Consider the following 72,089-nt stretch of genomic DNA (forward strand, 5'->3'; position numbering starts at 1 on the left):
CTTGCAGCAAAGAGGGACCAGGTGAGGAGACGTGCAGTGTCTGGTGAGCATGATGTATTGGCTGCCTAGGGCTGCTGCAATAAGGTGCCACAAACTTGGCTTAAAGCAACATGAATTTATTCTTCTACAGATTCTGGAGGCCAGAAGTCTGAAATCAGGGTGTTGGTAGAGCCACACGTTCTCCAAAGGCTCTAGAAGAGACTTTTCTTGCCCTTCCAGCTTCTGATGCCTCCAGATCTCACTCCAATCTCTACCTCTGTCTTCATGTGGGCTTCTCCTCTCTTTTCGTCTTCTGTCTCCTATGAGGACACCTGTCACTGGATTTAGGGTGGATAATCCCAGTTAATCCAGGATGATCTTAAGACCCTTAACTTTTTAAAAATAGTGTCACATTCACAGTACCTGGGGTTAGGTTTTGGACATATCTTTTGGGGGCCACCATTCAACCCACTACACACACCAGTGGACTCATGACTTCAGACAATCAGATTATGTGCTGACTGTTGGTTCCAAAACTGTAATCCTTATAGAAACAGGAGAAGTAAAATATCCCTGAGCACTGCAGGAATACTGTAGAAACTAGTCACTGCCATCAGGAGCATCCTCATCTGGCTCAGGAAAGGGAAGCAAAGGGAGATTCTGCTGGAGGAGGTGGTGGATGAAGGAACTCTTTCAGCAGGCTCGGGGCCCCAGGTCCCCCGCTGGACTCCTGGGCTTCTGCTCCATCGAGCTTTGTCTCCACTTCTTGCCCTTGAAGCTGACCCCTTCCAGACCAGCAGGGGCACCACTATGGGAACTGTGAGAGGTGTTCATCAAATGTCTTGCCTGATGGCTGAGAAGAAAGGATGCTTTCAATTTTGAGATTTAAATGAAAATGTTTCAGGCTTCCCTGGTGGCGCAGTGGTTGAGAGTCCGCCTGCCGATGCAGGGGACATGGGTTCGTGCCTCGGTCCGGGAAGATCCCACATGCCGCGGAGCGGCTGGGCCCGTGAGCCATGGCCACTGAGCCTGTGTGTCCGGAGCCTGTGCTCCGCAATGGGAGAGGCCACAACAGTGAGAGGCCCACGTACTGCAAAAAAAAAAAAAAAAAAAAGAAAATGTTTCATTCCCCACAACTATATTTTTTGAAAACCACACAAAACCTTAACAACACTTTTTTTTTTTTTTTTTGGACTCACTGCTCAGCTTTGACTCTTGTTCTGGAATTGCTTTTGAGGTCAAGATTTTACATTATTGAGTTTTTACCTTGGGGTTTTATTGCCCAGATCTTACATGTTCTGTTATCATCTACATTTCATGTGGTTTAGTATTTGTTCCAGTCGTATTATTCAAATCTGTGTAAGCGTCTGTTTTCTTTATTTTTCATACTTATTTTTTCATGTAAGACAACATGGAGAGGTGTAAACCAAGTTTCCACTTAGCCCCAGGCCTGGACCAGAGGCTGTGTGGTTTCCAAGACACACGCTTTGTGGGTACATAGACTTCTAGTTCTGTTTATTAGAGATCATAATTGAGAAAACTACTCAGACTGTTATTCATATATGTTAATGATTTTGAAGTAAAAGTATAGATTCCAGATTCAAGATTGTGTACACTAAATTTTATGTTGTATGTGTCTCTGGTGACAGGACTGGAATACAGCATGGCTAAAAATGAAAGAAAACAATTAGGGAATTCCCTGGCGGTCCAGTGGTTAGGACTCTGTGCTTCCGCTGTAGGCGCACGGGTTCGATCCCTGGTCCAGGGAACTAAGATCCCACAAGCCATGCAGTGCAGCCAAAAACAAACAAACAAACAAACAAAAAACACGGAACACTTATATATGGGGGGGGGGTGAGAGAGAGGGAGCGTGTGGAGGCATGAAGAAGTTGTCTCCAAGTGGGTCCAAAACCTACATCCAAAATTCTAGCAGCTTCTGGCTGGCCTGCACTTTATACATCATGCTGAGAAGGAGACCCCGAGCCCACCCCAGGGCCAGTGGCTTTCCCTTCTGGAGTCTCTTCTGTGACCTGCGTGTAAAAAAAGGTCCCGACTTCAGAGCAGTGGTTGGTGTCCTTTATGCCTAAGACACGCCCCCAACACACACACACCTGGTCGACCCGCCTGTTCCCTGGCCCCACCCCACAGGTGACTTGGTAGCACAGGGCACAGGAAGTGGACGTTGTCCAGGGTTCCAGAAAACGTGATAGGCATTTTAGAGAATCTGTGGCAGGAAGAAGTGGTCCAGTTTCATGGCACTGGGGAGCTGGTCTGGAGTGGACTGGAGGACAGCCAGAGCTCCCCACGTCACCTTGTTGCCTGGGAAACTTTCACAGTGAAATATGTGCTTAGCTTAGTAACCTTCCTCTCCCCAAAGTGCTAACACCTGAGGGCCCTGGGGGGCAGGAACATCACGTTGAGGATGGATGCCCCCAGTCACCTTTCCTCCCTCCTTTCCTGACTGAGCCATGCCCGAGGGGAGCCCTGGGGACGTCACACGGCCAGGCTGTCAGTGGGAGGGGGTGCTGGGCGGACAGGCCCTGGAGGTGAGGAAGGGGCATTCAGGGGTTGGCAGAAACCTACAAATGACATACTGTATCAGGCGCAAAGGTCAAAAAGCTCTGTAACCAGCCCCCCTCCCAGTTCCAGGAAACGCGGGAGATTCTGTGGGCCTCTGCCCTCCAGTCACCCAGGACTACTTCCTGTCCCGAGAGCAGGATCGGTGCTGGTGATGTACTCACAGACCTGGAGTCTAAGGGGCTTTGAGATGACCCTGATGCCTGCACGAAAATTCGAGGTGAGCAGGGCTGCAGCTCTGCTGAAGGTCAGTCACCACGGCACGCCTGGGACCCACCAACTTGTCCAGTATCTCGGGGTGCCCCGAGCGGGAACCTGCGCACACCAGCTCAAGCCACAGGGAGCTGATTAAGCCACAGAGAAGTCCCTCAGAACCTGACTGTGTTGGGGTGTAGGCATCCCGGGACTGGTGTGGAAAGTAGTCACAACGATCACACTCCATGTTTTCTCTCTGCACTTGCCCCTCCCCCGGGGTCTCTCTTCCCCCTTCTCCCCCCTCCCCTCCGCTCCTGCCCAGTCATTACTCTCTCTCCCCACCCCTCCCCCTTCTTCATCTCTTCCCAGCCTCGTCCCCACTCTCGCCTGGGTCCCAGCTCTGCCTTTTATCAGTGTGTGACTCAGCAGACACTCAGTGTCTCTTTCTCTAATGAGCAGACGCTGATACCTGCATTAGAGGTTGTGGGAATTAAAGGAAACGTCACAGTGCCCTTGATCCCACTGATGCATACCTGGCGATGCTTCCTTTCCTTCCTTTTCTCAAGACCTTCATGGGAGGAAAGCCCAACAGTTGTTATAAGCATTTTATTAATTATGTTTCTTTTAAAATTCACTTGCTGGTGACTGACCATCTAGGTTTGCCTGGGACTTGAGGGTTTCCTGGGGTAGGGGACTTTCAGTGCTTAGACCTGTAACCTGCTGCTCTCCAGGGCCATCCGGGGCAAGTAGGTCACTCTAGTACATACGCCATCTAAACAAATGTAATTTTCCAATTTTCTTTTCTCTCAATGCATAAGTGAATCAATGAAACTTTTTCCTTATGTATCTGTTGCTGCTGGACTCAACCACTGTTTCGTCTGACGGGTGTACCAGTGCTTTCCTGGAGGCCAATTTTAGGTTTTTTTTTTTTAATTGTAAAATATAAATAACATAAAATTTACTGTCTTAACCATTTTTAAGTTTACCGTTCAGTGGCATTAAATACTTTCGCATTCTTGTGCATCCAACTTCAGAACTTTTTTGTCTTTTCCAACTGAAACTCTGTACCCATTAAACAATAGCTGTCTTTTTCCCCCTCCCCGATCCCCTGGCAACACCATTCTACTTTCCATGTCTAAAAATTTGACTCTTCTAGGTACCTCATAAAACGGGAATCATGCAATATTTGTTCTTTCGTAACTGGCTTCTTTCACTTAGCATAATGTCTTCATGGTTCATCCATGCCGTAGCACATGTCAGAATTTCCTTCCTTAAGGCCGAATAATATTCCATTGTATGTCTTGACCACGTTCGTTCATCCATTCTTTGACACTTGGATCGAGTCTACCCTTTGGCTATTGTGAATAATGCTGCTGTGAACATGGGTGTGCAAATGCCGTTTCAAATCCTCACTCTCACTTCTTTTGAGTGTATACCCAGAAGTGGAATTGCTGGATCATATGGTAATTCTATGTTTAAGTTTTTGAGGAACCACCAAACTGTTTCCCACAATGACTGCACTATTTTACATTCCACCAGTGATGCAGAAGGCGTCCAACCTCCCTACATCTTTACCAACACTTGTTATTTTCTGTTGTTGTTTCTTTAAATAATAGCCATCCTAGTGAGTATGAACCAATTTCAGTTTTGTAATGAATTGTATTTTCAGAAAGTTCTTAACATTCATTTTTAAACTGTCCCCTTACTTTGAGCTCTCTGTTTCTCACATATGTATTGACAAACATAAAGTTTTCCTTAACTTCTATGATACCATTTCAAACCTCTATTAATTTGCCCTGTGGCCCCCTCGTTGGAATGAGAGGTTCAAATCTCATTGATTTATTGTCCTTGTTTTTTTTAATCTTTTGGTCATTCTTATTTTTATACGGCCCTGAAGAATATTTCTAAGGTCAGTGTCGACTGAAAAAAAATGCACAACCTAAAAGTTGAGAATTACGTTTTATTCTGTGGACTTTCTGAGAACTTAAGCCTGGAAGACAGCCGCTTAGAGAGCTCCGAGGCACTGCTCTGAAGAGCTAAGGGGGCAACCAGGATATATGAGAGTTTTTGTAACAAACGCCAGGCAATCGGGGCATCAAACACTGAAAGATTACTGTTAATTAAAGAAAAACCAGACAACTCAAGTTAATGAATTTAGCACATTTTTATGTATGGGAAGATGCAAGAGTCTGGGCTCATTGCAATCATTCCTTTGATATGCACCTTAGCTACCTAGGGCCAGGATCCTGTTTTTCTCCATCCTGGATCCCTTCCAGGTGCACAGTCAGGGTGACTGCAGTGGCTGATGGCTTGAGGGCCCCAACACCCCACGTTTACTGATATGGCAGGCGGCCTTCCTGTCCACATCAGTCACAGTGCAGAAGACCCCAGTTTTAAAAAGAAAGAGGAAGGAAGGGAAGGAGGGAAAGAAAAGAGAAAGGAAGAGAAGAGAAGAAAAGAGAAAAGAAAAGAAAAGAAAAAGCAAGTGCTCTTCCCGACCACGTGCCAGTGGAATGGGCCGTGGAAACAGAGGACTAAGTGTGGGTTGATTCTCAGTGGCTTCTAGTCAGTCTTGGAAAAAGAGAGAGAGCAGTTGGTTTCTTAACCAGCCCTTAGTTGCTTTCAAATGAACTTTCCTTCATGGTAGGGCGTTTCTAGGTTTTACTGAGCAGAATTTTTCTTTCTGTGCTTTGCACAGCAGTATGTAAACTGAGATCCCTTTATTTTATTTTATCTTTTAAGATTTTTTTTTGATGTGGACCATTTTTAAAGTCTTTATTGAATTAGTTACAATAGTGCTTCTGTTTTTTTTAATGTTTGGGTTTTTTGGCCACAAGGCACGTGGGATCTTAGCTCCCCGACCAGGGATCGAACCTTCACCCCCTGCATGGGAAGGCAAAGTGAGATCCCTTTAAAAAGTAAATACTTTTAAATGTGGAAACATCACTTACAACCAAATGAGTAAAATTTGGCTAAAAAAGAGCATATCAGTATCACATGGAATGAGGGCTCTGTGGACACAGTACAGAAGCTCCTGACGCTGGTGTGAATTCAGTTGAGTTGGAGTCAGAGCATAGAATGGGTGGCACTGGGCCTTTGGATGGACTGGTCATATGGATACAGTTGGTCAGTGCTTGCCTAGTCTGGACCATTGGTCTGAACAGAGTAGTGAGCTATTGGCATGCACAGGAATTTTCCTGTAATGCTTGTGGAGAGACAGTTGTGTGTATTTATTTTGAAAAATTATTAGCATCATTAACAACACATTTGTAAAGTAGCTGTTCTGTGTTCAGGAGACTCTAGGTTTTGAAGGGTTAACAAACAGCACCGGTGACCTAGGAACTGCGTCTTCTACTGCGTGATGTAAAGGAACTTACTGATCTCATGTCAAAGCAACTTAAGTTAGGACTTAAATCAGAGATCGGCAAGCTTTTTCTGAAAAGGGTTAGAGAGAGAAAATATTTTAGGCATTGTGGGCCCTACTGTCCTCTGTCACTGTATCACTAAAGACACTGTAGACAATCCCCGAAACGTGTGAGCATGGCTGTGTTCCAATGAAAATGTATTCGTGGACACTGAAATTTGAATTTCATATCAGTTTCACCTGACACAGAATGTTATTCTCCTGATTTTTCTTCAATCATTTTCAAATATAAAAGCCATTCTTAGTTCACGGGCTGTGCAAAAACAGGCAGCAAGGCCAGATTTGAGTCTCAGTTTATGAACCTCGCGGAAGTCAGAGCTTCCAGGAATGTTTATTATTTTTTTTCAATGTTTTTAATATCCAGATGTTTTTTAAAAATTTATTCTTATTTATTTATTTATTTTTTGGCCCCGCCCATGCAGCATGTGGGATCTTAGTTCCCCAACCAGGGATTGAACCCGTGCCTCTTGCACTGGAAAGGCAGAGTCTTAACCACTGGACCACCAGGGAAGTCCCCGGGAATGTTTATTTTGATGCTGAGGTTTTCATATGTGTAGAAAAACTCAGATGCAAGCGAATTTAAAAGTATGTTCTATCAAGTTACTCATGAAGATTTGAATGTGAGAGATGAAAGTAAGTATTTCTGGCCACCTGCCTTAGTGTAATTTGGCTGGTTACATTTAATGGCTTCAAGAAGGCAGAGATTTAGGGAGCAAAGTGAGCCTGCCAAATAGGAGAGGATGATGGAGGACTTTAAAACCCTGGCACTGTCTATGAATTCTGAAGTCATGCATTTGTACGGTTTACACATTCATTTCCTCTTACAAAATGTGTTGTTGTTGTTTTCTTAATAGAGGTTACTCATCTTTTTATTTTATTTCTTTATTTTTGGCCGCGTTGGGTCTTTGTTGCTGCTTGCGGGCTTTCTCTAGTTGCAGCGAGCGGGGGCCACTCTTCGTTGCAGTGCATGGGCTTCTTATTGCTGTGGCTTCTCTTGTTGCGGAGCGCAGGCTCTAGGTGTGTGGGCTCAGTAGTTGTGGCTCATGGGCTCTAGAGCGCAGGCTCAGTAGTTGTGGCACACGGGCTTAGTTGCTCTGTGGCACGTGGGACCCTCCTGGACCAGGGCTTGAGCCTGTGTCCCCTGCATTGGCAGGTGGATTCTTAACCACTGCACCACCAGGGAAGTCCTTACAAAATGTTTGCTCCTGGAATTCTTATAGTTTCATTGTTCGTGAAAATCTCTTTTTTTTTTTTGTTTCCTCTCACAACCCTATATTATAAATTCTCAAAACCTGGCACTTCATGCCACATTACTTTTTTTTTTTTTTTTTTTTTTTGCGGTACGCGGGCCTCTCACCGCTATGGCCTCTCCCACCACGGAGCACAGGCTCCGGACGCGCAGGCCCAGCAGCCATGGCTCACGGGCCCAGCCGCTTCGCGCATGCCATATTACTTTTGAATGGCTTTAATTCTGCAATTTTATACACCTTCTTATCTTCTAAATTTAATTTGTTTCCAGAAGTTCTGCGTGGAAAAGGAGCCATAATAGTTCCTGATTATTCCCAATTATCTTGTTATCATTTAATACAAGAGGATTTTACTACATTTTAAGAAGTATTTTTAATCTCAAAAGAGATTGTTTTCCCCAAGTTTAACTTTATAAAACAACAGGAAACATTTAACTACTATGTTCTGGTTCTAGAAGCCTTTTTCTGTCTAAAATAAATGGTTTTTCCCAACTTGCTGTAATACTGCAGTAATAACTGAACTATTTCATGGTTCTAGAAACACCTAGAACATTGAAGTTTTAATGTTATCATTGACTAGCACATGCCAAAAATTTAGTAATGACCTCTAAACTCTCAGCATAAAATCAATTCTTGACCATCTCAGTCTCCACATTGACAAAATATGGCAAAAACATGGTGTCCTGTTCTACCAAACATCCAGTAAGAGCATCTAATAATTTGTAGAATTAATTATATCTGTTCCCCACTCTCCTGACTATGGAAGCCCCTCGCTATGGTGATAAAGGTGCCTTTTACTTTAGGACCTCAGGCCTGGGAGGCTTGCAGGAAACATTTGCCTCCTTAGTTTGTCTGTTGCATGTGTTCCTTTGTAAATCATGGAGCAAAAGAGCCACAAAAGGCACTGCCTCGGCTCATTTAGTATAATTGCTCATTTTAGAGAAGACGCAACTGGCACTCAGAGATGTTAGGATCCCATTGAGAGCGATTTACAGTCAAGATTAGAAGAATCCAGTTTCACTGATTCATCATGGCCAGGGTTCTGTCCAGAACCCACTTGTTCTGGAGGCATTGTCTTGACTAATCTCTCCCGGTTTCTATCTAAGAAGTCAAGGAGGTGTCCCAGAAAGGCTTTCCTGTTCTTAATACTCTATCCTGCATATATAATGTAATACAACTGGGTAATAACAAACAAAGCTGCAAGGACAAGGAGAAAATAAGAGAGCCTGGCTAATCCAGGATCTGTACAAACAACTGTCATACAATCAAGAATTGGTCATTGTGGCATAGGCGGTAACTGGCATAAATGAGAAATGAGTAAAAATCATGCATTGCCCTTTCAGGTTAGCACAACATCTATAATGTTGTAATAGAATGTCCTAGACTTCGGAGTTTCTGTCTAAAACCCTCTAGAGGGACTTCCCTGGTGGCGCAGTGGTTAAGAATCCACGCAGGGGACACGGGTTCGAGCCCTGGTCCAAGAAGATCCCACATGCCGTGGAGCAACTAAGCCCATATGCCACAACTACTGAGCCTGCGCTCTAGAGCCCACAATCCACAACTACTTAAGCCCACATGCCCTATAGCCCGTGCGCCACAACTACTGAAGCCCTCGCACCTAGAGCCCGCCACTGCAATGAGAAGCCTGCGCACAGCAACAAAGAGTAGCCCCTGCTCGCCAGAACTAGAGAAAGCAACAAAGACCCAACGATGAAGACCCAACACAGCCAAAAATAAATAAATAAATAGATAAATTTATAAAAAATAAAACCCTCTAGAACTCAAAGTTAATGGAAAAATGAAGCCACTAACAGCTGATGCTACGAGAAAAAACCCCTCCAGGTTTAAGTTTAACAGTAATCTGGTATGTTTCAAGCCTTCCTCCTTCTACTTTTAAAGTGAGATTACAGGTGTTTTGTGGAGTATTTGTATGTTATTCTCTATTTTTGTATGCATGAAAGATACACACCTGTACTGGTTTGCCAGAGCTGCAGTAACAAAGTATCACGACTGGGGAGTGTAAACAGCAGAAGTGTGTTGCTTCACAGTTCTGGAGGCCAGAAGTCTCAGTTGAAGGTGTCAGCAGGGTCCGTTCTTTCTGGGGTCTGTGAAGGAGAATCTGTTCCTTGTCTCTCTCCTAAGCTTCTGGTGGTTTGCTGGCAATCTTTGGCCTTCCTTATCTTATAGAAGCATCACCCTCACCTTTCCCGTCATCTTCACATGATGTTCTTCCTGTGTGTGTGTCTGTGTCCACATTTCCCCTTCTTATAAGGCCAACCATCGTACTGGGTTAGGGGCCCCTTCTACTCTAACATGACCTCATCTTAACTGACTGCATCTGCAGTCACCCTGTTTCCAAACAAGGTCATACTCTGGGCATTAGTATTTCCGTGTATGAATTTTGTGGGGCAAAGTTGAAGCCATAGTCACACCCTTCACCGAGAGACTGCAAAAAAATAACTATTTTGGTCACTGTAAATGTTTATACAAAGACACTTCTCGAGTTTAAAAAATTTGTTTAACCGTTCATGTGTTTGAACACTGAAGGGCAGTATAACGCTACCAATACTGCACAAAGAAGTTTGTGGCTCAATTACTTTAGAAATTGAATTATCATAATGGTTTCATTTAAATACACTTTATAAGCATGGCTGTTGTTTCTGGTAGTTCTAACCTGATATCTGATGAGACTGAATGATAAAGGCAGAGACTGAATATTGAAACTTGAGGTTGTCTAAATGACAGACAAGGAGAGAACCTCAGTGTTGAGATTTACGGTGAATGGTTATGCCTTTTCTATGGTTTTAAAGCTTTAATTGGCTGCTCGTTGTGGCAGTTCATGCTTCCATTTCATTTCTTTTAACATCAAGGAAGTTATGATTGGCATGGACAAATGTTTCAGCATGGGGAGAATGTTCACTCGTCTACTTGTCAGGTATTTCAAAAGAATGTGATTTTCAGGGGCTGTAAGGAGATAGCTTATATAGTTACTGCACTCTGTTCTTCACATGGGAAAGAAAACTGGATAATATACAGACGGAAAGTAAATGTTATTTTCATGTACTTTGGTTAGTGTTGATTGCAGTTCTAATGCCTTACAGTTGCCTAAAGCCTGACAGCCATTAGATGGAATAATTTTCAGTATGAAAACAGTACAAGGGAAAGAGAAACTGGAAACTGCTGATTTATTTTGACTTCTATGCCATGATTGTTGGCTTTTCTGAGAGTAATCTTAGAAGTTTATGCTTTACCAGGGCTGCATACAATTATTTGCCTTTTGCTAAACACTTGTTCTGTGCCTGACACATGTCCATACATTATCTTATCAAATTCTTTCTACCATCTTGGGAGGTGGATGCAATAGTATTTTCATTCTCTCTATGAAGAAGAGGAGATTTCTAAATGTTCAGTAATCGGCCCAGGTCACCCAGCTAGTAATGAATGCAATTGAGTTTTAAATCAGATGTCCTCAGACTCCAGAGCTGTCTTCGAAGCTTTTCAAAGCTACGACAGCCATCCAAAGCTACTGTTTATGCTGTCCTGTATTGGTGTTTCATGAAATCAAAATTAGACCATAAACATGTGGAAACATAAACGTGTCCTCATCCAAACATTGAGAGTATCTCCCGGTCCTTGCTAGATGTTCCCTAGATAAATGCACTGACCCTTTATGTGCCATTAGGGACGTTCAGAGCTAATCACGACAGAAGGCCATCGATACCGTAAGACTAGTTTCTGAAAGAAAGAAGAACCATGTCAACTTACTTCTCACTAGTGAAATACCTAATAAATAAAAATCAACCATTAGAAATGATTTATGAAAAGCTTTGATTTTTATCCTCTCACTTTGATGTCTTAGGCCCCAAATCTATTTCCCCAGATGGCTGAGTTTTATTTACACTGTTTCCTTCCAACTAGAGCTAACATTTATAATAGTTTTTAATGGCCCTAGTGATTTTCACATTTGGGCAGAGCAGATGTGACCAAAAAAAAATACTGTGTATGATTGATTTTTATTTTTAAGAGAGACCTTTCCCTTGGAAGGTGAAACTGGCAGCCTTTCAAACCATGATTAGCCCTTATAACCAGGGGATGACTTGAGGGGCGGGAAAGAGAGGCAGAATGTGCTTCTGGCCTTTATCGAAGGGGTTTAATTGTGTTCCATTTCTACTGAGCTGGTAATATTTGGTCTGAAATTTCCTGTTATACATTCTCCATATCACCTGTTTCTCCCCTCTTTTCTCCCAGGAAGGGAGAAAAGAGAGTCATGGTCAGGGATGGGCAAGAGAAGAAGGACTCAAAAAGTAATCTCAGTTGAGAAATCCACCCTTTTCCCAGCGCACCAGAGTGAGCGCACGAGGACACTCACGCCCACACACACAGACACATACGGCTTCAACTGTATTGACTGTTCATGGGCTCCCATTTCCAGAACTGGTGGGTCTGGACTGCAGGCTACCTTGACTGCCTTTGGAGATTGCTAGAGTTGGAGTGTATCAGGAGGCCTGAGGGCCTCCCTTGGACCTTAGGTACAGCCACGGGGACCGGCCTTATGCACATGAACCATGGCTAGACCACTTAGTATGGAATTCTCCCCGAGAGATTGGAAACTGCCTGCCCATGGGTTGAATTCAGGATACCGGTGTGTTTTATTTGGAATGCACAATGTTTTTTTATTAAAAAAAAAATGCATTGCCAACTTTTAAGAATCGGGGACTTTCAAATAAAAACCTGATTTCACTTTCTCTTAGGAAATCAATGAATCTAGGAACACTGGGCTAACCTTCCTGCAGGACAGGTGTTGAGGAGGTGACCCTCTTAGGTGAGGGGAGGGTTTCGGTTTATTACAGCCCCACCAATTTCCTGTTGTCTGCCTGTGTTAACTGCCATTTTCCACCCCATTTACTCTGGGTTTTATGATGCTTGGCCCACTTCACTGTTTGTGTTACCCTCCAGGCCTCTGTAAGCATTTGAAGTCGTGATGCTTTACACCTACAGCTCATGCATTGTGGGGAAGTGGCAACCAGCCCCATGTTACTTACCGAACTCTGTATGTAGATAAAAAGGATTATAGAAACTCTAATATACATACTAGAAATATTGGCCTAGAGTGTTTTGGTCACCATATATAATTTTTTAGAGACCATTGAATAAGGAACATCTGCAAGTATATGTTCATCGTTGTATACCCATATCAGCATTTATTTATAAAAACAATGTTTTGGGGCTTCCCTGGTGGGGCAGTGGTTGAGAGTCTGTCTGCTGATGCAGGGGGCACGGCTTCGTGCCCCAGTCTGGGAAGATCCCACATGCCGCGAAGCGGCTAGGCCTGTGAGCCATGGCCGCTGAGCCTGCGCGTCCGGAGCCTGTGCTCCGCAACGGGAGGGACCACAACAGTGAGAGGCCTGCGTACTGCAAAAAAAAAACCAAAAAAAACCACAATGTTTTGAAACCAATCCTTCATTTTAGACTTCATAAAATTTTTTATCATACTATTGCCATGTCTTTCAGCCTTTTGTCAGTTTTGCTTAGATCTCAATACAATTATGCAAAACAGTATTGTCATTCAAACAACTGCAAACAATTGTAGAGAATGTTTTCATTAGCAATTTTAAAAACCTATTCTCAAATACATTTTTGGAAGAATAAGTATTTTTTTCTCCAGTAATATTTTTGATGCTGTATAAATGTTTGTCTTAGCTGCAAACATTTGAGTCGGGGTACAATAAAAGTAATTTTTTCATATAATAATTTTAGAATGTAATTTTCGGTTGCATTTGGACTGAATACTACTGGAATCATTATGCTCAACTAGAAGTGGTTAAGCATCCACCAGCCAGAGCACTGACCAATATATTACATATAACACACAGGAGATGAAAGGCTGCATCCTCAGCTCATTTAAAAAACCCAATGTTTTAGGAGCGCTCCCATTGTGGTGGTGTTGATGGTGATGATGGTGGTACCAGTGGTGATGGTGGCCATGGTGTTGATGGTCATAGGGCAGTGGTGATGGTGGTAGCAGTCATTTTGGAGATCTTAGATTTATGGGAATGTCATCATTTGAAAAACATCATTTACTTGAGAAGACTAATTTGAATTGTATAAAAAATCCCCCTTTTTTTGACATCTTTATTGGAGTATAATTGCTTTACAGTGGTGTGTTAGCTTCTGCTTTATTAAAAAAAAATCCCTTTTAATGTCAAGCTGTAAAGTCAGACAAGTAGATTAGAAATAGAAATAGAAAGATTGAAAACAACCAACTCCATACTTTAATGTCAAGCAATTTGCAAATTTTCCTGGAAGAAGCATGCTTCCATGGGTTTGGGAATATCATTTTTTGCCTGTAACCTCAAGTGACAAGCCAGTGCACAAGAACATAAAAAGCAGAGTGTTTGTCTCTATATTTTTATCCCTCAAATATACCGATTCTTTGGATTGTGATTTTCTTGTAAACCTTTTTAAAAAATCAGGTTTTACCAAAGGGTACTTGTGAGGAATCAACGTAATGTTAGTTAAGTCTCTCTTTGGGGCCTGGCACATCATAGGCCTTTGCACTGGTCTTGGGCTCCTGAAACATCAGGAGGGAAATAAGTCATGCACTGATTCACTGGTCATGTGCACATAGACATAAGAGTCAATAAAATTGCAAGAGAGCTAAATGCTTTAAGTACATCTTTAACTCCTGATCAGAGAAACCATATCTGAGAGTGCTGCCTTGCACAGGTTTTGTGGGCTGTGTTTGGCCCTCTGGGTTTGAAGCCCAACCTTTGTGATCCACGCTTCCTAATTCACCTACACTCCAGGAACCCTGTTGCAGAGCACCTTAAGCCAGCTTTTCAGTGTCCTAAGTTTAATTTGCCCCACACCTATCCTGTTCAGGGTTCCCAGACTTACGAACATTTAGTGGAAGCATCTCAGAGCATCACTTTTTTGTCCTTCCTCTTGACATTGACAAACGGTGACCCTGCTCCACCACAAACACAAGCAAATGGAATAAACACGCATGAAAGGACACACTTTCGTAAATCTTTTTGGACGGTGTAATTATTTTCAAGGAGCTTTATATGGTTGTTTCTAGATCAAAAGTTGCGTGGACTGAATGCAGCCCAGAAGAACCTTTTGTATGGACTTGTTTATGTGGTGCTGCAGTATATATATATATATATATATATATATATATATATATATATATATATATATATTTTAAAGTTGGGGGATATTAAATTTGACAACAATTCTTATTTAAATATGAAATCATAAAGTACTGCAGGGTGACACAGCGCTTGGTGCTGCTGGCTTTAGACGTGGCATTTATTATCCTTTTTGCTACAGTCACCACTGAAGTTTGCCTGGTCCGCCTCCCTCATCTGTGTTCTCTGCCAAGCCCAGGCTGGACCTGTGTTGCGACTTTCACCGAGGGCAGCCAGAGCACCTCTCGGCATTGGCAGTGAGAGCTTGAAGTATTTCTCGGACTTGTTTGAAGCTACCATTATGCCCAGCACCTCTGTTCAATTGTTAAGCAGACAGCTCAGTATTAACTCTTGGTGCCACATTTTCCCCTTGGGGATTGTTTTTCCTCATCTGCTCTGAAAAGCTCTGTATTCGTTGGCTTCATGTGTCTCATAATAGTTTATGTCTTCTTTTTCCAATGATCATAGTATAATGTTTCTGCCTAATTAGAAACTGAGTCACAATCTCCACTACCTATTTACATGGATCTTTTAGAAGATCCTCTCAGCAACAGCATGTAAGTTTAACTCTTTTTCTAGCCCTGAAAAGAATGACTTGAATCAGGCTTGTTAAATAACCCTGTTCTTGGGCGCGTGGCAGCCCTCAGCTCGAACGTCCCTTGCCTTAGTCCGTTAGGTCTGCTGTAACACAATACTGTAGGACTTCCCTGGTGGCGGCAGTGGTTAAGAATCCGCCTGCCAATGCAGGGGACATGGGTTCGAGCCCTGGTCCGGGAAGATCCCACATGCCGCGGAGCAACTTAAGCCCGTGCACTATGGAGTCCGTGAGCCACAGCTATTCAAGCCTGCGCACCTAGAGCCTGTGCTCCGTGACGAGAGAAGCGACCGCAACCAAGAGTAGCCCCCGCTCGCCACAACTAGAGAAAGCCCACGCGCAGCAATGAAGACCCAACACAGCCAAATAAATAAAATAAATATATAAATAAATAAATAAAAATAAAAACAAAATAGTACTGTAGTCTGGGTGGGTCATAAACAACAGAAATTTATTTCTCACAGGCCTACAGGCTGAGAAATCCAAGATTGAGTGTCTGGTAAGAGCCTGCTTCCTAGATGGCTGTCTTTTTGCTGTAAACTCACCTGGCAGAAGGGACAAAGGAACCTCCTCAGGCTTCTTTTATAAGGACCCTAATCCCATGACCTAATCACCTCCCAGAGGCCCTACTTTCCAATACCATCACACTGGGAGCTAGGATTTCAGCATATAGATTTGGGTGGACACATTCAGACCGTAGCATCCATCTTGAGGTAAGTGGTATGCATTTGCTTCTGAGCTCAGATCAGAGATTATTTGTGCCCTCTTTAAAGAGATGACTGTGTGACAGTTTCCACGTTCTTGCACTATGGTTTAACTCCTTAAGTGAAGAGTGGCAGGTAGATTAAGCTAATTCTTTTTAATAGATTTTATTTATTTATTTATTTATGGCTGTGTTGGGTCTTCGTTGCTGTGTGCAGGCTTTCTCTAGTTGTGGCGAGCAGGGGCTACTCTTCATTGTGGTGCGTGAGCTTCTCATTGTGGTGGCTTCTCTTGTTGCGGAGCATGGGCTCTAGGCTCACAGGCTTCGGTAGTTGTGGCATGCGGGCTCAGTAGTTGTGGCTCGAGGACTGTAGAGCGCAGGCTCAGTAGTTGTGGCTCGCAGGCTCAGTAGTTGTGGCGCACAGGCTTAGTTGCTCCACGGCATGTGGGATCTTCCCAGACTAGGGCTCCAGCCCCTGTCCCCTGCATTGGTAGGCGGATTCTTAACCACTGTGCCACCAGGGAAGCCCTTAGAATAAGCTATTTTAAGGATGTGGTAGCCAACAGGAGGGAAGTCTCAGGAGAAAGCAAACACAGCAGTGGGATTGAGGTTACATTAACTTGTCAAGAGGGCAGAATTGGAGGCCTCTGAGGTCAGCTCTGTTCTCCACACTCCTCTTTCCCAGATGTTCAAAGGTTTTAGTATTCCATTCTCAAATGGTAGCCCCAGATTCCTCATCATGATGCCTGGCCCAGAGACCTACCGTGCCTGGCCAGTGCCAGCACGAATAGTAGCAGCTGCCCGTCCCCCTGTGCCTTCCCTGTGGGCCAGTAGTTACTGAGGACTTTAACTACCTTCATTCATTGAATTCTCAAGGAACTCTGCACAATAAGCCCCATTTTACAGATGCAGAAACTGAGGCTGAGGACGTTTAATAGCTGCCCAAGGTCACATACCTATTAGGTGGCAGAGCCAATGCCCCCTATCAGTATTTGGTACTAGAGGGTCACTTTACTCCTAAAAAAAAAACAAGAAGAAGAAGAAGAGGATGTTAGTATTTTAAAAATAGGATAAGTAATGAAAGATCCATCATTTAGAATAGGTTGCTGTCCCATGAAGGATGGTGACCCTGTATGAAGAGCGCATTGCTCCATGAGAGAGGATGCTCCATGGCGGCCTTCCCTAGGTGATGTCCATGTGAGCCAGCGGCTGAGAACACACTTAAGGAATAGATGTACTTTCCATTCCATAATTATTGGAATTTTTTTTTCTCTGGTTGACCCAGCAAATTAAATTGTTTGCATTTCAAAAGAGAACATTTCTTTTTTCCATTTCTTTTAAGCATCAGCATGCTATTCCAGTGTTAGCTCCAAGCCAATTCTGAATTTCAACAGTATTATCCACTTTTGCAAAAAAAGATTCTAGAGCTTCAAACTTGTAAAAAGCAGTTTGAGGGTCTTTCTTTTCTTCTCTCTGTTACTATTATTTTACTATTATTAGAATAATGTATTGCTTTTCTTACTGGTTATATCTTTTTCTGGGGAAGAACCATAGTTTCTTGAAAATATTTTTCCTTATTAGAAATTTCTTTGTTTTTCATCTTTACTGGAGCATACTTGCTTTACAATGTTGTATTCATTTCTGCTGTATAACAAAGTGAATCAGCTATACGTATACATATATCCCCATATCCCCTCCCTCTTGAGGCTCCCTCCCACCCTCCCTATCCCACCCCTCTAGGTGGACACAAAGCACCGAGCTGACCTCCCTGTGCTATGCGGCTGCTTCCCACTAGAATTTATAGCTAGAAGAGCAATTGTAAAATAAAATACCGTTTGTATAAGTCTGTCATCAAAGAAATGAAAAAGTGATAAAGGAACAATGGAGAATGTATTTTTGTGACAATAATATAACGTATTCCTAATATTTGGCTATAAGCTAATTGTAGACATATTTTAGAACCAGAAATGTATGGAATTACATGATTATAGAACAGGAAAATTCACAATGGTTGACTTATAATATCATGTGTCATAACAATGCTCAATGCTAAGAGTTAAGAAATGAAGCCAAGTATGGAATGAAATTGGAAGAGAAATCTTCTCAAAATTAAGTTTTGACAGGAGGAGGGGGCCTATGTGTGTCAAGTTTTAACTGAGAGCTAATTATAATGGTCATATTATGAGTTGTGTAGAAAGGAGATTGTTGATTCTGGTGCCTTAGATACACAGGTGACTGGACTTTTTTTCAAAAGTCTAAGTATTCCTTTTTGGTAAAGATTATCTCATCAAAATATAGACAACAGAACCTTTAAAGCTACCCTCTTTAACTGGTATCAAGAAGAATGAGAAATTATTATAATTAGTATTATATCCTTTTTTAAAAAAAGAAAATTGAAACAGAAAGGATAGGGATACTCAATGATTCCAATAAATGGACTGAATTTCTTGGCTTTTATTTTTTGTGGTGGTTTGTAATTTCACTTAAAGTACATTAAATAGGTGACAGTGAAATATTTTTAGCGTCTCTAACATACCAGGAGACACCTGATAAAGACACAGTGGCTGGTGTGGCTTCAAACATATGAGGCCATGGCTGCAGAGATATCCCTAACTTCATTGGTAGAGGTCACTCTTGTAAAGAAAATCTCATCATACAGGCGCTGCTGAGAATCTCGCCCTGTTCCCTGATGTCAGCGTCACCATGGAGATCTCATTCCAGTAAGGGGGAATGGATTCCACAGTCCTGCTTTGGAAACGTGTAAATAGCAGATGCTTTTATTGCCTTTGTTTGAATCTCTGCCCTTGTAGAGCAACTCAAACCGGAAGCTCAGAGCAGAGGAAGTCCATATTTGTCTGCTGTGATTTTTTTTTTCCCCCTCCATGTAAGCAGCTTGGTCCCCTGGGACGAGAGTGCATAAAGACAAGTTAATGGGAAAGAGATGAATTCAGATTTCACATAAAGAATGTCAGAAAACTGAATAATGTTTTCCTTGAGTCAAAGAAATAATTCAAACTTGCTTTAATACTTTTTATTATAAGCTATTAATGTACAATATATGGGATAACTAAATGGTTTTATCAACTGAAATTTATAATACAAAATTGGAAGGGTACATGTTTCTATGAATTTGAATAGACTTGTTTTCCTGAAACTTGGTAGTTAAGAGCCTGCATTTGAATTCTAACTGACCTGGTTTCAAATTCCTATTATTGATCTTCTGTTTAATCTGGCTAAGTTTTTTTAAATCTTAAAATAGGGAAAATAGTAGCATCTAACTATTGTTTAATAGTCTGTCTCCTTCATAGCAGAGGGGCTTAAATGTAATAATGTATATTGAAGGTTAAGTATAGTAATATATATAGAAATATTCTTGTTGCTATATCACACCCAGAAGAGAATTTTCATCTTTTCTTTATATCTTCATCACATAATTACCGTGGTAAAACAGAACCATTACAGAAACTGGTAAGTAAGAGAATTTAAGTAACCGGTCCAAGTGTATACAAAGACTATGGCAAATCTGTGCTCAGAACCTATGTATCCTGATCCTCATTCAAAGGCTTTTTCCAGCACATCTGGCAATTATAATCGTCCATGTTTTTTCAGATACAGTGGTGTTTATATTTGGGATTAGATTTTCACATAGTAACCAAAGTGTTAGGTAAGAACTGCAAATTAATTGATGGAATATTAAGCCTTGTGTGCCATAAACTACCTCTTTTATGAATTGTATACAATACATCTGTAATTTCTTTTCTAGTGTAGGGACATTTCAACAAAGGACACTTTTCGCAGAGGAATACAAATCTCCAGTTCCCACAAAATTAAAAGTTGGTGACAGACCCCGATAGGCCCTGATTAAGATAATGGTTCACAGAACTATATATACGTGTGAAAGCAGGTAAACATATTTGCAGGTGACTGTCACAGCATCATTTCAGTGGAAACTTTTTTTTTTTTTACGTCTTTATTGGAGTATCATTGCTTTGCAATGGTGTGTTAGTTTCTGCTTTATAACAAAGTGAATCAGTTATACATATACATATGTTCCCATATCTCTTCCCTCTTGCGTCTCCCTCCCTCCCACCCTCTAGGCGGTCACAAAGCACCAAGCTGATCTCCCTGTGCTATGTGGCTGCTTTCCACTAGCTATCCACCCTATGTTTGGTAGTGTATATATGTCCATGCCACTCTCTCACTTTGTCACAGTTTACCCTTCCTCCTCCCCATATCCTCAAGTCCATTCTCTAGTAGGTCTGTCTCTTTATTCCTGTCTTACCCCTAGGTTCTTCATCAGTGGAAACTTGATGGAAATCAGAGGCATGAACCCAACTTCTTGTCAGCAACTTCTACCAGCTTTGCACCAATTCCCTGATACTAATTCAAAGTGTGCTTTGCACCAAGATAATTATACCCATAGAACCCCTATTCTCAAAGTGAGAAGGGGCACCCATATGCTACATTTGACCCAAATCTACTTAGAGAAGAAGGCTGTTTGTTGTGCCCAGGAGTTACATACTAACATTTTTTTAAAAAATGTTTTATTTGTTTATATTAGGTGTACATTTGATTTATACTTATTTGGAAGGAAAACTATATTTGGGCTAATAAAAATAGCTAAAATTTATTGAGGATTTAGTCTCTTCAGGTTCACAGCCGAATTCTTAAAACCACCAATATGATAAACGGAGGCACAAAGAGAATAGCATCTATGGGGCAGAGCTGGGTTAATGTAGAACCCGGGCTTTGACGACAGGGCTGTGCTCTTGGGAAATGGTGCCAGAGCAGATGTTCCCATTGTGACACAGAATCGCACTCAGGGAGGCACTGCCTCTGCCCAAAGTTTAGGATCTTTAGAAGCAGGGTTTCCTGATTTGCTCAAGTCAGTTGTAATGGCAGAGCACGAGCTGCACCCCAGCCGCCTGCCTCCAGACCCATGACAAACCACTGGAAGGTATTGCAGGTTACTCTCTGCTGAATTACTAATTCACCACAGTGTGTTAGGAGTGTCAGTCTGTGCACATATGTGCTGGAAATGAATAGGGGAAGGATGAGGGCAGTCGTATTCTCAAGGCCTAGCAGGGTGGCTGGCAAATAATAGGTGCCCAATGAACATTTATTGAGTGAAGATTAGGTGTTCAGAGCAGGGGCGAGGCCCTTTGGATTGGAGTGGGTAGAGAAGGTAAGGCTTGGATCTTCAACTGAGCTTTGACTTATAGGAGGGATTTGAATAGGCAAAGAGTTAGTAGGAGGGGATACCTAATGGGGAAAAAAAAATCATACCAAAGCCACACACGCATGGGAAAGAAAAAGCCCTTTTCCGAGGAGAATCAGTAAAGCAGATAAACTGGAACATGTTTCAGGTTGGAGCATAGTACTTAGATTTATCTCTCATCCATCCATCCATCCATCCATCCACCCCCCCACCCACCCACCCATCCAATGCTTATTAAGTATCAGGCACCATGCCATGGGTAAACCTACCATAGACTTGAAAGATAGGTTGGAACCAGATTTTGAGGAGTCTGGAACGCCAAGCTCAAAGATGAACTTTAATTTGATGATAAGCCATTGATGCTTTTCTGAGCCATGGAGGGAGATGGTAAAAGTTTTCTGAGGAGAAGGAGATTAAGAGAATTAAATAGGACCGGTGGGAGAGAAAGGAGATGGGAGTGAGAAAAACCACGAGAGGGAAATGCTAAGGTCCACAGGTGAGAGGCTAAGCTCTGGACTGATGTGGTGATGGGGGTGAAGAGGAGGGGCAGGAAAGGCCTGGGCTTGGGAGACGATACAGAGGCAGCATCTGTGGCCATGGAGACAGTGGAAGTGGGTGTATGCTGACAATACCAACTCTTCTGGGGGCAAGAGAATGATGGTTAAACAGGAACAGGTTGGACTTTCTTTTCTCAAACTTCTTATCTCTGCCTTTGCATCTTCCCTGGATCTAATATTGATGGATGATTCCAACATCTGATACCTACCAACCAGAGAGTTCATGAAAGAATAGGTCAACTCCCACTATCTTGTTGTAGCAAGGAGCATGTTTTTTTTTAATCCGTAAGTGGAACTTATTTCTCAAAGCTGGTTACCACTCTGACTTTTGAGAACCTCAAACTTAAAAAGGAATAACAATGTGTAAACATATAAAATCAGATCATTATGCACAACACTGGTTTTACATTTCTCTATCTTTTCTAATCTTTTGATATCAGAATGTACAGTAATGCCTAAAGGAAAGTTCTCAAAGTATATTGGCCTAGAGAAAAGGGTTATAAATCTTCTTCTGTTATTCTTTATTGTTAGATGGAATACATTTACAGCTACCTCAATATCAGTGATAAAGAGTGAGAGCACGGATAATTGAAGGGCATAGATTATCCTGAATCCATATTTATTGTAACCTTATGTTTAAGCCTCTGCTATCAACTGTTTTACCAAGGCTTCTAACAGGGAGCAGTTTTATAAATTTGAATTTGATCTACTGACCGTACCCACCTTCTCTGGTGGGAGGTTGTGAGCAGGGAAATGGCTAAATGGTGCCAGAGCAGAAAGCACAGAAAACATCACAGTTTCTGACAGTTGAACAAATTCTTGATTTTAGTCACTGAAAATTGAGACGTAAATGAATACATGTTGCTTGGCATTGAAAGGACTTTTCCCTTTTTTTGTGCTGAGCGATGACAGTTTTCCTTAATCATCACTGCGTTCCTTTTACGTTCTTGGAATCCTGGAGTTGGAAACAACATCAAAAGTTCATCCTTTTTCAGTTCCTACTTGCCAACAGAATTATACCTAAACTGTCCAGGCTGCATCATTGTCTGTTCCGTTCTCTGAGTCTTCTGGGAGGCTGGTCCTGGGATTATGATGGATGGGAGTTGGCTGGCAACCTGTTTATAATACACTATAGTTTTGATAGTTATTTGTCTGCTTAGCAGTGGCATAAAATAGGCACCAGTAGATGAATGTCTTCTCGTTGGCCATCTGATGCTCTAAAATGCAAATGATGGGACTGTGAGGAAAGAAAGGACAGTTTCTTTTGGAAAACAGTACTTTTCATCCATCAGAGCTTTGTCATCATAAAGTTTGGCGCAAAGCCTGGCACAGAGTAGGCCCAGCATAAATGTTTGAATGATTTAAAAATTAGCCAATAAATATGTATCAGCTAGAGAAATATGGCTGCTCAGGAGTAGGGTAAGTAACTCTTATTTCCTTTGTGTGTTCTTTTCACTTATGGCTGTCAGCACGGTACCAAAGGGACCTTGTCAGAAAGGAGTCCATACCAATGCGGGTGAGAAGAGTTCCAGAATCACATAAGTCTGGGAAACACTATATTCTTCTATCATCTCCTCTTTGGAGTTGCAGTGTACATTAGCACACTAAGGGTTTTGAGAAGACCAGAAGTAAAGAAATCTGTTTCTACTGATTAAATATTCCCCAAATCTCTTTGGCCATGGGACCATTTGGGGCACAAATGCTATTAATCATTCTCACTTTAGGAAATACTGCTTTTTTAGGGTTAATTCACATTTTGCCTGAAAAAGACACGGTTTCCCATTCTTACTCACTTTTGTATGCATGTGTGCTGTATGCTAATGGACATACAGTTGGCACAGTATGGACTTCTGCGCGTAAAATGACAACGGCCTACGCAGGGTTGGTTGGGATGATACCCATGCTGATAAGGAAAGCTGGGGTGAGGAGTGCTGCGTCGTAAAGGTGAAAATGAACAAGGTCGTGGTTGGAATCTGACAGAGGAGTGAAACGGAGAGTGGGTTCTGAATTCAAAGAGCCTGTTTTTAACCCAAGTAGACAGAGCTTCTGACACGAGTCTTAAGACCTTGGGTCCGTCTTCCTCGATGATTTCAAGGTCCCCCTTAAGTCACCTGTGTTTTCAAAGCTTTTGCAGACAGAATAAGTACTGACAACCATGAATGTCCCTCACTCACACTTAATGCTTACCATCAAACTGTTAGAGAATCCTTAAAACCTCAGCCAAGCGATTATTTGGAAATGAGAGATTATTTAAGAAAAACTATCTAAAGCCTGCACAGCATTGCATTTGGGGCTCTAAAGTGTTCTCCCAACTTATTTCTGGAAGTCCTACAGCATCTTTGACTTGTCAGGGTCATGCTCCAGGAACTGACAAGGAACAGAACCCCACAGGTGCTCTGTGGATGAAGCTACCAACAGATAAGGGAGGGGCTCGTAGGAAACACAGACCAAAAATATCTCACATATCAGACACAGGGAAGCTTGTCTCTGGTCCTTAAATATCCAAGGGAAAGTGCAATAGATAAATAAGAAAGTCTATTTCATGCAGCTCTGAATGGTGCCTTCAGTTGACCGCTTTACAATCTGCTCCAAGCAGTCAAAGAAAATTGAAAATAGATAGAAATCAGCAGCGTTTCCGGTGCCTTCTGCTGGCATTATACATACTGTGAACAAAAAAAAGTATTACACCACACGTCCACGTATCCACAGACAGAGAGCAATAAGCTTGAAATTATTCATCTGGACCACATTTACTTGGAAAGCGGCATTTAGCTCTCAAAGTTCGTATGGGAGAAGAAATTGAATAAATATCAAAAAGTTGTTTAAAAACTTTCCCTTTGGGTGACTACAAGCTGGGGAGCCCACAGGAGTGTTAAAGTTTAGGTTAGCTCGAGTGCAGGGCATACAGTCCCTCCGTATCTAAATCTCAGAAATGACTTTTTCTATTATTTATTTATTACCACTGTATTCTATTAGTCCTTGTATGAAGGGTACCATTTTTGTTTTAGCTGGAGGTAGAGTGGGTCTCAAGGAGATGGTTATATTCTTGTTAGGATATAACTATCCTTCTCCGTTTGTTACCCCAGTGATCGTCGTGTGTATGGCAACTATGGCATCAGTTACTAGAAAATGTATTTGTTGCTAAAATCAGATGCTGACTTTTATTGCTCTCAGGGACTATTACGTTCGGAAGAGTGAAGGAGCGCTCCTTTTTCCACATGTTGCTGCATCCTCTCTGTTATGAAAATAAAGGGTTCTTACCTCATATCCTATTGATATATCAAGTAATAAATGTGACAGTTACCGGTTCTGTTTTCCTTATCCCGTTTTCCTGCACCACTGAAATGGAACAAGTTTCTTACTAGTAACAGATGCTTGCAACCTTCTTTTGAAATTCCTCTGGAGAAGCTGCCCTGTTGATTCCATTAGATGGGAAGTGGCTTTATGCAGATGTCCACTTGCAGGGATGCATTGTTGTAATTGCTGTTCTGCTGACCCCTTGCTGAGTGCCATGCTTTTCTCTTGTAGGTGATGTGCCTTCAGGACTTCTTTGGTGACGATGACATTTTTATTGCATGTGGACCGGAGAAGTTCCGTTACCAGGATGATTTCTTGCTAGATGAAAGTGGTAAGGAAAAAAAAAAAAAAGTTCAAAACCAGGGGAAATTTGAGGCAGCTTTCCAAAATGAGCTGCACCAGGCCAAGATTATGTCAACTCAAAAGCTACCAAATCAGTTTCAGATCCTCAACCAACATGGCTTTTCCATATCTTGAATTTCTTTGATTTTTTTTTAATATAGAAAACAGATGAAATGATCATTGGGAAGGTTAAATCATTTAAAGGATAAATTACCAGTGGCTAATTTATAACCATTTCATAACTAAATTGATGTTCAACAGAAAAATCATGGTGCCGATTTCTACATTTTTAATTATATATTTTTGTCAAAATGCGTAGTTGAAAGATGTGTAACATAAAATTATTGAGTATATGTCTAGACTCAGCTTTCACATGGCCTCCTTTATCCTTTAGGTCCTAACTGAGAAAGATGGTTTCGTGTCCTTTTCCTTTAAATGCTTCAGAGTTTGTATGTCATTAGAATCTATGAAGGATCAAAAGAAAGGAGGGAAGCTTCCTTCCATTGAAAATGGAATGTGATTTTCTTTTTACATTTGTTAGAGGAGGAACAGTTGATAAAGAGGAAAAGGTGCATCTTAGCATATGAATGTGAAAGGTTGTAACTTCAAGGATGATGTTTTCTGATACCATAAATCATCTCAGAATCTTAACAGCATCACAGGGAAGATTATTGCCCTGAACAGAGACCTTTCCTTGATCATATTACTTCTGGTTTAATTAGGGACATAGTACATATTTATTGACAATTCAAACTGTTGCTAGTTGGAAATACTTTTTGACGTGATAGTGAATTTCTTGCTTAGATGAATGCATGTAAATCAGTGAGTTTTTGAGTGAGTGGCTGGGAAATACTGGAGCTCCAATACAGCTGATGTACATTCACATAGAGTATCTGCGTATCACGTAGAGTTACATGCATTTAAACACACTACAATTATTTCGTCATTTTAATGTGACTTAGGGTATATAGGGAGGGATGAGAATAAGAGAGATTGTCCCTTTGCCATGAAAACTTTAAATGCCCAATAAAAGTTTATATAGATATATCCCTTGAAGAGACTTAAGTCATTTTGGTTGAAAGGGCTTAACTGGAAGAGTGGTTTGGTGTCTCTTTCCCTCTAAATACCTTCCATCTTTATCTCTGATAGACTGTCCTTGGGGGCACAGATTTGTGTACACCTATCACACATGTAATGTCCTCTGGGAGGGCCTTCTTCAGGATGAGACAGCTTTGCCATTGTGCAAAACAACTGAATGTTAGGAGTCAGGCAGAAGAGCCTGCAGCACAGTTTTGAGAAAAATAAACTGCCTTGACTTTCGATTTAAAGAAAATAGCTGTTTCTGATAGAATGGTCTGAGAGACCAGATGCGCTCTGAAATGAGAGTTTCATTTGTTGCTTTGATACGGAAAGCAGCCTGTCAGACTCGAACAGGAATACAGCTCAGTTTCAAATCAGCAGAGTTGGCCTGGGGTTCCCTAGCCCTCCATCTCTACCCAGCCCCCAGGTAGACTTGGGGCTTCTCCCCCACCCTGCCTTGCTTGGTGTGGCCTTGTGCTGGGCTTTCCCTCTTGACAATGTGCTCTCAACTCAGAACGCTGCAGCCTACTCGTGTTCATCTGCGATGGTGGGCAGGCAGGCTTTCTGAAAAGTACAACAGAAAAATCCCTGTACTCTCCCTTTAGAAACCTTTCTTATTAATAGGAATGCATATATATACACACACACATGCACACGTGTGCACGCACACACACGCATCAAGGGATATTGACCATCACATATGGCTTGGCCATTTGAAGGACCACTTCAAACTATTTTAGTGAGAAAGTGAGAACTTCACATCCTTTCCTGAGATGAATATACCCTAAGCATTTCTTGGTGTGAAATACATTTGCTGAGTAACAGTGTCCTCCCCCATCCTCAGAGAAACACGTGGATTGGGGGAGGGGGTAGAAAGACGTCTAAATTGAGATTTTTACTTCCTTGGATGAACCTACCCTGAGACTAAATTCACACGTTGACAACTGCAATTTCCCTGTTGCTTGTACAGCATGTTCTGGTGCTAATGTATTAACATTTGAATCTTTTCTTACGTGCTCTGAGCATGATTTAGCCCAGCTTATTTGTACTTGCTAAATGGTATTTGCACGTTGAGGCTTCATTTGGCCTCTTCCATAGTAGCTTCCTAAAAGGAGCGTCAGCAGGGGGCCCAGGAGTCTACTGAATTAATACTGGCGCAGGGCTGTGCTTGATTTAATGGCACCAAGAAGTGGTCCTTTGCCACAAGGCAGCACTTTTATTTTATCTCTCAAAATTAACCCAGCTCCCAGTGTGTTCAGGATTAGCAATAATACATCCCCCTAATTACTGCTGGGAAAGCTTCTGGAGATGGCTCTTAAGGTCTTTGCAGTGAGGCGTTCTGCCATTACAGACATTTATTTCATGGGGCTACAGTAGAGCCAGATCAATATGAGAAACTTCAAGGGAGCCTGCTTCCTCCCCTGTTTTCACATGGAAAAAAAAAATGCCTTCCTTCTTCCAGCTCCAAATGTAACCATTTTAGCAATATCGTCATCAATCACTGGATTCTTAGCACCTTCTACCATGGTGGATGCAGCACTATATATAGAGACAAGACAGGCCAACAGATCCTTCCCCTGTGTGGCTTGTGGTCTAATTTAGAAATGATGAAACATAGTCAAGGGAAATGCCAAATTGGAGACAGGAAGCTTCACATGGTTTTGCTTGTATATTGATGATAAAGTGATGAATTTATGATTTGCTGCCATTAAAAAGTGAGCAGATTTTGTTGAGAAATGCCTACCTCTTACCTGGGAGGGATAAGTTACTCCTTGGTGAGGAGCCTGTCACAGGCTGTCACCTTCTGTTCACCCCCCAGCCTCAAATCCAACACCCTCAAACTCACCTGACCAGTTTCTTCACCAACTTACTTCACCCCTGCCAGGCCTGACACCTGCTCAGGCATCTAAACCTCACCCATCCTTTTTTTAAAATTTTAATTTAATTTTTTTATTGAAGTATAGTTGATTTACAATGTTGTATTAATTTCTGCTGTACAGCAAAGTGATTCAGTTATATATATATATATGTGTGTGTGTGTGTGTGTGTATACATTCTTTTTTATATTCTTTTTCATTATGGCTTATCACAGGATATTATAGTTCCCTGTGCTATGCAGTAGGACCTTGGTGTTTATCCTTTCTCTATATACTAGCTTGCATCTGCTGATCCCAGACTCCCACTCCATCCCTCCCCCGCCCCCTCCTTCCCCTTGGCAACCACAAGTCTGTTCTCTATGTCTGTGAGTCTGTTTCCGTTTCTTAGATCAGTTCATTTGTGTCATATTTTAGATTCCACATATAAGTGATATCATATGGTATTTGTCCTTTCTGTTCATCCTCTCTGTTTACCAATTCCCAAGTGTCCTTGATTCCAGTGTTAATAAGCATGACTTCAAACTTAACATATTTTTGCTTAGGTGTTGTATTTGCTTTCTAGGGCTGCTGTAACAAAGAACCACCGTGGCTTAAAACAACAAAAATTGATTCTCTAACAGTTCTGGAGGCCAAAAGTTCAAGATCAAAGTATTGGAAGGGCTGTGCTCCTCCCAAAGGTTCTAGGGAAGAATCCTTCTGTGCTCTTCCTAGTTGTGGATGGTTGCCATTAATCCTTGGTATCCCTGGCTTGTTGTAGCATCACTCCCGCCTCTGCCTCCATCCTCACTTGGGCTTCTCTGTGTGTCCAAATGTCCCTCTTCTTATCAGGACACCAGTTATTGGATTAGGGTTCACCCTAATCCAGTATGACCTCACCTTAACACAATTACATCTGCAGAGATTCTATTTCGAATAAGGTCACATTCACAGGTACCAGGGTTAGGTCTCTGACATATCTTTTTTTGGGGGGGACAAATATTGTTTGGAGTTGTCCAGATTTTATCTGAACTTGAGTTACAAGTAAACTCGTCTTCCCTTGTTTGTTTTGTCCTGTCTTTCGATTTGCACAGTTATAGCTTTATTGTAATTAGAATACATAAACAACAGAGCTGTGATAAGGCTGCCTCTCCCCTTACCTTTCATAGGTAGGATCACTCACCAGGGGGACCAGGGGGATGGGCTGAGAATTTCAGCAATGCACTTGACAGAGCCCCTCTTAAAATCCCTTTGACTAAGATGAAAATGTACGGCCTGAAGGATAGAGGTGGTTGTGTTTTTAATTGATTGAACTGCCTCGTCCAGAAAGTGTCAATACTGATTTATAGGTGGAATATGCTGGGAGAGATCTCTGTTAGAATTGGCCCCATAAGGTCCCTGAAGGGAGGGGCTGTTTGTTGGCTGAGAGTCACACCCCAAGGTTCTTCCTTGGATTCTGTATAGTTTAGCATCGTTAGAGATGCCCATTTGAGAAAGTTGATGGTGTGTGGGTGAAATCATCTGGGAGGGGAACTAATATGGTAGAAGACAGGTGAGGATCCACAGAATTTTAACAGGATGGATTGTATCTAGGAAGATAAAGTTGAATTGGCATAGACAGGAAGTAGAGCTCTTGGGATTTTTTTTTTTTTATTTAAAAACAAGCCAGTGCTACAAGCTTGGTTAGGAGCCATGTATTTTAACAGTAGCACATGTGAAGATTGCTTTTAAGTGGACTGCAGGCTTCTTATGAGATGTGGCTCGTTTGCTGTATTATTGTAGGCATATCATGTGTTACTAAACCATAGAGCCCCTCTGATTGAAGATCGCAAATGTTGACTGAAACAAAAATTAAAAGTGTTACTCAAAATTCACAAAAATTAGTATAGAAGTATAGTAAGTCTAGCATAAAAGTACAGAAGAAAGGTGAATAACTAAGCTTTCACATGATGTTTTTTGTTAAGTTTGTAGCGTTTATACTTTTGAAGTTACGAAAGTTTCAAACTGCACTAAGACTTTGGGGAGACTGAGTGTGTGTGTCCACACACACGCCAGGTCCTGTCTCTGGGGAATGCCAGTCCAGCTTTTTCCTGCAATAGGAAGACCCACCTGGAGTATAGTGTTCTTTCTGGGTATGTGATTCTAGAAGGGATATTTCCTCTCTTATGGACCCCCATGGTATCAGGTACCCAGAATCCACTTGATAAATGTTTCTAGAAATATTCCATCCTGCCCACTTTCCAAGGGCTCATGTCCTGAATGAGATGAAGCAGAAGCGCCCTGCACCACTGATTGCTTTCCCCAACTTTGGGTGATAGAAAAATAGGGTTAGAACCTAGTGTAGTAGAAACAGTATTGGGACAGTGTTAGAACAGCAGTCCCCAACCTTTTTGGCCCCAGGGACTGGTTTCGTGGAAGAAAATTTTTCCACGGACAGGGGGTGGGGGGGATGGTTCAGGTGGTAATGTGAGCGATGGGGAGCGGTGGGGAGCAGTGGAGAGCCATGGGGAGCAGTGGAGAGAGGTGGGGAGCGGTGGGAAGAGGTGGGGAGCGGTGGGGAGAGGTGGGGAGCAGTGGGGAGAGATGGGGAGCGGTGGGGAGAGATGGGGAGCGGTGGGGAGCAGTGGGGAGCGGCAGATGGAGCTTCCATTGCTTGCCCACCGCTCACCTCCTGCTGTGCGACCCAATTCCTAACAGGCTGCGGACTGCTACCGGTCCACAGCCCGGCGGTTGGGGACCCCTGGATTAGAAGACAAAGGTCTAGTCCAAGCTCCGTGTCCTACTTGCTGTGTGGTCTCTACATCTCCAAGCCTGCTTCCTATTCTGTAAAACACCTTTTTTTTCCCCCCTGGGTTGTAATGGACCTCAAATGAGATAATAAATGTCAAAGCACGTTCAAAACTGTGTTCCTTATTACTTAGTGAATAATGTTAGTGAGTGACACCTCAGCTGAAATATACCTCCTGGTGGACTGCAGCTGGACTCAGCCATGTAGATGCATTGGCTGGGCTTAATTGGAGGCAGATGTCACCAAGATTTGCTTTTGGTGCTCTTTAGAACAAGAAAAGTGATTTTCTGTTGCTTTTTCCCACTCTCAACTTTTATTCCTGTGATGGAGGTAAGGGGAAATTAAGAGACCTTTGAAGATATCCACTCTTTTCTGGAGGGAATCTCTGGAAGATTAAACCAAACCACATTTAGAACCAGTCAGACTTCTGAAACTGACAATGTTTAGGAGTCTCAGGCCTTAGGTCCACATTGATTTGGGTCAAAGGAATTTTAATGGCCCGGCTGCTCTGTCCTGGGGCTGGTGATGCTGAGAAACCACAAGGTCGTTGGGAACACCGGGAAGATGCTCAGTGTCTGGACTGATGAGACCTCCTCACAAAGTGGCTTTTGAGCTACTGCTAACAAAATTCATTCGTTCTTGGGCTTCCCTGGTGGCGCAGTGGTTGAGAGTCCGCCTGCTGATGCAGGGGACACGGGTTCGTGCCCCGGTCCGGGAAGATCCCACATGCCGCGGAGCGGCTGGGCCCGTGAGCCATGGCCACTGAGCCTGCGGGTCCGGAGCCTGTGCTCTGCAACGGGAGAGGCCACAACAGTGAGAGGCCCGCGTACCGCAAAAAAAAAAAAAAAAAAAAAAAAAAAATTCATTCATTCTTTCATGCATCCATTCATTTATTCAGTAAGCTAAACTAACTTACCATGTGGCAGGCAGTGCTCTAGGCACCAGTAATTGTAGACAGTAACACTTCCGTGAAATAGGACCTTCATATGACTTTTTCTTTTGCGGTACGCGGGCCTCTCACTGCATCGGCAGGCGGACCCTCAGCCACTGCGCCACCAGGGAAGCCCCCTCATATGACTTTTAATATTGCTTATGTCTAAAAATGGCAAAGGATCTTAGATGCTGAACTTTGACTCAGAATATTAATTGTTGCTTGTTGTTCTTGTGTATTTTATCTCTTTGGAGAAATATTGTGGTGAAATATCTGATGGGTCACAACAGACTGACAGTTCTTTATAGATTTGAATTTTAATTGCACAGTGTGGCTACTTTAAATCGAATCTGTGGGCAGATTTCTTTGAGATGCTGACACCTGATGCTGGAATACTTTATTGGTTCAGTAGATGTTGACATTAGGAATTTAAAGTTCTTATTTAAAAAAAATTATAACTGTCTTGTTGAATAATTGCCAAGTTTCTGTGACATTTCATTTTCGAATAGAAAATCTAGTGTGTTTTTTATGAGTTCCAAACAGAGAGCCCATTGGCTAACGTGCTTTACTCTTGTCAGCAAGTTCCCATTTGCCTCTTAGCTGTGGAAAAACTAAAGGGGTTCTGGAGACTTCCTCCACCATGGCTACATTTTAGCTCCTGCATAAATATAAAGTCTCCTGGAACATAGTGATGTTTTCTAATTTAACCCACTGCCAAGCTGTGGAGACATATAGATACTTTGGAGACATATAGAGACATATTATACTTTGGAGACAGACTCTAACTCAAGTACAAGCTAGTTCCTTTGCTACAAATAGATAATTTTCTCCTTAGGAAAGCAAGACATTGTATAACATATGCAGTCTTTTATTTATACTTTCTCTTCCAGTCCTCATGGACTTCTCTTTATTGTATTCAGTAACAGTGATACCTGACTTGTTCATATGGGAAAACCTACAAAATATAGCACTGAGAATAAATCCTGTACATTAAGAGTCTTGGAGCCCTGTGAGTTCACCCTCCCTCCTTACACTTGTTCATCCATCTCCAGCTAGAACCCTCTGTTCTGGCAACTTACACCTTTATAAGAAGGCCAGTTCCACTGTCCAGTAGTGCTGATTTTTAATAAGTTCTTTGTTATATTGAGCCCAAATAAATCTCATTGTAGCTTGTGCAACAGTGGTCTTAATTTTGTCCTCCAGAGCAGTAAAAACCACCCACTCCAGAGCAATAAAAACCACCCACTGCCTTCATTCTTAGAAGATGAGCTTTCCTTCTAGACCATCAGGATGTTCAAAGTCATTCGCAGTAAACTATTTTATTTTCCTTTCCTTCCAGACCAAAATGTCCCTAAATCTTCACTCATCTTCTCTCCTTCTCCCATCTTTCAAAGGAAGAAGAGTCTTCCTTTCTAATGGGGGTGATAGTGTTCTTGACTTTGTCTTTTCTCTTATTGATGACTTTGCCTTATCAACATTTCCTTCCTGTTGTTCTTGAAGATTTGTTGTTTTACCCTGGCTTTTCAGTCTCTTTCTCCTCAACTCATGGCCATGCCTAAATTTCCCCCATCCTAAAAGAGCTGTCCATCATCTCATCAAATCACAGTACTCTTTCTGTCTCTGCCAAACAGCTTAAAAAGTATCACTGTCCTTGAAGCCTCCATCGACTCATCCTGACTCGTTACACCTTTGGGTAAATGGTACACTGAAAACACAAGAATCATGTTTTCATTATTTACAAAATTGTCCTCCACTATCTTTTAAATTTATATCGTGGTGAAAGTTCTTCTCTTGCCACTGAATGACACTTGGGCAAATCTCTCAAGACTTTTCTCCTTCCTGCTAAGATAGTAAAAAGTGTTATGGACTCTCCTAGCTACAAGTCACCATCTCAACGCAGAAGTGGAAATATCTAGTCCCACACAGTAGTCACTCCACATTGGAGTTCTTTGTCCTTACCTATCTGGGGCCCAATGTAGTGAGTTCTTTCTCTGAAGGAAAAAAAAATCGGGGTTGCTAACCTTCTTTCTCCTTACTCTCCTCCCCCGTGTTGTTATTGCTCCTTCCAGGGTTGGAGTAGGGAAGGGGGCAGAGGAGCAGCGTGATGAGAAAGGGGTGGAGACTCCTACATGACTGTGCTGTGATGGCTTGGACTCTCGGGGCCAGCAGATGCTATACGAAGCCAACTTCTCTTATGGGTGTTTTCATGGGTTCTTCAGGGACACTCACTGGGAACATTCAGCTCTTCTGTGATGCGGTCAGTTCAGTTTCTTCCAGCTTTGGATATTTCTCCCTCAGTCCCTGTTTTCCAAAGCTCTCCCTGTTGGCCTCACATGAGCCTCTAGGGAAGAATTTAAATTATCTTCATGCCAGCCCACTCCCTCAGATCCATTGCAACACTCATATGTCTTTTGCCCCAACAATAAGCCATTCATTGCAACCAAATCTCCTTTACTCTTCTGTCAGAAGTTCTTGGGGGAAAGCCAAACACTCAAACACCAGTCTGCTGTTTCCCTCCATCCACAGATGACGCTGACCAAGCTCTTCAGTCCTCCCAGTGAAGCCCCAGCTGAGGCGAAGGGAAGCATCTCCCCTCTTTTGGAATTAGGGTATTCACAGCACAGCTCTCTCTAAAGAAATCCATCTCACAAATTCCCTTTCTCTCTAATAACTTAAGCCTTTTATACCTTTGAAAGTGGGTAAGAAGACTAAGGCCTGTAATTGTTTGCTTACATCTACTTTGACATTTCCAGAAGCTGATCCATCTCACAGCTCACTTTGGTATCTGATACACATCCCTTCGGAATCTGGATGAAAATTCCATTCTGAATCCTGTTACATTCGTAACTGCCTCCACTCCACTTACGTAATAGTTCACTAAACAAGGGTAACCTTCACATCACTAAATCCCATGTTCTCCATTTTTTTTTTCCCTCCCCTATTTTTTTTTTTGAAGGATTTGATATTTTCTATGATTCCCCCCTTGTCCTTCATGGTCTGTCCTGGTCTTCTGCCCACCTCCATGACTATTCCTGAGCTTCTTTCAAGTCTGTTCTTCTGCCATATATCCCTTAATAATTGTCCTCTAAGATTCATTCCTCAACTCTTTTTTTCTTCTACTTAATTACTCTCTATTCCTAGTCAAGTTCATCTACCTTAATGGTTTCAGCAATGATGGTTATGGTAAACAGTGACAGTGACAAATGGCAACCAGGTGGTATGCAATAAGCAAAGCCTTTGAAGTATGTATAATTTTCCCAATTTTACAATTAAGGAAATTAAGGCTCTGCTGATAAATAATTTGTCCAAGGCCACACAGCTAGTTAGTGTGAAAGGCTAAGTTCACCAAATCTCCTTTACTCTTCGGTCAAGAGTTAAAACCCAAGTTTTACCTCTTTTTTTTTTTTTTTTTGCGGTACGCAGGCCTCTCACTGTTGTGGCCTCTCCCGTTGCGGAGCACAGGCTCCAGATGCGCAGGCTCAGCGGCCATGGCTCATGGGCCCAGCCACTCCACGGCATGTGGGATCTTCCCGGACTGGTGCACGAACCCGTGTCCCCTGCCTCAGCAGGCGGACTCTCAACCACTGTGCCACCAGGGAAGCCCCTGTTTTTTTTTTAACATGTATTTATTTATTTATTTTGGCTGCGCTGGATCTTAGTCGTGGCATGCGGACTTCTTACTTGCTGCATGCATGCGGGATCTAGTTCCCCGACCAGGGATTGAACCCAGGCCCCAAGCATTGGGAATGCAGAGTCTTACCCACTGGACCACCAGGGAAGGTCCCAAGTTTTAACTCTTGACAGAAGAGTTAAAGGAGATTTGGTGAACTTAGCCTTTCACACTAACTAGAGTTCAAATCCAAGTTTGTTTATGTTTGACAACACACTCCTTAAGTGTACCTCCTCTCAAGTCTACATCTCTAACCCCAACTCCTCTCATGAGCTCCCGAACCATATTTCCAACTATCATGAGCATCCTTACGATTATTCCACAGCCACCTGAAATTCAACACAGCCCACAGCAGAACTCTTCAGCTTCTTGGTCACCTTTATTCTCCTTCTGGGTTTCCTGTGCTGGTTCATGGCATCGGCATTCTCCTTAACAAGGCTGTGAGTCATGGAGTTGTCTTTTACTTTCCCCTCACCTTCACTCCTCCTATCCAGCAGTTTGCCCCCCTGATTTCCAGTGTCATTGCCATTATCTTGGGTCAGTTCCTCGTAATCTCTTGCTTAGACTTATAAAGATTCTTTAACTTGCTTTCCTGGCTCCAGCCATGTTTGAACACAGATTGACCCGCCTAAATTCACTTGACTAACACTCCACTGCCCAGGTCCCCTTGGCATGGCGTTCTAGGGCCTTCGTAAGTCAGCTGTGTTGTATCTTTCCAGCTGTTACCATCACTTTACTCTTCCTCTGTACTCCAGCCACAGTATTACTTTCTGGTCTCCTCAAAGAATTGTTTATTCTCAGCATCTCTGCCTTTGCTCATACTGGCCCATCCACCTGGAATGCTTGTCTTCCTTTTCTCCCGTATCACGCAGAATTAACTCCCTCTTGTCCTTTGAGGTTCACTTTACAAGTTGCCTGTTTTTGTAAAGCCTTCCCCCATCTACTCGGTTCCAATCAGTTACTGAGTTCTCATTCTTTTTATCGATATTTATCTCATTTAATTGTCAGGAAAACTCTGTGGTGTTGCTCTATGAATAAAAAATGCCGAGTTAAGATAAGAAACTGCTTAAAGTCACATACTTAGTGGGGAACAGAATTGGTATGAAAACCGGGGATCCCAGACTCTTTGCATTTCATCTTACTTAATCGCAAGTGCCTTCAGACTGGTCCTGTGTGTCATGAATTTCTATAACACAGGACCTATCACAGTGTCCTGAATATAGTAAGTGCCCAAGAAATGTTGGTTGAATCTGTGTAGGAATCTGCTCCACCTGTCAACCCTTCAGATACTTGAGGACTGAGACCCGATACTTCCCCAAAGCTGTTTTTTCCAGGTTTCTTAGGCAATGCTCTCTTAAGACCATGCCACCATCCTAGTTACATTTCTTTGGATACTTCATGGTCAGCCATATCCTCCTTAAAATAAACCCAGAACTGAAAGCAGTAGTCCTTGGGGGCTTCAAATAGTGTAGAGAATATAAACTTACTAAATAGAGGCATCAGACTTGTTCAGATGCCGCCTAAGAGCGATGAGGGTTTCTTTAAATAGTTGTCAGACAGTGCAGGCTCATGGTTATCTTGTGGCTGAATTCTCTGGGGCTTCTGACGTGATGTCAAGCCACGTTCTCCTTCGCTAATTGCATATTTGAACCTCCATCCAGTACTTTTAATTGTATTCATGCCAGCCAACATCTTATTAATGTTAGTCATTAATTCTGGCCATTTAAGGGCCTTCAACATCCAAATTCTGCCTGCGGATAAATAATGGCAGAGGACAGAGTTGAAATAAGGTCTTCCTGGTTTCCAGGCCCCTGCTCTTCCCAACTACGTTATACTGCTAGGGGATTTTCTAGCTATAGACCACCAGTAGCATAGCTTCCTGCAAACTCTCAGACAAAAAAGAAAAAGAAATGAAAAGCTACAGTAACCTTCATATGTTTCCTCAGGGGTGGCAATGGCAGGCCAGCCTCAGATCCAGTGTCCGGCTTTGGCAGGGTCTCTCTCTCCCTGCAGCTGGGTAACAGTCCTGCAGAGAAGGACAGCAGGTTCTTTTGTCCCCTGCACTGGACCCACACATACCCCTGAGTACAGGAGGGTATAGTTAGGACTTTCCTCTTAACACGGGTCCACAGGGCATATGCACTCAGGCTTTTGTTCCTGTTTGAAATCTGCCAATTCAGTTCCCACACCAAGAGTGTATTAAGAGCCTTCTGTGGGTCAAGCATTCTTGGGGTTTCACCACAGAAAGTTCTGGGAAGTTAAATATCTACTTACCAGAAAGCAGATGAAGTGGAAATTACTGTGGAAAAATACTTGATGTGAAGGTAATTCTAAAATCAAGTTTCAAGATTGGCTAATAATTTGATGTGTGTGTGGGTATAGGTTGTCTTTACAGATTTTCACTATTGCAAGTGTTTGGAATAACTAAAATATAATAAGATCCTGATATTATATGATTCTTTGCTGCCTAAAGCTAGATATTCTGTCTCGATGGATCTGGAAAATACGCAAATGGATAAAGCTCTTAGTCAAAAAAATGATTGTGTGAGTGACCTATCTTCATGTTTCAATAGACAGAGTCATTGTGAAATCAGGAGTCCCTCTTTTCTCGGAGACTTCAAACAGATCTGAAGAAGGGTTTCTCTAAATTCATAAGAATCTTGTCAAGGGCTTCCCTGGTGGCGCAGTGGTTGAGAGTCCACCTGCCGATGCAGGGGACACAGGGTTCGTGCCCCGGTCCGGGAAGATCCCACGTGCCGCGGAGCGGCTGGGTCCGTGAGCCATGGCTGCTGAGCCTGCGCGTCCGGAGCCTGTGCTCCGCAGCGGGAGAGGCCACAACAGTGAAAGGGCCACCTACCGCAAAAAAAAAAAAAAAAAAAAAGAATCTTGTCAAATCATCAGAACAAAGCCAAAAAAACTCAGCAACCTTGTCGAGAAATGGCAGCAATGGAGCCAAAAGAATCCACGCCTCTAAGTGCAGGGAAGGGGAGTGCATGAAGGAAAACCCGTCATTGTCAGACGGTCAGGAGGAAAACTAGCATCCTTTTGATCTAAGACAACATCAATCTCTACCTTTAGTTTAGTTGTTAATTTACACCAGGGCCAACTGGTTCAGTGACGGTCTCTTATTCACTTGTGGAGCTTCCCACCAGTATGACAGCTGAGTCGTTTCTCTGGTAGGACCACAGAACTCCCTGCCCAACTACTGAGAAATGAGGTTGTAAAGCTTTTGAAGTGATTATCTCTGGAAAATACAAAATGTCTTCTTTTGTAGGTTTGCCCCTCAACCTTAGCTAAATCTTTGTTTTTATAACTTTTTTGTTGTTCATTCATGCTTGATTGCCTTTCAGCAGAATGATTCTGAGCATCCCGTTAGAAGTCAGAAGATTAGTTTACATTATGATTAGCTTTAAAAACCTATGGAAAAATGAGTCCTGCTGTTTTTTCTTCCTCAAGCGAGATATAAAATTTTTCTATATACAGTGGGTTTTCCAAATATGAAATGTAGGATAGGTGAATAAACTAAGTGTAGGAGGGTTTAGAGACAATTAATATGAATTCAATTTATTATGTCAAGGATCTTGATCTTTATAATGTATGTGTGTATGCGTATAGGTATAGGTTCTACTAATATTTAGGGAATATCTACTGCGTGCCAGGCCCCATTCTGAGCAGTAGATATATAGCAGTGAACTAAAGAGAGAAAAACTTTTGCCCACATGGAGTTTATATTCTGGGAGAGGAAGGTATTTATTGATAATAAGCAAAATCATAAGCGAATTGCATAGAGTATGCAATAAGCGAATTGCATAGAGTATACTCTTGCATAGAGTATCAGAAGGTAAGTGCTGTGAAGAAGAATGAGGTAGGGAAGGGAAGGGAAGGAAGTGTGTGGGGTGTGTGGGAGGACGTGGATGGGGGCGCAACTGTAAATAATGTACAGTTGACCTTGAACAACATGGGGCTCAAGGGCATCAACCCCTACATGGCTGAAAACATGTGTACTGCTTTCTCTGCCTCAAAATCAAAGCAGTTGAAATTTGACTCACCCAAGGGCAGGACACCGAAACAGTTTGGTTAGAATCAGGACTCAAACTCTAGTTCTTTTGATTCCACATATTGTGATCTCTAATCAAACACAAACTTTTCCCCACACTTAGTTAATTTAAAGATCTGTAAAGTGAAAATACAGGTACTGTGTTTATTGAAAAAAATCCATGTATAAGTGAACCCACGCAGTTCAAATCCGCGTTGTTCAAGGGGCAACAGCAGTTTGCGAATACTTCAGTAGGAAGGTGACATTTGAGCAGACTTGGAGGAGGTGACAGAGCCAGGCATGAAGATCTGAGAGGAAGGATGCTCCACACTAAGGGGACAGTTAGTGCAAAGAGCCTGGGGTGGGTGTGCGCCTGATGGATGCCCTGCAAGCTCTGTAGTGGCAGGGGGGCTGCAGACTGCACTGCAATTCTGACCTTACTACCTGGAGTTAGCGCAGAATTCACAGGTTAAGGGCACAGTCCCCAGAAAGGTCACCCTAGTTTCAGATGCCAGCTTCCAATTCAGGGGTCCCCAGGCCAACCACACTTCTGACTGACTACCAGTTGAAGGGTTCTTAAATTGCCCACAGGTTCAGTAGTTTGGCGGAACACACAGAACTCAGGGAAGTGCTATACTTATGATTACAGTTTTATTACAAAGGATATAAATCAAGAACAGACAAATGAAGAGGCACGTAGGGTGAGGTCTGGGAGGGTCCCACAGGTAGAGCTTCCACACCCTCTCCCTTTGGAATCAGAACATGTAACCTTCCTGGCACTTTTGTGTGTTCACCAACCCGGAAGCTCCACTGAGCTTGATATACAGAGCTTTTACTGGGGTTTCATTACACAGACCTGGTTGGTTGCATCACCGGACACATGACTGAACTCAGTGTGTAGCTTCCCCACTCCTGGGAGATCAGGAAGATATCACATGACTCAAAGTCCCCACCCTCAAATCACATGGTTGGTTTTCTTGGTGTGACCAGCCCCCATCTTGAGTCATCTCATTAGCATAAACTCAGGTATGATTCGAAGGGGCAGGAGTGACAGGGACACTCCTATCACTTGGGAAATTCTTGGGGTTTAGAGACTCCCTCCCAGGAGCCCAGGAAGAAGACCAGATATATATATATATTTATTATACAACATGAGCTCTGTCCAGATCCTGGGAAAAGATCCATGTTAATTCTGTAACAGTAACAATACCAACCACTTATAATGAGGAGAAAACAAGCAGAGAAAGAAAAAAAAGAGTCTATCGAAGACTTTGATTCTTTGCAAACAGAGAAAGGCAAATTGACTAGCCCCCAACTCAGGAGAGGCAGGCTGGCTCCTGTCATTTCACACTCCCATCTTGAAATTTGATTTCTGCACAGGGGTCATAGAAATGTTTTAACAACTGTTCAGACAGTCAGCTCTTAGTGAACTGTACTAAGGAGAGGGACCTGTGGCATGAATCGCCTAACAACACGTGACATGCAGAATCCCTTCCGTCTTCTTGTTGAGTGTACTTCGTATTTCACACCACGTACATTCCCATCAGGCAGATCATTTGGGAACGAGACTACTTTGACTCAGTAAAATTCCTAATTGTTGGAGTTGGAAGAACTTAGGGAACGTCTTGCTCAGTTCTTTGATTTTGTACGTGAGGAAGCCAAGGCCCAGGGGAATTACGTTAGCTGCCCGAAGTCAACCAGCAGGCTTGTGTTAGAGATGAGGCTTGAAGCTGGGTTGCTGGTGTCCAGTCTGGGGCTTGTTCCATTATGTGAGCTTGCAGTCAGTCTGGCAGTGCGTCAGCATCAGCCTCAAAGTCGCCCTCAGAAGAGCACCAGCCCTGGAGAAGGAGGGTCCTGGTTCCCACCAGATCCTACCCTTGTCACCTGTGTGACCCTGCACAAAGCACTCACCCTCTCTGAGTCAGCGTCCACTGGTCAGATGGAGACAGAAGTGGGGCCAATCACGAAACGTTGCCATGAGGATTAAATGAGATGATGTGGGTGAAAATCATGTTGCAGAGTTGTAATGTAACAGACAAATATTACGATTTGATACTATTATTATTATTCAGGTACGTAGAAACCCTCATCTCTTGATTAAAGTGGAACAGGTTTTAGATCTTCATTTTGAACTTCACAGACGTTTATCTGAACAATATGTGAATGAATATAGGAGATACTAATTTATGATGAAATGTTTTGCCACCACCAACTCACAGAAAGAGGCCATCCATGGTAGGCAGCAGTGCTTAATCAACTCAGATTGGAAAATGGTATGAGGGCCACATGGCAACCCAAAGAGGAAGGCTCAGAAGTTCCAGCGTGTCATGGTGCCCTGCTGCGTAGAATAAGTCTCCCGAGGGTCCCTGACATGAAAGCAGCCGCATAGCACAGGGAGATCGGCTCCATGCTTTGCGATGACCTAGAGGGGTGGGATAGGGAGTGTGGGAGGGAGGCTCAGGAGGGAGGGGATATGGGGACATGTGTATGCATGTGGCTGATATGCTTTGTTGTGCAACAGACACTAACACAGTGTTGTGAAGCCATTATACTCCAATAAAGATCTATTAAAAAAAGAAAAAAAAAAGATTGGATTTGCAAATATTTCTCCCCTCTGGGCAAGAAAGAGCCTCTGACTTTGTGTAGCTCTCTCTCCTAACCCCACACATCTAGCTTCCCATACAAACTGCACGTTTAGGTAAGACATATAGTTCTTGGGGTTTTAAGCATGGAAGACACTAACAGAATAAGGCTGCGTAACTTGAGGTTCACGCGTGGTCGTATTTATATGGCGTCTGCTTGCTCTGTGCTCAGTGCACGCGTTAAAGTCCGTATACATAATGCGATCTGCCAGCAAATAGATCAGCATGATGAGAGCTATCCAGAACAACCAAAAATACACAAAAAAGATTCTTGACTTGAAGATAATAAAATTAAGATAAAAATGCATTGAAAATGGAAATATGCAACCTAAAACACATTAAAACGGAGTAAGACTTTTTCTTAATCTGAGGCCCAAGAAAAGTTTTCTATCAGACTCACTGATAGTATTATATTAGAAAATACCCTTAGGATGTTTCTCTTTATTTGGACTGATCTTATAGGCCAGTTAATAGATGGCACCGTTTCTGCAGTTCGGCCTTAACGTGGTGAGAGCGTTAGCATATTTTATATAGTCCTTTAAATGCACTGCGGGTAATTATATAATTTCTCATTTTTGGTTTGTAGCCAGCAGCAGGACTCTGTCTTTGAATTATTTAAAGTGATGATGATTCTCTTGCTTAACTGTCTCTTCTCTAGCAGTTTGCAAAGGAAGCTTGGCCCGGGCCGCCCATGGCAGGGTCCCCTTGGAAGAATTCTCGCTCGTCTTGCTCTTGGCCACTCCTCTGCCTAGTAGGCCTCTAAGGGGGACAGGAGGGCTAGGCTATAGCACATCAACTAGTCTATGAACTTGCTATTCAGGGCAGGGAAACTTTGATTCTATTTGCTCACCTTTGGATTTGGATGGTAAATTATTCTCAAGCAACTGCCCAAGTGTAGTGCATGATTCTAAAAATATTGTCTAAATGGGGGATCAGCACCTTCTTCCCTAAAGAGGCAGATGGTAAATATCTTAGGTTTAACAAGCCATATGGTCTTTGTTGCAACCCCTCAGCTCTACTGTTGTTGCGTGGAAGCAGCCACAGACAATATGGAAATACACATGTGGGGCTGTGTTCTAATAAAACTTTATTTGTAAGATCAGGCTGTGGCCAGGTGTGGCTTGCAGGCTCCAGTTTGCTGAGCCCTGGTCTGAATCATTGATTTTTAATCTTCTGGGGAATATGCTCCTTCATGAGAACTTAATGAGAGGTATGGACGCTACTCCAGAAAAATAAACATTTTCATGCACAGGTATGTATACACCTGCATCCATGCATGTGGGTACACACACACACACACACACACACACACACACACACACACACACACACACACACACACACACACACACACACACACACACACACACACACACACACACACACACCCCTTCAGTTTCAAGAACTTATATATCCTCAAAACTCATCCATGGATCCAGGTTAAGAACTCTTGGTTTTGGTGGTGTTTTCCTGACAGAGCTTTTGTAGTGATGTGCTGGATACCCTGGGACAGCCATTTTTTAAAATGAAGAAAAAGAAAAGAAAAAAAGATGATTTTCACCCTACTTACTTCACATCAGAAACTACAGACTCAGACTCTGCAGTTTATATGGAGACACAGAAAGCTTGCACTAGAGGGGGACGTCAAGGGGCTTTAAAAGGAAACAGCCACGGACACGTTGTAAAGGCAGAGAAGCAGACTTTGGAAAGAGATGGCGGTCGGTGGCAGGTTGCTTATGACACTTAAGCAACAGTGGGTGACTTGGGTACAGGCCTATAATTTTGAACACGGCTGCAGTCCCGCCTCCCTAAGACCCCTCTTAGACTATCCTGGCCCACAGCACCCTCTCTTTTTGCTAGAATGGGGTCTAGAATCACATCTACATGTGTTCTGCTTTCTATCTTTCTCTCATTGTCTCATGGGTATTAGTGTCAAGAGTTCCTGAATTTATTGTGATATTGTTGAAGACAGCGGTTAGTATTTTATACACTCTTTCCACTCCCCAGTGCCCGACACTACTATTCTGCACCTCGCTTCCCCTTCCCGAGGCTCCCCTCCGCACCCAGCTTCCCAGACACACCTGACCCTCGTTCTGCAGGGGATCCTGTACCCTCACCCGTGCAGCTCACTTGGCTCTCCTCTCCGCCTCCACCTGGGGGACTCTTGGTCATCCTTTGAGAGCCAGGGCGCTGTCACCACCCCTGAGCAATCTCCTGGGACCACCCCACTCCAACCCTGAGGTAGAGCTCATGGCTGTTTCTTGTGTTACTGTGGCACTCTCTGCTCCAAGGGTGTGATCCGATCACATTGGATTGTATTGTTCTCATCGCTGTGGGTCCCCTTTAGGAGGCCACCAGTAGCAACACAGCCCAGGCACTGTTAGTAGAGCAAATGGCTGGACAGGCAAGTGATGGGCATTTCAATTTCTGGGGGGTTGTAAGGAGAAATGTGCTGAACTGAGGTGCATGCAGTGAGGCTGTGCTACCCTATTGAATAGGTGTCTCGGACAGGGTCTCCCCACACAAGGATCCCTGTGTCGTGGCCACCTGGTGATGCTCTCCTCTGTAAGACAAAGTGGTGCAGCTCCCTGAGCGAGACAGGAGGTGAGATTTGGGAGTCAGTGTTCCAGATGGGATGGCTATGGGGTGGTGATTGTGTGCACGTCCTGTGGCAGGTAGCCCAAGCACTGGCAGCGTGAGGACCCGATTGGCTGTGGTGGGGTTCCCTGCTTGAGTCTGCTTGACCTCAAAGGAGTGGAAAGCAGCTCAGATGCTGTTCTAGTGTCCAGATGACCTGAGTACCACCAGGATAAGATGGACACAGAGTCTCGAGAGCTTATTGCCCCTCTATCACTCAGTGTCTATGACAGACAGGTGGGCTTGCATGTGTATCTTCATACTACAAGCTTTTCTCCCTGGTCAGAAGCTATTGGAATAGTGCAGCAGCTAAGCACATGGGCTTGGGGTTGCCTGGTTTCAATCCCAGCTCCGACCCGTCCAAGCTCTGAGACTTACTAGCTCCGTGCCTCTGTTTCCCTTCTATAAGCTGTGGCTAACAATAGTCTGTATCTCATAGGTTTACTGTAAGACTTAAATAGACTGTATAAAGAGTAGTGTCAAGTCAAAGTAAGACTCAGTTGATGCTTCCTTGTTATTATTAATCCTGTGTAAATTTGCATTTGGTACCTCTGGAGTTCTGTTTCTTAGCAGAACTCCATCATCACAAATGGAGAGGGCAGGGGTGTACTGCTAACAGCGTACTCCAGCTCTAACTGCCTGACCGCTTATTCTAGAAGGAGGTGAACCCCAGACACACTGAAACCTTCATGAACCTGAAGCAGTAGTAGACTCCTGGATCTCTTCTTTCCTTCAAGGGTATTCTTGCTAGAACTGGTGCCCTTCTGGGACGGGTATGGGAGACTTCTGTCTAATACACTGATGCCTTGTAACCCAGCAATTGCAACATATAAAAATATACAGCATGGAAATATCATTGCTTCCTCTACGACTAATCATCAAATGGCTGTTGTCCTTTATTGACTGAATATTGTGTAGGCAGTGTGTATTCATTTATTTACAGTATCTCTAATTTTCTCAAGAAGATTAGGAATAAGGAAGTGGAGGGTCAGAGAGGCAAGACAGCCTCCCCAGGATCACAGGGTTAGTACGGAGCAGAACTGGAACATGAACCCAGATCTGCGTGCTGTCACCCCCTACCCCCCAAGACTTTAATCTTTGCCTTGAGGTCATCTCTTGTTGGGGCCAGTACAGCTCTCAGTGATTTAAAAATTGGCATATATAGCATGGCTTTTAATTAATGTAAAAGTCTGGCCTCTATTTAATGATCATTGGCGGTGGTTGCTCTTTCTGCTCTGACAATTAAAACAGAACACAGAGACCTTCTGAAAGTATAGCTCCCTGGCCTTTTCCAAAACACAATTCGAGGCTGTGTTTCCTGCTCACAGACTGACTCACTGGTGACTCAGGGAGGCTGAGCCAGCCCGTGTCCTTTATGTTTAGTACCACCAGCGTTATCATTTGTCTTGTAGCCTCTCTGCCCGCCACTGCTCCCTCATAAGCCTCCCAACACCCACAGGATCGATCGTGTTTCTTAGGCCCAGGGCAGCCCACCAAGTCCTGGCCATCTTCCCAGTGACTCAAGATACCCTTTGCACAGCTCAGGGGAAAGGTGGTGAGATAATGAAGCTTGGGGCCATCTGGGATGCAGCTCCAGAGTTGCGGGAGGAGTCTGGGTTCTCTTCTGAGCCAGAGGAGAGTGTGACCTCAGGCAGGGCACCTAATGCCTCTCCCAAGAGTCCTGAGACCCTGGTTTCTAAGGTCCTTTTCGGCTGTCCTCATCTGTTCTCATTTCTTCCTTATCTGAAGGCAGAATCTGGGGAGACCTTTCAAGCTGCCTTCCTGTCTTAGGCTCTTTTTCATTCTTTCACTGGTTAATTTACTGGCTCATCGACCTCTTCACTTTCCTTCAGTTCCTGATTCACAGCAGTTATTCTGGTTCTTTAAGGTGCCAGTGTGGAAGCCCCGGCATTGTCTGGAACAGAGGAAAGAGGACCAGGCTTTCCATTTCAAGAGGGGTGGTTTTCAAGCTCTGTGTCTGTGCATTGGTCCCAGGAAGCAGCTCTCTGGGCCTCTGCTTCTCTAGGTCTAGAGCAGATGGTGCCCCGACTGGAGCTATGTGGTGCCCCAGGGGGTGACACTGGGCTTTGAGTTCAGACATCCGTTGTGGCACCCATTGGGCCACTTGAAGCTGGGTGACTTTGGGGGAGTGTCTCACAGCTCAGAGCCTGTTTCTTCATAGGGTTTTTGTGAGGACAAAAAAAGATAACATGTGCCAGGGGTTTGGCTCACTCCTTGACCTGGGTTGATGCCTGGTATATGTCAGTTTCCTTCCATCCTCCTTCCAGTGCCGAAATTCCAAACTGTCTTGATAATGATGGAAAGCATCCAGTTCTATGTTCTGCACAGCTTGCAAAGTGCTTTTGTGTGTGCTGTTTCCTCCAGTCCTCACAACCACCTTGTATAGACATAGAGGCTCTGAGTACCGTGGCACAGCTGAAGACACTGATTCAGAACCCGGATCTGCCTTTCTGTTAATGCTCCATTCTGTATCTAACAGCCAATCAGTGAATTTTTATTGTTCATCTGGTACGTGCTCAACTCCAGGCTGGGTGCTGCGCAGAGGGTTTGGAGGATGTGGTCCCTCTCCCCAAGGAAATCATGGGTGATGGGGCTGAGGGAGGTGATAGGCAGAACATACTTAAAACAAGATGCCATCACCCCGAGAGATATTTATTAGACACCAAATATGTGCATGATTGTGAAATTATAGTGCCTATTATTTACTTTTAAAAACGCAGTCCAGTGTTTCAGTCACGTTTTCAGAACGAGCTTAAGAGAAACAGAGTTTGAAAGTGGTGCTTGATTCAGCTCATGTCATAGTTTACAAAAACAGAAACAAGCACTCAGCTGTGTGTTTCAAGGGCAGGGCAGGGCTTCTAGCCTTGATACACTTTTTGTTGGATAGAGTTCGTCTTCGTGAACAAGGTCATGTGGAACTCGGAACGGCGGGCACAATATTCCTCTCTTCATTTTTACCTCTGACCCAACATGTTAAATTCCAAAAACCAGTTTCTAGACTGGATATCTGACTCTGTCATTGATGTCATTTTCTCCCAGCTCCTGAGGTGGCATCTTTATTCCTGCTTTGTCCTCCGGTCTTCCCTCTGCTTCCCTAGCCCCTTCCCACAGCCATCAGCCCCATCCGTGTGTCTTCCCAAATGTCTCCAAATCCTTCTTTTATTCTCTGAGTCACTGCAGGCACCCCTTAAGTGACCTTCTTCTTCTCTTCATTCATTCAACACATATTTCACTTGGGCCAGGCACTGTTCTAGGTGTTCCTACCATATTACATGAAACAGACGTGGTCCTTGCCTCATGGAACTTAAAGTCTAGTGTGAGGTACAGAGTGAATGAATAATTGAAGGAACGACGTGTATTGTGAAAAGGAAGTATGGGGGCTATGAGACCATGCCTTGTGGACCACGTGTTTAGGTCTAGGAAAGAGCTTCTCTGAGGGTGTGGGGTTTAAGCTGAAACCCAAAGGGTTAGGAGGTGTCAGCCAGGCCACCGAGGTGGGCTTGGATAAGTGAGTGTGTGGGTGCGGTGTGTCATTGGCGGATGCCAGGGGTGCGCTGACAGCAGAGTGATTTCATAGAGAAAGCGTGGTTCAGTGTCACAGTTGAGGAACTGAAAGAAATCCAGAAAGACTGGAGTGGAGGGACAGAGAGGAAAAGTGGCAGGAAATGAGCTTGGAGTCAGGCTGTGGTGAATCTTCTGAAACCATTTTAAGGCTTTGCGACATTTTGGGAACAATAGGAACCAGGGTGTGGCATGATACAATTTACCTTTTTTTTTGGACCGCATGGTGTGGCGTGCGGGATCTAGTTCCCTGACCAGGGATTGAACCCGGGCCCCCTGCCTTGGGAGCGCGGTGAATCATGTCTTGATAATGATGTCTTGATAAAGAAATGTGTAAAAGCAGAGGTGAGAGGTCATGGTGACTTACGGAATGTGGGGGGCGAGGGAGAGAAGGGGTGAGGGACGACGGAGAGTCCCATTGCTTGGGCCTCTTCTCGGGTGTGTGCTGCTCACTGCTGCCGGCTGCGTGGGTGGAGCACGTGGAAGGAAATACACTGAGCTTTGTGTGGGGACAGAGACATCGGGGAGAGATGCAGAGACATCGGGGAGAGATGCAGAGACATCGGGGAGAGATGCAGAGACATCGGGGAGAGATGCGAGACACCGGGGAGAGATGTCCTCAGAGCAGGTGTCCTTCCTCCTATCTCTTCCCACCCCAGTTCCTTCTACATCTAGCCTGCGGATCAGTGGTCCTCAAATTCCATTTGGACCACATCCTCCCCCTTTTAGGATGCTTTCAATGAACCACCGTGTGTGCAGCCATGGTCATCCTTGCCCTCCGTGGTCTCAGCCTTCTCTCATCAGCCTCTCACATAAAGTTCATTGGTTTCCTCCACAAGCCCATGCGTTTTCCTCACCGTTGCTCATGTTCTTTCCAATCTTGTTTCGGCCTCTCCTCAGAAATACTCTCACCAACTGTCCCAGCCTGTTTACTTCAGGTTTTTGTTTTTGCTATTCATTTAGCACTTGGAACACAGCACCCGACCCTCTTGTGATTTTTCTCCTTTTATGTATTCTGCTTCTCTGATTTACTTAGGACATCCAAATCAGGTATTTACTTAGGAAATCCAAATCACGTACTTCATTGGCTAGACCCTTCCACAGTGCTCTGTGCATGGTTATGTTTCAGAGCTGTCAAGGCATGGACATGTGAAGGGCAGGTCTGTGGAATGAAAATGAGGCAGGTGAGGTTGGAGAGTTTGATAGGAGATCTGCAGATGTGGATATAGTTATAGCTGTTGATTGATACATATCTGTGCATACACACACACGTACATACTAGGATAAGGGGGTTATTTATTTGGTGTATGATAGCTGAGGGTGAAGCCTTGTAAAGTTTAAAACAGGGAGGTGACACATGGAATGCAGTCATTTATACAGATTAATCTGGCTGTGCCACACGGGTAGATCAGAAGAGGAAAACAGTTGTTAATGAATAATGAGTTAATCTTATCTGCCGGGCTTTGTGCTAAGCACTTTGCATGGATGAATTTCTGTGATTCTCACAAACACCCTGGGAGAGTCAGCCTCCACGTTTTGCAGAGCAGGATTGCGAGGTTAGAGAAGGCAAACTATTCATAGGTGGAACCAAGATGCAGGTCCAGCCTGCCTAACAGGAGAGCTCACCCTCTTAACCATTATGCTGTAGTGTCTTCTGGAAGAACAAGAGAGTCCAGGCGAGTGCTAGGACTGGAGAGTGATTTTCAAACTGATTCAGGGATCCCTCGGGTTCCAGGAAGAGCCTGAGAGCCCGCAGCCAAGAGGACAAGCCCTTCCCACAGCCAGAGCAGCCCCTCTGGCATCCGTCTGTACATTTGGGCTCTACGTAAGATTTGAAGAAAGGATCCTCTGTTAAAAAAAACTCTGAAATCACAGGGTCCAAGGATTTCAGTTGTTTGGCTTGTTGAAGGTACTATAGAGCTAGTCCTAGGCACTGCTTAGATGCTACAAGCCTAGAGAAGTCTTCCCGAGACAAAGGAAGGGATATTTATTATCCCCAAAGAAATGAGTCTGCTAGCTCCAGATTGAAAACACAAAGAAAACATTTTTTTAAACTTAAATTAGTGACAAAATTTGTTTACTTGTTTTGAAACTTGGGGAGGAAAGTTTCTTTTTGGTCCTTTTGACAAATTATAAGTCAACTAATTAAATAGGAGAACTTGTATTATAATCAATCTTTTCCATTTTCAGAATGCTTTCATGAATGTACTTATTTGAGCCTTACAACTGCCTGTGAGGTAGATAAGGTTAGTCACCATTAGTGTCCATTTCACTGTGCCAGTGATAGATGCAGAAAGTCTAGGCAATTTGCTCAGGGTTGCTGCCTGTCTTGTTCACTGCTCTGTCTGCAGTGCCCAGAACATAATAGTTGCTCAACTAATGTTTGTTGAATAAATTGAGTGATTGAATGTAGCTAGTAAGTGATACAGTTGGAATCAAGCTCTTCAAAATCGGGTCTAGTTTTATTATCCCTGTCTCCCTAAAATATGGCAAGAAATCAGTCCGCAGGAAACCACCACTGCAAGGAGGTATAAATACAACATTGGAAATCAAATCGACCTATTGTGTTTCATCTATCAGTTTAATGTTTGGAATGCTCTCTTCTGTTGCATAAGCTTGAAGAATCTCTCCTCACACAGTTCACTCCTCCACATCTCAGGTTTGAACCTATGCCATCTCCTTGACAATGGATTGCCAGGTGTTAGCTGTCATTGCAGCCACCTATAACAATCATATGTTCTTTTCATTATAAACCTTGATGCAAGTTATAGAGTGAGTTGCTATATTGATTTTTCCAAATCTATTATTTGATGCATTTGAGAAAGAAATATAAAAACATTTATAGTTCTATATGAGTTATGTGAGGCTATAGAATGGATTCATTCTTTTTGCCTGTCACTCAAAATGATCACATCTTTGTGTGCCTATTAAGAATAAGCATAGGGCTTCCCTGGTGGTGCAGTGGTTGAGAGTCCGCCTGTCGATGCAGGGGACACGGGTTCATGCCCCGGTCTGGGAAGATCCCACGTGCTGTGGAGCAGCTGGGCCCGTGAGCCATGGCCGCTGAGCCTGCACGTCCGGAGCCTGTGCTCCGTAACGGGAGAGGCCACAACAGTGAGAGGCCCACATACCGAAAAAAAAAAAAAAAAAAGAATAAGCATAGTGTTTGTAAGAATGTTTAGAGAAGAGAATAAAGATCAGTGGCAGGGTTTTGGACGTGGTCTGTATTTGTTTTCTCATCTGTCTGGCTTTAAGGGGTGTGAGCTGGCAGGGTCTCTGGGCTGCCTCACCCTCTGGAAATCCATCGAATTTTGAAATGTGTGTCAGGCCAATTGTGCAGTCTCCAGCCAGCTAGAGGATGCCTCCCAGCTGGTGGCTGCCCACAGGAAATGCTGTGCTAATCTCTGCTGAAAATACTCTCAGGATAACTAATGACTTTAAAAATGCCACGTTACCATGGTGCTTGAAACATGTAGGTGGAGGGTCATGCAGTTGGGATTCAGACTAAGTATGTCTCTGGGTTGTTATAAGCTTCCATTTTCTTTTTGTTTTCAGTTTGTGTTTAATTTGAAATGCAACGAGAAAACAATCATACCAGTCTCAGCTGGCTTTCTTTTTGGCTTTTCTTTGTCTTTGCAGCATTGCCCTCCACCTTCTAAATTTCTGGTGGTGCGTTTTGTTAAGAGGTAGGACGGGATCGTTTGAAAGCTTCCACATGGGGTGTGGGCACATGAACAGGGAACCAAGGGCCACAACCATGACAAACAAAGAAACCCAACAAAAACCCTGCCTCAATCCAGCATCTCTGTTTAGTTATATGCGATCCACTGATCATGTTTTAAAGGTAGGGACGGACAGATGTTCACCATCATTTATATATATGACAGTTGACCCTTCAACAGCATGGGTTCAACTGCCCAGATCCACTTATATGTGGCTTTTTTTCAATAAATATAGGAAAAATTTTTTGGAGATTTTCAACAATTTGAAAACTCGCAAACTGCATAGCCTAGAAACATCAAAAAATAAAATGGTATGCCTTGAATGCATAAAATATATGTAGCTATACGTATAACATGCAAAATATGTGTTAATCGACTGTTTATGTTCCAGTCAACAGTAGACTATTAGTAGTTAAGTTTTGGGAGAGTCGAAAGTTGTATGTGGATTTTCTACTGAGTGGGGTCGGTGCCCCTAATCCTCGTGTTGTTTAAGGGTCAACTGTACATATAATTTAATTTTAGTTTTAAATTTTGACCACTTAAGGAAAGGATGTCTAGAGGGACATAAAGGGATAGAAAGAGGGAGGCATTGCTGAAGAAGAGATGAAAGAGATAAAAGAACAAGGAGAAGGGTAGGATGAGAGGATGAAAGATAAAATTTAAGGAGCATCTGCTCTGTGCCCTTGTTAAAAGGTGAGGCTGGGCATCTTACACGGAGGAGGAAGGAAACCAGGACTAAGGGAGATAAACTGGGCCACTGGGGAGAAGGGAGAGTCTGAGAGGGGTAGAGAGCTGCCTGGAGAAGCAGAGGTTGTGCCCGGAATTTCCAAGTGGTATTATCCACGCTTTCTGTCTGTTGTGTGTCAGGGCTCTGGATTTCATGAGGGCCCTTTGAAGTGCTCCTTGGCGCTTTCTGTGCTGGAAAGAAGCTGATCAGTTTCTGTGTTCAAATGCAAAGGCTGTTCATGGTGTGTGTTTGTTATTGGATGTTTTATTTTTCTTTTGCTCATGGGATTCTTAGGGCTTTGCTCCCTGGTGTTCTGGAAATCTAGTGCGGGCTTCTCTATAGATGTCAGTTAATTAACAAACTGGGACTTGAAGTCTTTTTGGCAGGTGATGGGCACCTCATCTCCCAGAGCCTGAAGGTTAGATTTAGAGTAAAAAGCCCATTGACCTGCAGCTCCTCAAGGACTTCTGTCATTAAAATCAAATTCCCTTGATTTGCTCGCTTGGCTACTTGTTTTAAAACACTTATTCTTCCTTGCAGTGTGTATGCCACACATATGCCTGAGGGTTTGAATTAGCTTTAAATAAAAGCCGCGCTCACTGTTTATTCGGTTGTAGCCTCCCTAGGTTAGTGAGGAATTAAAACATAAGTAAGACAATAACGTTTCCACGAACACATAGCTTACTTTCCTTTGCATAGCTCTTTAGCCTTTTCTTCGAATCAAACTTTCAGAATTTAGCTTTGAATGGCTAACCCCAGGAGTCAAAAATAGTAAATATTGATTGGGGATCTGCAGCCTCTGTGATCAATGACATTAGGGATGCTGGGGTTAAAGGAACCTCAGTGGACGAGCACTTACAAGTTATTTCCTTCAGCATGGTTTTATTGTTGACCTAGAACTGTTGGATTGCTGTGACTCTGAAAAAAAATCCTTCTGTTTCCTCAATCTGCGAAAAAGTGATACGTTCCAAGGATTAACAAATTAATTGTTTTAAGTGTTTAGTGTGATACTGTTATACTTAGGTTTAACTTATTTTTATGTTTTCTCAGTCAGTCATTGAACAGAACACTTCCTCATGGGAAATTTGAGGTACAATTAGTAGAGATTGCAAAGCATAATGCAACAATAAATGTTTCTTTTCAGTATTTATTTGCTACTTAGTGCCTCATAAAACAATTCCTAAAATCATTGGCTGTCTCCCGTTATCTTCTGCTCATCTTTCAAGTAATCTCCTTCCTGTTTATTTGATTGAATTAAGAGATTTTACTATTTGCCAGGCACAAAACTAGATGCTGGGCACGTAACCATGAATAAGCTCTGATTCTTGCCCTCAAAGAACTCTTGTTTTCTTGGTGAGATAACTCATAATCAACTCAGAATTTGGCAACCTTAGAAAATAATAGGCTAATACTTTCATTAACAGTCATTTTGCTAATGTGTCTTTCTGGTCTCTCAGTATTCCTTCCTCTTTCCTATACTGACAACACCAACTCGGAATAAAAATGATCCAGCCTAGAACTGAAGGAAAATTAATCATCTTTTCTGGTCAATGCCATGATCAGCTGTGTAGCCTCTGGTCACCTGCCAACTGCAAGTTGAGTTCAATGCTACAAAGTTCTTGCCAACATATTCTTATATTGTGCTATCTTTCTGTGACTTTATTTTTCTAGAAGCATAAGCCTTAACTTTTTCAACATTTCCAAAATTCTCACACACAGGGTTAGCTAGGTGAAACCACTTAGCAACAATTTATAACAAGAATTATCTTTATCCTGTTTCTGCTTCATATTGTGAAGGGAGTCTGGGCTGCCATAGTTTTAAGATAAGAAGAAAAAAGTGACTGAGTGGGAAAATTTAAACAGTGGTAGGCAAGAGGCTGTGTATCTAACCTTTTTCCGTGTATCTCCATTAAAAATAATTTATTTGAGAAGAGGGGTAGGAAGCACAAATAAACGAAACAAATACTTTAAAATTCTTTACCAAACAAAGGCATATAATAGATCGTGCCAAATGATAAAGCGCTACAGCATTTGTGGTTGGACAGTTTCAGGAAAGTATTCATGAAGATGGGAAGTCAAGAGGACATAATTTAGCACATGAATACTGTATCCTAAGGGAAAAATATATTTTATATAGGCTCTGGTGAAAAAATATACAGTTGTCGACTGAAGAAAAACCACACAACCTAAAAGTTGCATGTTATCTTTTATTCAGGGACCTTACTGAGGATTATAGATAGCCCAGGAGACAGCCTCTCAGAGAGCTCTGAGGGACTGCTCTAAAGAGGTAAGGGAGGAACCAGGATTTTTCTGGTATAGGAGTTTTCTGCTGGAAAAAAAAAAAGCAAACATGTAGTCAAACATCAAAAGATTACTGCTGGGCTTCCCTGGTGGCACAGTGGTTGAGAGTCCGCCTGCCGATGCAGGGGACACAGGTTCGTGCCCCAGTCCAGGAGGATCCCGCATGCCGTGGAGCGGCTGGGCCCGTGAGCCATGGCCGCTGAGCCTGCGCGTCTGGAGCCTGTGCTCCTCAGCAGGAGAGGCCACAACAGTGAGAGGCCCACGTACCGCCAAAAAAAAAAAACTGCTAATCACAAAAACAGACATTTCTGTGTTGGCCCTGGGAAGTCAGGGCCGTTGAGTGACACACCTTCCCTTTCTCCCAGGTACAGGCGTTTACCTCGGAAAAGGTGGCTATTGCTGGCAAAACTGAGCAGTCTTTGTAGATCTGTGGTCTAAGGTTTGAAACTACTGGGGATGTTTCGAGAAGTTTGATTTGAAAACTTTCATCTCTTCTCACATCCCTCTATTAGTAGATTATGAATCAGTGTCTTCTTGCGTTAATTTCTAAAAATGAACAAGGAACAGAGATAGCATTTTTGTGTGAACTATACTCTTCTTTTTTGCCACCTCCCCTAATCAGCCCACACCCCCCCGCCATCCAACAATTTCTGGCCTGTTCCCTAGAGGTCTACTCTTTGCCACTTTAGGGTCTTCCGTGCTCCTTCTATGCCAGGAGGGTGCTACCATGGTGGCCCCCCAGCAGGCCAGCACAGCCTTAGTTTTCTTTATAATCTGTCCAAGAGAGACCTGCGAGATTGGAAAGGAATTTGTTCCTTCAAGAAATGGTCTGTTTTAAGGAACTCTGTGTATTAAGGAAGGCTTGTCAACCTCTCCTATTTCCAGCATGGAAGGAAAAAGAAGGAGAAAAAGGACAGAAATGTTCAAATTATTTTGGGGATACTCTCTCATTTCTATTCGGCACAAAATCGATAATTCCCTTTTAAACAGTCACTGGCAGGACAGTAAAGTTGTATATCTTCAGGCTGAGTGTTATCTCTGTTTTTTATCAAATTCTTTTGTCTTTTTCATGCAGCTCCTGTAAAGAGGCAGATCCCAGATTTATTTAATTTTCACTTTTATTTTTAATTTTTTGGCCGAGTTACATAGCATGCGGGATCTTAGTTCCCTGACCAGGGATCGAACCCACCCCCCTGCAGTGGAAGCGCAGAGTCTTAACCACTGGCCCACCAGGGAGGTCCCCCAGATTGATTTTAAAGATGTAAAAGTGTCTCCTCAGTCTCTAATGAATAATCTGTTATCATTGTGTCTGGTCTCAGTGCATTCCCGTTTATTAGTGAGGGCAGAGGGAGTGCCGGGCTGGTCGCTGGAAGCTTCTCCCGGTGGAGCAGTAGAGCAAGCTTGTTTCTGGCAGGAGTGACATGGCCTTATTCCCAGAGGAGATTTTGTTTTCTTTTTAGGAGTAATAAAGTCTAGGGTGGTTTGTGTCATTTCACTCTTCTCAGAAGTTAAGGAATAGACTAGTTCTTACCCAAAATGCTTCCTTGTGCTCCTTCACTCTTGAGTTTAAGGTCCCTGCCAGGTGCCTCCCTAGGAAGCCTTGAGTATCTTTTCTCTTTGTGAAAAAAATAACAATAGCAGTTAATAGCCAGAGTTTCGTGAGGGTTTAGAGTGTGCCAGGCATTGCCTCGTTACATACATTATCTCGTAAATCCTACCCCAAATGCTGCAACGTAGGTGTTATCCTGCTTCGCAGATGAGGAAACCGTGGAGCGGCATATATGTTGCTGCTTTGGGCCACAAAGTGGGGAGCCAGGATTCCCAGCAGGCCTGCCTGGCTTCAGGACCAATGCTTTTAACTTGTGTGTGTGTAGGGGGGTGTGGTACAGGTGGGGAGGTTGATTTTCACACATATATACCGTCTTCAGTTTTATCTCAAATACTGATTTCTAACACCCTCTCTGGGGAGAGATGAGGTTGAGAGGAAGAAGTTGTAGGTTTTTTTTTTTTTTTAATTAATTTTTATTGGGGTAGAGTTGCTTTACAATGTTGTGTTAGTTTCTGCTGTACAGCAAAGTGAATCAGCTATACGTATACATATATCCCCTCTTTTTTGGATTTACTTCCCGTTTAGGTCACCACAGAGCATTGAGTAGAGTTCCCTCTGCTTTACCAGTAGGTTCTCATCATCTATTTTATACATAGTCATGTATGCATATCAATCCCAATCTCCCAGTTCATCCCACCCCTTCTTCCCCCCTTGGTATCCATACGTTTATTCTCTACGTCTGTGTCTCTATATCTGCTTTGCAAATAAGTTCATCTGTTTCATTTTTATAGATTCCACATATAAGTGATATTATACGATATTTGCTTTTTTCTTTCTGACTTGAAGTTGTAGGTATTTAAATAGGCCCGCTCATGTTCATGAATATTTGGTCCGGAACCCTGTCCAGGAGGCCAGTCTTGGAATGAGAGCTGGAGAGGGCCAGGCTGAGGAGACGCCAACAGTTATGTTGTCCATCCTGCAGCCTTATTTCTTTTTCTGCAGCCTGGATAGCTGCTTCTGTATGATATGGAGGATGTGGGCTGTATGGTGCCGACACAGTAGGAACTTTCTATGACAAGCGCTCCTGACGGCTCAGGAGCCTGCCTCTGCTTAGAGTCGCGCAAACTTCTGGGAACAGGTTTTCTATTTCTTAATACTTTGTAGAGATATGTATTTTTATTGCAAAAGCTTTATGGTTTCTTGTGCAAGAAAATCTGTGCGTCTGAATACTATCTCTTAGCACAAAATTGTAAGGAAAAGAAGTGGGGTTTTTTGTGTGCTAAATCAACAATAGGAGGTGATTACGCACATCATGGCCCCACAAATTACACCACCAGAAGGGGTGAATTGAGGAGCCTCTATTGTCTAACCTAGTTTAGAATTAGTATAATCCACATTGTTTTTCTTTGTCCTGAACCCAGCATTTTCTCCTACTTGATTTGAATAACAAAATGGTCTGTCCTGTTTGGATGATAAGAAATTTCTCATCTTCTATTGAGGAATGATAGATAGTATTGGCTGAAATTTCCTAATTTCTATGCCTTATTCAAAATGTCTTAGATCTTTTATACTAATACCTATAAAACATTTTATTTCCTTCCATAATTTATCTGTTCTATGTTATCCATCTCCTACTAATTCAAACCTCACCAGGAAAGGAGAAACAAAGCTTACCCCAACCATTATTCCTCCCTGAGTTGTATTATAATGTCAGCACAGTCCTATTTTAAGATCCTAAACTCAAAAGCTTATTTTTAAGGGTGTGAATCTGTCTAGACTAAAATCTCAAAGCAGTCCTAGAATATAGGGAAAAAATATTATGTTCTTAGAAACGTTATTTTTAAACTTAGAGATAATTTATATAATAATACCAATTAGTAATTCCGATAGCCCCTACAATTTTGATTTTAGGCTGCTCCTTTGGGGGAAAAAACGTTTTTCCATAGAAATGCCAGTAGAGGTGATGGTTAGGGTCTGAGGCTCATAGAAGACTGTTTAACCTACACTGAACCCGAGTCCCGGTCTCCTCTGAGCCCTGGCCTGGTTGCGGGGTGGGAGTAGAGGGGAGTCAAACGCCTCGCTAGTGTCCACAAAACCTCCCCACCCTTTCTAGTTTAGGTCTGTGTGACCTCTTCCTTGACCATTCTTCAGGCTACCACCAAATGCCAAGTCGGTCTTTCCTACCACCCCACCCTGGTTATGTCACTGTGTTGCTAAAAAGTCTTCACTGAGTTCCCAGAGACAATTGAACTGAGAGAGGTTCTCCGAGTCCTGCACAGCCTGCTCCCAACTCACTTTTCTAGACTTCATCAGTAGTTTCCTCCCTGCGTTCATACCCAACTGGGCCACCTCCAGTTCATCAGGTGTAATTCACGGTTGTGTTCTTTCCCTTCATCTCTCTATCTGCTGCTCATTTCCATCCTTTCAGAACCCAGCACAAATGCAACCTCTGTGAAGTCTTGGAAAACCTTCAAGTCGGAGGTAATCATTCTCTTGTCAGAAACCTCACCAACCTTTAAATATATCTCTTATGCATTGTTTTCATTCAGTTTTGTACTCATTGAACTAACAGCACAAGATGTTGCTATAGTTCTCTTGTTCCTTGATTTCAAAAAATGGGGATTTTTGACCGACTAATAAAGTGAAAATTAGAAAACATCTACTTCCTAAATTTATTAGTGACTTCATTTCTTACAAATCCCATTATAAAGATGACGAAGGAGGGATGAATGCTGTGTGGTTGCCGGTTCTGTTTCCCTCTCTGGATTATCAGGTAATTGGGATGGATAGTGTGGTCCTGGAAACTAACGATGATGGTGGTTTAGGGAGGAAAAGACAATGAATTGTTTGTATTAGTTTCCATTTTTAAGTAAAAATACTCTTTGGGAGAGTTTAACCTAATTTATACTGTGCTTTTTTCCAGTTAATCAAATGATACTTTGCTGGGATTTATCATGGGAAATGGGACTTCTGACGGGGATAGTTGGCAGTTAGGAAGTCCCACCTCTGGCAGGCTTCAAAGCAAGAACCTGAATGAGTTCAGCAAAGTGGAAAATCCAGAGGTGGCCCTCAGGTGGATTTGAGCCAGAGATTAACGGGGTCTCAGGGATGTGGCTTGATTTCTTTGAAATGCTCTTGACTTTGTCATCCTGTGTGTGCGCCAGCCTTGAGCTCATGGGAGTGAGATGGCCACTGGGGGCTCCCAGGGCTCCATATTTCCTGGCTCCTGTGGAGGAAGGGGGAGGTGGGAACCTTCTTTTGCCCCAACCATTGAACAAATTTCCTGAGCTTCTCTCTGATTGCCCCAAATTATAACACGTCTGCCTCTACACTGTGCCAGGAGAAAACTATGATTGGCTTCGTCCAATCAAGTCCTGCCTCTGGAGCTGGGGGTGATATTGATCCCACCCAGACAATACAGATATTGGCATGGCAAACAGTGTCCACCCCAGGCTAGGATGGAGGGTAGGGCTGATGGGAAGACACTGACCAACCAGAGGACAACACAAGGTCATGGTACCTGTGAGTTGGGGAGAAGAGGCAGGGAGTAGGCAAGGGGTTCGTTTATCTTTCATCAACCTCTTATTGGTTACTGCTGTGTGCCAGGCATTAGTCCAGGTGCTAGGTTGTGAGGTGAACAACACAGACCAGGTCCCTGCCCTCATGAAACTTAGAGTCAGTCGAGGAAGGAAATGACAAGCAAACAAAAAATTCAGTGAACAAGATAATTTCAGATGGTGACAAGAGTTAGGAAGGAAATGGCGATGACTTGCAGAGATGGGAGGAGGGTACTTGAGAAAAGATGACAAGATTTCGGAAAGTAGAAGAGGAGGACGAAAACCCAAACTTTGCCCCTTTGCAGTTTTGCTGAGGGCATTGGCTGACTTGCCACCCAGAGGGGGTTGTCAGTGCCTGAGCTGAGGTGTCCAGACCAATCTGGAAAGTCACAAAGGGAGCTTCCCCCAATTCTGCTGGGTCTTCAAAGTCCCTGCTAACCCAGATCAGCCTTCCTGACCTTCCCAGTGTCTCCCCTTCTTGGTCCAGCCCTTCTTTTGGAAGCACAGAAACAAAGGAAGAAGAAGTAGAAAAAGAGCTGCAACCATAATCCCTCGTGCAGCCAGCACTTCCCCATTCCCCTTTTTTCTTGTCAGAGGGGCACATGCAGTGCTCAGTAGAGATCCTTGCTGAACAGAGCTTTTAGAAGATTTCCCTGCTAAAGGTACTGCTTATTGAAACTTCCATATTACTGGAAATGTTGCATGATGTTTTCAGCTGCTTGAAAGGCTATTTTAATAGTGTTTGGTTTAGAATATCCATCGCTTTGTGATGCTTTTTGTACACTCAGCACATATACACGTAGCTTTAAACTTTTCAAAAATATGTATGATTGAGATCCCTTTTGTGGATTTATACCTAGCAATAAGTATATGAGACCCTGTTTGATCTTTGCTTTACTGGAAATGAAACTAACCGTATGATGAATTCTTAAGATCAAAATATTCTTTTATATATATATATATATACACACACACACACACACACACATATATATGTATATATATGTGTGTGTGTGTGTATATATATATTATTTATATAAAATTCACTAAAGTAAAGAGAAAAATTGATATTGGTAGGTCCGTTGATGAACTTGAGGGATGTTTTGTTGTTTTGTTTTTGGCAAATGGCACATGAGTGGTTTTATGCTTTTGAATAGAAATGATGTTGTCTGTGGTTTTAGTAGTCTGTTTCAAGAGCATATTCGGATTGTTGGTATTATTTTCTTAGGCTATTAATTAAAGCTTGGCTTTGGAGGGGGTGGACAGTCTCCATTCTAGAACATTTGTGTGTGTGTGGATAGCCTTCAACATTTTTTAGATTGAAATTAGTTCTGAGAGCATTAACTACAATATCCTGTTACTTAGAAAATATTAAAGACTGTTTGGCTGACATTAGCCGTATGGTACCAAATAGGATCATTATAGCTTGATTTTATAACTTAAGCAAGACATTCATAAAGTGGATGGCAATGAAACGGGAAGAAACTAGCTGAAGATTAAAAAAAAAAAAAAGAAAGACCAATATGAAACATTAAATGCCAAATAACAGAAAACACATCTGTTTTGAGGTTAAGAAATGGTTCAACAAGTTACCTATTGAGGTTTCCATAAGCAGTATTCCTGCCTCTTAGTTATAACCAGACATTTTCCATGGTGTTCTGTTTAATTTGCCAAGTGTGCCTGACATAATAAAATTTAAGGCACATCATAGAGCTGATAGAAATCCTTGCATTTTTAATCTTATGCTGAAAGACAAATTATAGAAGCAGTTCATCCAGACTCCCTCTAAATAAAAACATCTTGTTGTGATTGAGCGTGTAAGGTTTAATACTGAATTTAGTTTGTGAAGTTTTACAGAACTTGTTTATCATTCTCATGGAGAATTACAAGTTGCTGAAGAGTCCTTTTCTTTTCCCCTCCTCCCATTTAAATGAACCTGGCACATAGGAGTTCCGATTTTTATTATTTGGTGATTATTTGAATTATAGGAGAATCTTCTCGCCTTACAAAATGATTCACAGCAGCGCCCTTTGAATCAAGACTTTGGAATGTCCTTATCTCAGCTCTCCTAAAACTGTCAGGCCAGTATCTTTTGGACGTGTAGCTTTAGGATCCACAGTTTCCATTGTTTGTGAGGCTGAGACCACCAGACCCGTTAGGAGGCCCTACTTTTTTCCTCTGAACAGCCTCCTTCAACTGTGATTGTGATGGCCTCCTCCCTCGCTATGAATTTCACAGGTCTAAAATCTCATTCACAATATTACTTTCAGCTCTGCTGCTGTTCCCAGCTCCATTAACTTCTGTAAACAGTGTCATCGTCCCGCTAGTCACCCAGACTTAGCTCCTTAGTCATTTTTAATGTACATGTATCCTTCCCCCCGCATCCCTGGATCTACTCCCACAGCTACCGAGTGATAATGGTTCTGCCAGCAAAGCATCTCTACCCTATCTTCTTCCTTTCTGTTGGATGGGTACCTTGGTGCGTTGCAGATACAGAAAAATTGATTCAGGGTAGCTCTCTGGAGCCCTTTCTTCAGAAGGATCCTGAGACCATGTCCAAGCTCTTGGTAGGAAATCAGTTAGCAGTGCCTGCAGTGGTAAAGAAATGGAGAGAATGAGCACATGGGCCACAGATTTGTTGCAATTAGTGTAGTAGATTTTGGATTTTGGAATTGAGGAGACCAGTTTCATGCTTGGTTCCAAAACTTACTGACCCATTTCATCATAGGCAAGTCATTTATCTTCACTGGGCTTTAGTTTCCTTCTGAGTGAAATAGATATCATAGGTTAACTTAAAATGAATTGAGTCGAATTAAACTGAACCAGTATTTATTAAATATTTCCTGTGCATAAAGCAAATTTAAATTTGTTGTTGATTGTTATAGGAACAAATAACAGGTATTACCCTTCAAAATATTATACACAGTGTAATTGGTGCCATTATGTTCAGTTTCTTCTGCCAGCGCCCTAACCTACCATAGGCTCTCATTAACTTTCTCTTGAACAGTTAGCTTCTTTACTATTTTCCACACACAAATGCTTCCTCACAAAAAATTGTTCCGTGTGATAAAGCTGGCTGTTGATCCTGACATTTCATCAATTCCCAGCCTTCTGTGGGTCATTGCTCCTTTCCTGGTAGTGATTCTCTCCTACTTTCTAGTCTCTATCCCAACATCCTCCTTCACAGGCACAAGGGTAGCGGGTCCAGCCTTGGAAGGAGGATGTTGGCAGCCTGGGTTGAGGGATGCTGAGCTCAGGGTCTAAGAGGAGAGAGACTTGAGAGAAAGCCGAGAGGGAGGGCCAAGAGAAGCTCCACTTTTAACTACCAACTGGCCTGTCTCTCTTTCCTCTAAATGTGCTACCCCGTTTCCACCCCCACTGCCAACACACCTCCGCCATCTTATATATTCTGTCTCTTCCTACTTATGTCTCCTCTGGTTTATCTTTCAGTTTTCATCTCCCTATTTCAACCATAATACAGAACTGAAGTATATTTTTATAATCTGCTGGGTCTACTGAATTAATTTTATGTCCTCTGTTCTTAATTTTACAAGCAAGAGAGAACATTTCCTTATTTCTTGTTTCTTTCTCACTCTCTCAACACCTACCTTAAGAAAATAAAACACATTGTACTGAGTTAATTTTTTGATGTGGCTTGATAATTCTTATCAAAGAAAAAGGGAATTCTCCTTTAAAATAGGGAACTTGGCTGGTGTATTTAAACTATGACTGCATTAACAGAACTTTTAATTTCTGCACATCTTTCCACATTTATAAAGCAGTAGTTGCCATCAGGGGTCAGTTTTGCAATATGTGGAGACATCTTTGCTTGTCACTTCTAGGGGTGGGAGGTAGTGCTACTGGCATCTAGTGGAGAGAGGCCAGGGATGTTGTTAAACATCCTACAATGCACAGGGCAGCCTCCACGATAAAGACTTGCCTGGCCCAAAATATCCATGGTGCCAAGGTTAAGAAACCCTGCTATAAATTAGGGTAAATCTGTACAATGCCCATATAGAAAACTTGGTGAATAATTTCTGTAAAATGTTTTTTTAGTTGAGCCTCAGGTCTCTTAAAGCTAAAGGAATTGGCTTATGCTGTCCCCTGTAACCACATTTCTTTAACCATATTATGTTACCCCAGTTTTCTAGATATTTCCATTGATAGTATTCAGTGATTCTTTCTGTCTTATATTAATATTACTTCGTTTTAATTCTTGTGACATATTTTTCCACAATGTTGAATTCTGATTAATGAAGAAAAATACTTAGTAAATGTGTTTATTACTAGTTATTATAGAATAGGTATGATTTTAGAGAAAGCTGAGGGTATTTTTAATGGTTTTTATATTTTAAAAAATACCTGACAAATGTTTTTTAGGAATCTGATTATAAAATTTGCTAGATCTTTATTCCAATGGGTCCATTTTCCCCACACCATCAATACATCTAAATTAAATTTCATGTAGAAATAGCCTGTGATATAGAACAGTAAGTGTGTCTTTTACCAGTAGCCTCCTTCTTGTTCTTATTTATATATGCCGTTTTTTCAAAATTATTTTAACTATTCATTTGATTCCTTCCTCACTTTGTCATTTCTTAAAAGCTTCTACGATTTTAAGTTATGGGCCACTGACCATCCTAGAGGAGTGATAAATTATGAAGAAGTTATGAAAATTGACTGCACATTGACAGAGTTCAACCTTGCGGTTAAAATGAGCACAAGTTAATCAGACATCTAGTTCACGATTTACATATTCATCACTGCACTGCCTGGTAATTAGGCATGTGGTAAGCAGTTCAGAGAAGTTACTGTAATTAATATTCCTTCTGCACAGCCAAACCACATTTTTTATAAGGTGGTTTTTTGGGGTTTTTTTCCCACTTGCTTAGTTTGCCAGCGTCTGTAATCAGTGTTGGTTGACATTCCCTCTTGTGTAGTGCTGGGTACACTTTGTCTTTTCCCTTTCGTACACACACACACACACACACACACACACACACACACACACCCCTACACACCTCTTTTTCTCATTGACACATAATTACAGGAAACAGTAGCATACTTAAGCTGTTCCGTCTCTTGTATCATTATCCGGGGGCTTGGGAACATTAGGAATCAGGAAATGATTGGGAGATGACACTAGTATCTCTTCTTTTGATCATTTTGAGAATATGGTTGAAATCATTGTTCTTGTTTAGGAAAAGGGAGGCCATGAACTGGAACCTAAGGTATACCTCAGTGTCGGTCGTTGTATATGTGTGTCCCCCCATAAGCAGGGCATCATTTTCTGCCTGTAATTTAGGAAGTAAAACATCATGTTCTAAGGCACAAGAACTGTAACTGTAACTAGGCTGCAGCACACAAACAAAATGGCACCAAGGGTCATACCAACCAAGGACTGTCTTGTGCTTTCACACTTGGAAACCCTTTCACACTTGGACACGTTTTAAAATTATAATTCACAGTTTGTTTTAAAGCAGCCAGGCTGTACGCGTTTTTTCTCCTTCACTGTTCTTGCAAATATACTACAATAATAAGACTACAGCCAATTTTTGATTCTCGTTATTTACAAATGAAATCTTCGTAGTATAGGAAATGCTTCCTGCTAATGTTTCCTCTCACTCATTAGTAAGAGCAAGTTTTCCAGACATTTCTATGTACACGTATACTCACAAGACTTCTTCTCAAGAACTTGGGGTACTGAGAAGTATGAGTCATGTCTTTTGCAAAACTTTTCCCGGAAAACTAGTCAGGGACCACTATTCAGCTGACAGTTGAAGAGATATCTTACTATAGCCAACTCTTATAGGGTAAGACATTTATAGGCATTTTGTAGTTCCAGGAAATAATCTTGTACCTGTAATTGGAACTTACTTAAGCTTTCATAGGCTTTAAGTGTATGTTCAGAATTGACCTTTAGAAGCAATAATGGAAGGGAAACAAAGAAAAACAAGCTAAAAGAAAAGAGTTAACCAGCCACATCTGGCCCCCCTTGGTGACTTGTCTTGTTACAGAGCATATATTTTCGATCCAGTAATTTAATGTTTATGTATATATATTTGAAGGCCTCTACCAAATTAATACTCTCGCCTGTTGCTTTTGGAGATGATCTCTCAATTCGGAATGAAATTTAATTAATACAAGCAAAAAATAAGAGAAAAATTGAAATGTTTAGAATACAGTAAAAAAATTCTCTAAGTTCTTGAACATCAAATGCAGTTTTATCAGTTACACTCTCCTTTGTCAGATGTGTATGTTTTTATAGTATTTCCTGAGATCAAGTTGATTGTTGTTCTCAGTTTTGTTTTATTTTTAAGTGGGTGATTTGGAATTTTTATGTTTCGGTTACATGGGAAGGGAAGACTTAGCCCACTGCCTACCATCACCACCAATAAAATTCCCCAACTAACTAATGATAAAAGTTAGTTGATGTACTACTTTAAAAATGTGTCTAGTTCTCATTTTCCCCTCTCTGGTTTAATAGCCTTTGATAGGAAAAAAGTTCTCCTAGAATATGCATTATGGAGACTGCTTACCACAGCTGGAGCAATGTTGTCCTGTTCATCTTGCACATGGGTTCATTCATCCCTGATTTTTTGCTGTACTATATAGACACTGAGCTATAAAGATTACTGTAAGATGGTTACATGTTCTCATGAAATAGATGCTTTATTTGTGTTCTCCACAGTCTTGACATAAAATAATTCATAGAGATAGCTAACCTCACGCTGTGAACATGAAGATGTGACTAACCATCTTTGATACCATTTAAGGAAGACCGTTTACTCAAGGAAAGTGGGAATAAGGGTAGTATGTACATTAAGGACCCACTGTGCTTTAAAATAGATACAGCTTAGAAAAAATACACCTCTATGGTGACTTAAATGGGGCTCATCTAAAACTAAATGCTGTCCCACAGAACCACGAACTGTCAAATCATAATTGGTCTTCTACTGTTATTATTTATAAAGGTATGTGAAGGATAATTCTGAATGATCAAAGCATATTTAAAAACCCTTCCAAAGAATTTTCATCTGAAGTTTTCCTCCCTATGAAAAAAATATGTGTATCTTTAATCTTGAATATTATTGACTTTTGGAATCACTCTTTTTGTTCATCATTACTGCAGTGTTGAAATGTTTGAAGATGAGGGTGGTTGTCTGGGAGTGTTTGGAGATGAAACGCTGCTGAAATCTGAGTTCTTGGCCATCTTCTCTGTCCTGTACTCCTCTTGCTCGCATATCCATGGCAGGCTTAGGAGGCAAGAAGAATCACAGAGGAAGAATCTGAGCGTATGAGTAACATGGCACACAGCTTTTACACAGCATTCTTCTCAAGCTCTCCCATCTCCCCTAAACACTTACGTTCTGGTGCGGTCAGTGACCTGTGCACTTTTGTGCCTTTGTGTCTTCCCTCTTTTTTTTTTTTTTTTTGCGGCATGCGGGCCCCTCACTGCTGCGGCCTCTCCCGCTGCGGAGCACTGGCTCCGGACGCGCAGGCTCAGCGGCCATGGCTCACGGGCCCAGCCGCTCCGCGGCACGTGGGATCCTCCCGGACTGGAGCACGAACCTGTGTCCCCTGCATCGGCAGGCAGACTCTCAACCACTGCGCCACCAGGGAAGCCCTGTGTCTTCCTTCTTGTTGCTTCCTCTTTTTCTGGAGGAAACTCTCACTCCTATTCGTAGGCCCAGCTCAAAGATGAGAATGTAGAGCAGAGGTAGGTGCTCTGTGCACAATGGCTTTCTTCTCCCCTTGCTGCCAGGCCTTCCCTTTCTGCTATGAGAGCCCTTTCCGGGGTAGGTTGACAGTTACACTGGGGCTTTGGCCTCAGACTGCACCAAGTTCAAGTCCTGGCTCTGCCACTGTGTGGCTGTATGGCCCTTGGTAAGTCCCTTGTCTTGATAAGCCTTGATTTCATCTGTATAAACGGTCGCACTTGGACCTAGCATGTAGCCATGAATAAGACAGCACATGTAAAGGAATTAGCATCCTACCTGACATTCAAGAAGTGCTCCGTGAATCGTAACTATTAATGACTTTGTCAGAGTTGTTAATGTGTTGGCCTTTCTTCTTTAAGGATAGAGATGGAGTTTTAATCTTTGAATAGCTACAGTGTCTGGCACATAGTAGATGCTCAAGAAATATTTGCCACGTGGATGAATTAATGAATAAGTTTGGAGCGGGGCTTGTGAGTGAACAGCAGGAATATTTCATATTCTTCTGGACAAGCTGCCTTCCCCTTTCACCTTTTTCTTTGCCTGCTGGAGTCCCGATGCCCCCCAGTTCAGACCCCTTGAAAGAAACTACCAGAATAGGGTTGATGTCCTTGTTTGGAGTCTCATTTATTCATTCAGGATTCATTAAACAAGTACTATTGGGCTCCTCCTACGTGTCCAGACACAATTCCCCATCTGGAAACAAAGTTCCACTTTTCCGCTGCTGAAAATAGATTGTGTTTTTATGTATGTAGCTGAGTCCGTGCACTTTCCTGTTTTAGCATATTTTAGTTATGCCTCTTTCTTCTTCTACGATATCAGGGGCTTTCCATTTATCTTTTCAGCCACGAAAAATTTCCTTGAATCATCCAAGGCTATTTACCCTATGCTAAAATCTCCAGATGAACAGGCAGAGCTCCTGAGGTGTTTGGCAGGAGGGGCTACCAGACAGTTTCCTGTGTATGGAACAGGGAAATAAGATGTGGTTGAAGCAGCAGCTGCCTGTGTTCGTAAAATAGTTGACTGTTCCTTTACCATAGAACACCTTCATATGACAAGGTAGACTAAAGCCATGATCGTGGATGACGTACTCCTAAGGACACAAACTGTATCTGGGACCCTTTGTGGGGTTTCCAGAATACTTGATAAAATTTGTTTGTTAGATACTGACATCTATCTGATTAACATTTTCCTAAGTCGAAGGCACTAGAAACCTCACGAATATGTTAGTAAATGGAATCAAAAAACTTGACAGTGTTTCCCAGTTATGTGTGTTAAGGATGATTCCACGGAATTAAATTAGTTGTAGAGATTTTTGCTCATCACTGACTCATTGCAGATTTGTGCCAGAGAGAAAGGCCATTTACCTTGATTTTGACTCATACTCTGGAGGTTCAGAATTTAACGATGAAGGTAACAGTCATCCAAAGCTACTGGAAATAATGTAATAATGCCTATAGTTTTATTCTCTGTATTGTATTTTAATGAAAGGTCTTAAAGAATAAAAATGCAAAAAGCAGAAAAAGTCTACCACTGAATAATCATCGTAGGTATTTAAGGAGAGAGGCGAAAGAGATTCCCTAAGAAACAGTGATTGTATAACTAATTGTTTAATGTGTTGGGTCACATTCCTCTCAGTAAGACGAGAGCACATTAGAGCACGAATATCCCTTATGATGTTCCAGCTGGTACCAACCAAGCTGAATTTCCTTGAATCGTCCAGGGTTACTTACCTCCTGCTAACCCACACTGTGGCATGTCAAGTTCTAGAGCATCTACACTGAGGAAGAATGATAATCCCAGGGGTCAGAGGAATAACAAAAACATGGAAAGAAGGTCAGAAAATCCCCCTCCATCTGCTCTGGCTCCTACCCCAGTCATGAGAATTTGAAAAGGGGAAGAGGGCAGATGAGAATAAACAATGAGGGAAGGAATCTCCAAAGGTGAGCCCACCGAAAACCAGTTTCCAAATGAAGTTGTGTCCTAGCTGGTACAGAAGATGCTGTGGGCAGTAAGGGGACAAAACACAGTAATTTATTTTGCACACAGCTGCACTCAAAACTCACCACATTTAATATTTCTTAGAAGCATCACTGAGACAGGATTCACATACCATGCAATCTACCCACTTAGAGTGTACGATTCAGTGGCTTTTAGTGTGTTTGCAGAATTGTGTAAACAATTCTAACCATGACCATGATCAAGGTTAGAACATTTTCTTCACCACAGAAATAAACCCCCTACCCCTGAACAGTCCCACAGTTCATTTTTATTCAAACAGAAGGAGAAGAATCCTGTATTTATAAACCTAGGTTTATAATATCGTCCTTTTTGTGTGACAAAAGTAATGTTATAATTGGGGATAAAGCAACTATGATTGTTATAGCTCTTACAAGGAAATGGTAACTCAAAAGGTTGGAAGATTTTTCCAGCTTGGTTTTTTATAAACATTTTGATTTTTTACAAATATTATAAACTTCAACATTTTGTGCTATTTCCTTGAGACAGAACTCCACTGTATAGTCTATCTATGTTTACATACATTTGTGGTCATTTCCAGAACGTATAATGCCACCCACCTAATGAAAACGTTCCTTGAAAACACTTTGTGACCTTTTGTTTAAATATCGTATTGGATGGGTTCTTTACAATAATTAATTCCCAGAACCTATAAAAGAAAAGATTATCCAGTTATAATGCAAAACAATTAATTCTGTATGGCAAAACACTATGAAATTTTAAAGTCAGGAGACAAATTAAAAAACACTACTTTTGTAAAACATACCCTATAAGGGACTAAATTTTGCAACACACAAAGAGTATTTATCAAGCAGTAAAGAAAAGGACAAACAACAGAAAAATGATGAAGGATGTGGACAGGCAGTTCACAAGAGAGAAAATCCAAATGACTTACAAATATATGGGAAGTAAGCTTTCAATTCACTAAGTAGTAACGAACTGTAAATGAACACAACAGTGAAATCCCATTTTTACTTAACAGGTAAAGAAAGTGTTGTGAAAATATGAAGAAACACACTCTCATAAGAAAGAGAGTTGATAAGAGAGTGGAGAGTGCCAAATGGCACCAATCTGTAAAAAATTTAAAGGCACATCTGTCTTTGATCATTGATCTAGCACTGTGTCTCTAGAAAACTTTGTGCACAAGTGTACAAAAGTATATGTATAAAGTTTATTGCAGTTTATTTGTAACCACAAAAATCTAGAGAAAAAGGTAAATGCTATCAACAGAGGTCTGGCTAAAAAAAGTATGATATATACATTTATTGGGATATTGTGCTGTCACTAATAAGAATTAGGCCAACCTAAATGGGCCAGTATGGTAACTTGTCCAATATGTATTAAGTGGGGGAAAAACATCAGAGTATCAATATTATGTATTATTTTCTATTGTAATACAAAAGAACACATACATACGTATATGTACACAAATGCATATATATGTGCACACTTGTATATGCACTGATTTTTATGATAGACTCCTAAGAAATTGTTATCAGTGATTACTTCTGGGTGCTGAACTGAGAGAGGAAGAGGGAGAGAGACAGTTTTATTTCATGCCCTTCTTCACTGTTTGGATTCACTTATCAAAATTCACATTTTGTAAAGCTTCAGAACATCTTCACACTTAAAGAGCAACACTGTATAGTACAGAAAATTGGAAATGCAGAAAAATATAAAGAAAAAATTAAAGACCTAAATAGACATTTCTCCAAAGAAGACATATGGATGGCCAAGAAGCACATGAAAAGCTGCTCAACATCATTAATCATTAGAGAAATGCAGATGAAAACTACAATGAGGTATCATCTCACACCAGCTAGAATGGGCATCATCAGAAAATCTACAAACAACAAATGCTGGAGAGGGTGTGGAGAAAAGGGGACCCTCTTGCACTTTTGGTGGGAATGTAAATTGATACAGCCACTATGGAGAACAGTATGGAGGTTC

The sequence above is a fragment of the Delphinapterus leucas genome, chromosome 18 (genome assembly GCF_059928025.1).
Source record: "Delphinapterus leucas isolate spDelLeu-1000000601 "Yukka" chromosome 18, BTC_Dleu_Yukka2, whole genome shotgun sequence".
NCBI classification, from domain to species: Eukaryota; Metazoa; Chordata; class Mammalia; order Artiodactyla; family Monodontidae; genus Delphinapterus; species Delphinapterus leucas.